Genomic DNA, 72,089 nt, shown 5'->3' with positions numbered 1-72,089 from the left:
ATGGCTCGCTCAAAAGGTGTGTACAGCAAGGATGATTGTGGCAAAATAACAAGCAAAGACACAAATAATACAAGACGCTCCAAGCAAAACACATGACATGTAGTGAATAAAAATATAGCTCCAAGTAAATTACCGATGGAAGTAGACGAAAGAGGGGATGCCTTCCGGGGCATCCCCAAGCTTTGACTTTTTGGTGTCCTTGGATTATCTTGGGGGTGCCATGGTCATCCCCAAGTTTAGGCTCTTGCCACTCTTTGTTCCATAATCCATCAAAAGAATTCACCCAAAACTTGAAAACTTCACAACACAAAACTCAATAGAAATCTCGTGAGCTCCGTTAGTGAAAGAAAACAAAAGACCACTTCAAGGTACTGTAATGAACTCATTCTTTATTTATATTGGTGTTAAACCTACTGTATTCCAACTTCCTTATGGTTTATAAACTAATTTATTAGCCATAGATACATTGAAATAAGCAAACAACACATAAAAAACAGAATCTGTCAAAAACAGAACAGTCTGTAGCAATCTGTAAGTAACGCAAAATTATGGAACTCTAAAAATTCTACCAAAATACGAAGCACTGGACAATTTGTTTATTGACCAGCAGCAAAAAGAATCAATGCAAAATCACGTTCATGTGATTTATTGAATTGTTTCTCGTGAGCGCAAAGTTTCTCTTTTTCAGCAGAATCAAATCAACTATCATCATAGCTTATCCTATAGGTTCTACTTGGCACAAACACTAATTAAAACATTAAACCACATATAAACAGAAAGCAGAAACAAAATTTAACACTAAACAAGAACAAAAACAAAGAACACAAAATAAAATTGGGTTGCCTCCCAACAAGCACTATCGTTTAACGCCCCTAGCTAGGCATAAAAGCGAAGATAGATCTAAGTTTTGCCATCTTTGGTAGGCAATTCCTCAATGAGGCATCTACCTCCTTCAGAATTGTCTTTCTTTCTAGTAATTGTCAAATTTTCAGGCAAAAGATCGAAAAATTCATTTATAGCAAAAGGTTCCTTAATGAAAGTAAAAACATTGGGATGAACACTTATAGATTTAAGATCCGCAGTTTCCTTACTAGATAATTCACCCTTATTCTTAGGAACATAAATTAGCTTAGTATATTTAGTAGAAGAACTTGAGTGTTTTGTACGGAAGAAAAGGCAGTTCCCAAGTTGGTAATGATACCCTCAAGTTTATCGATTCTTGTGGAATCTAGATTTATTTTCTCATTAACTATGGGTTCTTCTTCTTTAAAATTCTTCAAAGTCAATCCTATCTTAGATCCATATTGAGTAATTTCATTGTGGATCTTTTTATCAAGATTTTCAATTGATTCAATGGTAGCAACTTTATTCTCAATAATTTCAAGTCTTTGCATAACATGCTCCATAGTTAACGTAGTTCCATTAATCAAAAGAGGTGGGGTAGCGAATAAATCTATTAAAGCATTATAGGAATCAAAAGTATGGCTACCCAAGAAATTCCCTCCAGTAATGGTATCAAGGATATATCTATACCAAGGATTAGCACCTACGTAAAAATTACGAAGAAGAACTGAAGTATATTGCTTTCTGGTAGATCTATTTTGAGCATTGCAAATTCTATACCAAGCGTCTTTCAGATTTTCTACCTACCTTTGTTTAAAATTTAAAACTTCATTATCGGGAGATAACAGAGAAGATAAAGAATTAGACACGACGACAAGCAAGCAAGCACACGGAAAAACAGAAGGGCAAGTGGAGAAGGCAAAAGAGAAAGAGAGGAGGAGATTGGGAAAGAGAGGGCGAATAAAACGGCAAGGGTGAAGTGGGGGAGAGGAAAACAAGAGGCAAATAATGTAATGCGAGAGATAGGGATTGTGATGGGTACTTGGTATGGTTGACTTTTGCGCAAATTCCCCGGCAATGGCGCCAGAAATTCTTCTTGCTACCTCTTGAGCACTGCGTTGGATTTCCCCGAAGAGGAGAGGATGATGCAGTAAAGTAGCGTAAGTATTTCCCTCAGTTTTTGAGAACCAAGGTATCAATCCAGTAGGAGATCACGCACGAGTCCCTCGTACCTACACAAAATGATAGCTACTCGCAACCAACGCGATTAGGGGTTGTCAATCCCTTCACGGTTACTTACAAGGGTGAGATCTGATAGAGATGATAAATAATATTTTTGGTATTTTTGATATAGAGATGCAAAGTGAAAAGTAAAAGGCAAGGTAAAAAAAGCAAGTAAATAAAGTAATGGAGATTGATATGATGAGAATAGACCCGGGGGCCATAGGTTTCACTAGTGGCTTTTCTCAAGAGCATAAGTATTCTACGGTGGGTGAACAAATTACTGTTGAGCAATTGATAGAAAAGCGAATAATTATGAGATTATCTAGGTATGATCATGTATATAGGCATCACGTCCAAGACAAGTAGATCGAAACGATTCTGCATCTACTACTATTACTCCACTCATCGACCGCTATCCAGCATGCATCTAGAGTATTAAGTAAAACAGAGTAATGCCTTAAGCAAGATGACATGATGTAGAGGGATAAATTCATGCAATATGATAAGAACCCCATCTTGTTATCCTCGATGGCAACAATACAATACGTGCCTTGCAACCCTTTCTGTCACTAGGTAAGGACACTGCAAGATTGAACCCAAAGCTAAACTCTTCTCCCATTGCAAGAACTACCAATCTAGTTGGCCAAACCAAATGGATAATTCGAAGAGACTTGCAAAGATAACTCAATCATACATAAAAGAATTCAGAGAAGAATCAAATATTGTTCATAGATAAGCTGGATCATAAACCCACAATTCATCGATCTCAACAAACACACCGCAAAAAGAAGATTACATCGAATAGATCTCCACAAGAGAGGGGGAGAACATTGTATTGAGATCCAAAAAGAGAGAAGTAGCCATCTAGCTAATAACTATGGACCCGAAGGTCTGAAGTAAACTACTCACACTTCATCGGAGAGGCTATGGTGTTGATGTAGAAGCCCTCTGTGGTAGATGCCCTCTCCGGGGGAGCTCCGGAACAGGCCCCAAGATGGGATCTCGCGGATACAGAAGGTTGCGGTGGTGGAATTAGGTTTTTGGCTCCGTATATGATCTGTCGGGGGTACGTAGGTATATATAGGAGGAAGGAGTACGTCGGTGGAGCAACAGGGGGCCCATGAGGCAGGGGGCGCGCCCAGGGGGGAGGGCGCCCTCCACCCTCGTGACCGCCTCTGGCACTTCTTGGAGTAGGGTCCAAGTCTCCTGGATCACGATCGGTGAGGAAATCACGTTCCCAAAGGTTTTATTCCGTTTGGACTCTGTTTGATATTCTGTTTCTTCGAAATACTGAAATAGGCAAAAAAAACAGCAATTCTGGACTGGGCCTCCGGTTAATAGGTTTGTCCCAATAATAATATAAAAGTGGAAAATAAAGCCCAATATAGTCCAAAACAGTAGACAAAGTAGCATGGAGTAATCAAAAATTATAGATATGTTGGAGACGTATCAAGTCACCTATGTTAGTAAGTTCCCCAGGAGCGGAGTATATGGCTAGTAGGGGATGCTATCAGTTGCCAGTAACCATAGGTAGACATGTTTTCCCCACCGACCTGATTGTTCTGAATTCACAAGGATTGGATGTGATACTAGGCATGGATTGGCTATCCAAGTTTGAAGGAAACATCGATTGCACCAGTAAATCAATTATTCTCACCACCCCAGAAGGGAAGAGGATCAAGTATGTATCCTGGCATGCGCCGAGGAGGACTCAGGTGAATTCCTTATCAGGAGTTGTTCAGGAGGAAGTACCAGTGGTGAAGGATTATCCCGACGTATTTCCGGAAGAGTTACCAGGCTTGCCACCGGATCGTGACATTGAGTTTTTGATTGAGTTATTGCCAGGCACAGAACCCATATCAAAGAGACCGTATCGGATGCCTGCAAAAGATCTAGAGGAAATTAAGAAGCAGATTGAGGAGTTAATAGAGGAAGGTTACATTTGACCAAATTCATCACCTTGGGGAGCCCAGTGCTTCTATTGGAGAAGAAGGATGGATCTTTGAGGATGGTTGTTGATTATCGTGTGCTTAACAAGTTGACGATCAAGAACAAATACCCTCTGCCGATGATCAATGATTTGTTTGACCAGTTGCAAGGAGCTAAAGTTTTCTCCAAGATCGATCTTCGATCAGGTTATCACCAGTTGAAGATCTGAGAGAAAGATATACCTAAGACAGCTTTTACCACAAGGTATGGGCTATATGAGTATACCGTTATGTCATTTGGTTTTACTAATGCACCTGCCTATTTTATGAGTATGATGAACAAAATGTTTATGGAGTTTTTGGATAAGTTCGTTGTGGTATTCACTGATGATATATTGATATACTCAAAGAATGAAGAAGAGCATAAGGAGCATTTGCGTTTGGTTCTTGAGAAGCTCAGAGAACATCAGTTGTATGCCAAGTTCAGCAAATGTGAGTTTTGGTTAAAGGAAGTTGGATTTCTTGGACATGTTATATTCGGAGAAGGAATAGTAGTAGACCCTACCAAGGTTGCTTTTGTTACTAAGTGGTTGGCACCCACGTCAGTTGGAGAGATCAGAAGTTTTCTTGGACTCGCAGGATATTACTGGAGGTTTATCGAGAATTTCTCCAAGATTGCAAAACCCATGACGGAGTTATTGAAGAAGGACACCAAGTTTAAATGGACTGAGGATTGTGAGGCCAGTTTTCAGGAGTTGAAGAAATGTTTGGTTACAGCCCCAGTGTTGATTCTCCTAGACTAACGCACGGATTTCCAAGTGTATTGCGACGCTTCACATCGAGGACTTGGAGGTGTGCTTATGTAGGAAGGAAGAGTTGTTTCATATGCCTCATGACAGCTTCGACCTCATGAGTTGAATTATGCTACACATGATTTGCAGTTAGCAGCCCTAGTGCATGCGCTGAAGACATGGAGACACTTTCTCATCGGAAACCATTGTGATGTATACACGGATCATAAGAGTTTGAAATACATCTTCACGCAGAAGGAGTTGAATCTCAGGCAAAGGAGATGGTTGGAGCTCATAAAGGATTACGACATGAGATTGCATTATCCTCCAGGAAAGGCAAATGCCGTAGCAGATGCATTGAGCCGCAAGAGCTATGTTAACATGCTAATAACCGGAGGATTACCAAAGGAGTTAGCAGATGACCTTCGAGAGCTATGCTTGGAGATAGTTCCGAGCGGTTATGTTGCAGCATTGGACATTCAATCCACCTTGTTGGATAAGATCAGTGAAGCCCAGAAGACGGATAAGGAGATTGCCGAGATAAAGGAAAGGATTGGTAAAGGAAAGGCTAAAGGATTTCGTGAGGATGAGCACGACACCTTATGGTTTGAAGATCGTACTTATGTGCCTAATGACCCAGAAATCAGGAAGTTGATTCTGCGAGAGGCCCATGATTCACCTTACTCGATTCACCCAGGAAACACTAAGATGTATCTGGATTTGAAGGAAAGTTTCTGGTGGACAGAAATGAAGAAGGATATTGCCGAATGTGTAGCAGTATGCGATGTATGTGAGAGAGTCAAGGCAGAGCATCAGAAGCCAGCATGATTGCTACAACCATTGTTAATACCCAAATGGAAGTGGGATAAGCTTGGCATGGATTTTATCACGGGATTGCCCAGACCTCGTTCAGGCTATGACTCGGTATGGGTTGTAGTCGATCGATTAACGAAAGTACCTCATTTCATCCCGATGAAGACAACTTATACGGGTGCTAAGTTGGCAAAGATATACATGACCAGGATCGTATGTCTGCATGGAGTTCTAAGGACCATTGTATCAGATAGAGGAACCCAGTTTACTTCAGAGTTTTGGAATCAGTTGCATGAAACTTTGGGTACCAGGCTAGAGTTTAGTATAGCCTTTCATCCTCAGACGGATGGACAGACCGAGAGAGTCAACCAGATTCTGGAAGACATGTTGACAGCTTGTGCGCTAGATTATGGATCTAGTTGGGATCACAATTTGCCATATGCAGAGTTCTCTTATAACAGCAGTTATCAAGCCAGTTTGAAGATGGCCCCTTTCGAAGCCTTGTACGGAAGGAGGTGCAGGACACTGTTATCGTGGGATGAAGTTGGAGATCGATAGTTGATCGGACCAGACTTAATCAAAGACTCGGAAGAGAAGGTTAAGTTGATTTACGATAGACTCAAGGTAGCCCAGTCCATGCAAAAGATTTATGTGGATACTAAACGCAAGGAGATAGTTTAGGAAGTCAGAGATAGAGCATATCTTCGTGTGTCCCCACTTCTAGGAGTTAAACGTTTTGGAGTCAAGGGAAAGCTAGCACCACGTTTTGTGGGACCATATAGAGTTTTGGAATGCATGGGAGAAGTTGCATACAAGCTGGAATTGCCAGAAGGATTGTCAGGAGTTCATGATGTGTTTCATGTTTCCCAGTTGAAGAAGTGCCACGCAGAGATGGCCAATATTCCTCTGAGAGATATAGTGCCACTGGAAGCAATTCGGTTAGATAGTGATTTGACCTATTGTCACGACCGGTTTTCCAATAAAAATATTTATTGAAAAGCCAATCTTTTAAGTCCAGTATGAGAGAAATCCTCCACACTGGCAGACAAATTCTTGATACAATAAGCCAGTAGCATAAAATATATTACAGGGTCGAACTACGGTTGCTCAACCAAATTATTACAAGCATGCCAATAATCATACATAATGGCGGACAGAACACAGTGGTGTGGAGACATACTACTGACTCAAGGATAGGCTGGTGGTGGAAAAACACAGCGGGGAGAGAAATACAAGACTCTACGTCTGTCATCTCATCGAGCATCGAGGAGAGGCTCGATGAATTTATTTGGTAGCGGAAGCGGATATAAAACAGTGGCCAAAACCAGGGTCGCACAAGACTGACTGGGACTCCTCTAAGTGTCGGGCTCGCTATCGAACTCTTCATCCATGAGATCGCCTTCGTCAGCATCTGGCCAAATCAACAAGCCAGTGAGTACTTTGAAAGTACTCGCAAGACAGTTCGGACGTAAGATATAACAAATGCATGCATGGATGCAACATGATTAATTCCTTAATGCGCAATAAATAAAACTGGCATAACGGTAAGTAAAAAGGGAAAACGGCGGTAGTCCGCCAGAAATTCCATAGAACATAAATGAGGACCGATCGGGTGTCTGAAGCGACGCCTCGAAAGGTGAACAAATAAAAATAAGGAAAATGATGCCACAGTCGGGCATCTTAGCGACACCACAAAAAGGGCTTTTAAAAGAAATGCCACGGTCGGACGTCTGAGCGACATCGCAGAAAGGGCTTTAAAAGAAATGCCACAGTCGGACGTCTGAGCGACATCACATAAAGGGCTTTAAAAGAAATGCCACAGTCGGACGTCTGAGCGACATCGCAGAAAGGGCTTTAAAAGAAATGCCGCAGTCGGACGTCTGAGCGACATCACATAAAGGGCTTTAAAAAGAAATGCCACAGTCGGACGTCTGAGCGACATCACATAAAGGGCTTTAAAAGAAATGCCACAGTCGGACGTCTGAGCGACATCGCAGAAAGGGCTTTAAAAAGAAATGCCACAGTCGGACGTCTGAGCGACATCACATAAAGGGCTTTAATTCACAAGTAAATAATACTCATAATAAACATTCAATTCATGAAAACAAACGGGTTAGTCCATCCACAGGAGTGATCATTTAACCGGACTTAGCACTCATGCGATTCACCGGAGTCTCTGTCATCAAAGCTGACAATTGATTAGGATAAGAAGGAACGAAACTTGACATGGAAGAGATGATTTGGAGGAATATATGACTCTGCAGAGTTTGTACAAAATTTTTCCCACAGTTAACAGATTTCCATAGTCATGAAGGACTAGTTCCGTTTACGGTATTTCAGAAGAAAACACAGCTAACCGGTACACACCCATCCTACCTCTCGATGCTAGGAATCACCCTAGTCATCGTCCAAGAAAAACTTTTGAGACGGGGAGATCACAATCTCGAATAGCATGGGATCAAATTTATATACGCGCGCTCTAAGGGGTGCCCCCCTCTCGGTCCCAACCGGAAACACCCATGCCCCCTGACCGGATGACTGGCTTTAATCCAGGGCCATGGAACCATCATCACGTCCTCTCCTCTTTGGTGTGTACCATGAAAGCGGTTTGGAACTTACTAAACCATATTCCTTGCGGAAAACATGTGGTAGTACAAGGAAGGAAATGATAGGTACTGGACCGATATGGTTTGACACTGAAGTCACATAGTCTAGCGTAAGACTGGCATGCTACAACACTGCCGTCGTACCCATCCTCATGCCAACACATGGCCATTCATATTCACATTCATCCACGTATGGATCATCGAACTCACTTACCTCATTATCACATAAAATAACGTTCATCGGTATACTCACCGGCATGCCATGAAACTAACTAAATGCAAAACATGCCAAGACACTCATCATATCAAAAGTTCAAACATGCTTGCCTGGTTCAGAGTAGTCGGAGCCTAGCTCGGTGAAGTTCGCGGCTCCGTCACCTCCTTCGGTATCTACGTTTAAAGAAGATATATGCGCTAACGTAAATACCAAGGAGAGCACAGAAGGTAAACCAAATATTTTTCAAATAAATCTGATAAAAAACTAGACAAAATTTTAAAGAGAACAGAAAAAGAATCAATCAAAAATACTTTTCTGATTAAAAGTTACAAGGGTTTTTGTCCAGGGACTTATCTGTAATGAAACAGAAGATTTCCAGGGGCTAGTTTATAAAAGCAGAAAACGCTTCGGTAGCGATTACGCCAGCCCAAAGAGAAAACGTATTTGGCAGAAGGCGTTTTCAGATAACGCTTCGTTTAGAAAGGACAGAGAGGCTGACAGCGGGTCCCACTTGTCATGTTTAAATTTCAAATGGGAGGGACGAGGCTCGTCGGCGCCCGAGAGCTGCTGTGGTCGCCAGCGGCGATCCACGGCGAGGCATGGGGATCAGAGGTTACCAATGAGCTCACCGTGTCCTTCCGCAACGGTGGGTGGTGGTGTTGGTCGCCGGTGAGCAGCACGTCGACGGCGGTCTCAACTCCGGCGGACGGTGGTTCGGGCGTGGATGGAGCTCGTCGGAGAGGGCTACAAAGATTAAATTGAGGTGGGGGTTAGACTACCGGGTGCAAGAGAGGGCTACGAACGAGGTTTGGGCACCAGAGGTGGCCTCACCGAAGTGAATCGAGCTGGAGGCCGAGGCGGATCGGGGTGGCCGGAGCCGGGGGAGGAGACCTCCTCGAGGTCCTCCCAGTGGCCTGGCGGGGTGTTGGTGAGTAGTGGGGGTGCTGCGTGCACGAGAGTGAGCTCGGGACCCCTTTATATAGGCGGTCTGAGGCGGTTGCCGTGAACGGAGATTTCCGGCGAGCGATTACGGTGGCGCAGTGCTCGGTCGGGGTGGTTAGGGAGTCGAGCGTCATCACGGAGGTTCAAAGGGTCCATTTTTGTGCTAAGTTGGCCGGGGTTTGGGCGTTTGGGTCGAGCTCGACGGAACGGGGTGGCGCGGGCCCGTCGGCGGCAGAGAGCGCTCTCCGTGCGTGCTGCGCCACGGCGACGGTGCCGCATGCGTGCGCTGGCACGGAGAAGGCCACGCGGAGCCACCAGAAGATTTGGGCGGTGCCGAACGGCGTTGCGCCGCCGTTCTCCTCCCTGTCGGCCGTTACGGGGAGCCGGCCGCCGCAAGACACGCTGGCGCAGGCGGGCCAGGGCGCCACCGACGCCAGGGTCGCGCCAAGTGCGCGTGTGAAGCTTCGGACAAGCAAACGAGGCCGCGAGCAACGTGCCAAGTGCACTGTGGCCGCGTGACTGAAACTGTCGAAACTGAAGATGACACTGAAACTGAATTTCTGAACATTGAACAGTAACAGTGCCCACAAGGTGTTCGACCGAATGAAATTGGCCTCTGGTGATTTTTCCTTGAGCTGATTTTTGGTGGGGTGGCTTCTCCTTGCTCAAATAGGCTGCCTGAATTTTGGTGGAATTTTTGGAGGAGTGTAGATATGAATTTCACCAAATTTGGCAAATCTGGTCCAAACTTGCAGAGACTGAATTTTGAAAAATTTGAAAAGAGGAGGAGTGGATCAAGATGGTTCTGGGTTGTGGGTTCAAAGGACAATCCAGGAGAATTGGTTTGAGGTCAAAACTCAAATGCAATAGGGCACTTGCTTTGAAAATCTCTCAGGCTCCAAATAATTTTCAGAATTGAATTGAGGGAAAAATAGTTGGAATAAAAATCCAAAACCAGTTTGGATTAGTTGGGATAGAGAATTTAGGTTGATCACAAGTTGTAGGGGAGGTTTTGGAGGGGTTTTACCACATGGGCAAGAATGCCAAGTCATGGTGGTTCCAAGATATGAAAATCCCAAATTTCATGGAGTTTCTTTTTTTTTAAAGAAAAAGATTAAACTCCCAAAAATAATTTAGAGAGAGAACCAACAGAGAAGAAGTTTCAAAAGGTCAAACACCAAAGTTTGAAGCCAGAATAAAAACCTTGCCAAAGAAAAGAAAGTCTCTTAAGAGGAAGGTTTTCTGGAAAAAATTTAAATGGCCTCTTTTCAAAAACCACAAAGTTTTTGCTGAAAACCAAAGTAAAATTTTTGGAGTGTCACAACACCTACCCCCTTAGGACAAATCTCGTCCCCGAGATTTCAGCTGATCCTTAAATAAGTGTGGATGCTCTGTCCGAAGAAAATCCTCGCTTTCCCAGGTTGCTTCACTGTCGGTGTGATTGCTCCACTGGACTTTGAAAAACTTGATGGTTTTCTGTCGGGTCCTCCTTTTAGACTCCTCTAATATTCTTATGGGACGTTCTCGATAAGTGAGGTCTGGCTGTATGTCAATGTTTTCATGAGATACTTGTTTCTCTGGGTTGCTTACGCACTTCCTTAATTGAGAGACGTGGAACACGTCGTGAATGTCGGACAAGTCTTCGGGTAAGTCTAGCTGGTAGGCTACAGTGCCTCTTCGTGCCACTATGCAAAATGGTCCAATGAATCTTGGTGCTAATTTTCCTTTAATCTTAAACCGTTGCAATCCTCTCATCGGGGATACTCTCAAGTATACGAATTCACCGGGTTCGAAGCTGACCCTACGATGTTTCTGATCATAATAACTTTTCTGTCGACTTTGAGCGGTCTTAAGTCGGTCCCTGATTAGCTTGACTTTTTCCTCGGCTTCTCTGAGCATATCTGGTCCGAAGATGCGGCTGTCTCCGGTCTTTGACCAATTTAACGGGGTACGACATCTCCTTCCGTATAGGGCTTCGAAAGGAGCCATTTGCAGGCTGGCCTGGTAACTGTTGTTGTATGCGAACTCGGCATATGGCAGGCTGTCCTCCCAACTGGTTCCATAGGTGAGGACACATGCTCTCAGCATGTCTTCTAAAACTTGGTTTACGCGTTCTGTTTGTCCATCAGTCTGAGGATGGTATGCGGTACTGAAGGCTAGTTGGGTTCCCAGAGCCTGTTGTAATTGCTCCCAAAATCTTGAGACGAACTGAGTGCCTCTGTCGGAAATTATAGTCTTCGGGACACCGTGCAGACAGACTATGCGGGAAAGATAAATTCTGGCAAGCCTCTGAGTGGTGTAGGTTGTCTTTACTGGAATAAAGTGTGCTACTTTGGTCAACCTGTCAGTGATGACCCATATGGCATCATTCCCGTGTCGTGACCGAGGTAATCCGACAATAAAATCCATCCCTATTTCATCCCAATTCCACTCAGGTATTTTGTTAGGTTGCAGTAGTCCGGCTGGTCTCTGATGTTCAGCTTTTATGCGTTGACACGAGTCGCAGCATGCAATGAAAGCGGCTATGTCCCTCTTCATACCGTGCCACCAAAATCTTTCCTGAATATCCTTATACATTTTGGTTCCTCCAGGGTGGATCGTATATGGAGTGGTGTGCGCTTCAGTTAAAACTTGTTGTTTAAGGTCTTCTATGTTTGGCACGCATAGCCTTTCTCCGTACCATAATATTCCTTCATTGTCTATGACGAATTCCGGGGCCTTGCCCATACTCAACTTCCTTTTAATTCCTTCAATGCTGGGGTGACCGGACTGAGCCTCTTTAATTTTCTCCACAAGGTGTGGTTGTATTTCCAAGTTTGATATGGTGCCTTCTGCTACCATTATCAAGTTGAGCTTGACAAATTCTCGATGGAATTCGGGCCTCAAGCTGTGCAGATAGTTCTCGTCGGAGCTGGGGTTCCGACTCAGGGCATCGGCCACTACGTTTGCTTTCCCTGGATGGTAATGGATACCAACATCATAATCCTTTACCAATTCTAACCAGCGGCGTTGCCGTAAATTTAGTTCTGGCTGCGTAAAAATGTATTTGAGGCTTTTGTGATCCGTATATATCTCACATCGATTCCCAAGTAGAAAATGCCTCCATTCCTTGAGTGCATGAATAACTGCTGCCATTTCTAAATCATGAGTGGGATAATTTTCCTCGTGTTTGCGAAGTTGCCTTGAAGCGTAGGCGACAACCTTGCCTTCTTGCATCAACACGCATCCGAGACCCTTTCTGGATGCGTCACAAAATACTTCAAAATTCTTGTGTATATCGGGTACAATTAATACTGGTGCTGTTGTTAACTTCCGCTTTAGCTCTTGGAAGCTTTTCTCGCAGGCTTCTGTCCATTCAAACTTCTTATCTTTCTTGAGTAACTGTGTCATAGGCTTGGATATGGTGGAAAATCCTTCAATAAATCTGCGGTAATACCCTGCCATTCCCAAGAAACTTCGTATGTCTGTTACGCTGGCTGGTGACTTCCAGTCGAGTACGGCCTTGACTTTCTCTGGGTCCACTGCTATACCGTCTTGAGTCAGCACGTGGCCTAGAAAACCTACTTGTCTTAGCCAAAATTCGCACTTGCTGAACTTGGCATACAATTGGTGTTTCCTCAGCTCTCCTAGTACAATCCTGAGATGTTCTGCGTGCTCTTCTGGTGTTTTGGAGTATACCAGAATATCGTCGATGAATACTACGACGAATTTGTCCATAAACTTCATAAATACTTTGTTCATGAGGTGAACAAAATATGCCGAGGCGTTAGTTAATCCAAATGGCATCACTGTGAACTCGTACAGTCCATATCTGGAGGTGAAGGCTGTTTTGGGGATATCTTCCGTTCGTACCTTCAATTGATGGTATCCTGACCTTAAGTCAATCTTTGAGAATACCTTGGCCTGAGCAAGTTGTTCAAACAAATCATTTATCCTTGGCATCGGGTATTTGTTTTTGACCGTGACCATGTTAAGTGCTCGATAGTCGATACACAATCTCAGCGTTCCATCCTTCTTCTTGGCAAATAAAATTGGTGATCCCCAAGGTGAGGAGCTGGCCCGAATGTACCCTTTATCCAGTAATTCCTTTATCTGCTTCTTCAATTCGATCAACTCGGATGGTGCCATTCTGTATGGTTTCTTGTATATGGGGGTGGTTCCTGGTGCTAGCTCAATGCGGAATTCTATTTCTCGATCTGGTGGCATGCCTGGCAGCTCTTCAGGGAATACATCTGGAAATTCACACACTACTGGAACCTTGTTTAGCTCAGAAATGTCCACCTTATTTAATCTCGGTTGCCGGGGTCTTTTTCCTTCCTTGGCTGATACTCTTATTGTCTTCCCTTGGTGGTGTGTGAGAATCACGGTCCTGTTGAAACAGTCTATAAAACCTTTATTGGTGGTTAGCCAATCCATCCCTAGGATGACATCCAGCCCTTTATTTTCCAATACAATAAGATTTGCGTAAAACTCCAATCCTTCAAACTCAATGACCACATTCTGACAGTAATTCTGAGAAACTTGCTGAATCCCGGGGGACTTGATTATTATGGATTTCTCCAAAGGAAGCATCGAAAAATTATTTTGCAAAGCAAAACTTTTCGAGATGAAAGAGTGAGAAGCTCCAGAATCAAACAAAACCATTGCAGGTATTGTGTTGACAGGAAACGTACCGAGTACGATATCCGAAGCATTTTGTGCCTCCTCTTTGGTTACGTGGTTCAGAAGACCCTTCCTGTGGTTATTGTTGGGATTGAAATTGTTTCGTTTGGGCGCTGAATTATTGCTGTCGTTGTTCGGCTTTGGGGTTGAGTTCCTTGGCTTGGGGCACTATTTGGCATAGTGCCCTTCTTCTCCACAAGCGTAACAAGTAACGCCGGGGCGATAGGTGAATTCCTTGTCCCTTGCATGAAAATTCTTGATTGGGCGTGAGACATTGGATGAGAATTTGGGTGTCCCACCCTTTTTAAAATCTATCTTGCTTCGGTGATTGCGAGTGTGGTTAGTCTGGTCCCTTTTTCGCTTGCGGATATCTTCCAGACTGCATCTCTCATTTTCCAGAGTAATGGCCTTGTCCACCAGCGTTTTAAAATCAGGAAAAGTGTGCACGACCAGTTGGCATTTAAGTGCGGGCGCCAGACCGTCAAGGAATTTCTCCATCTTCTTGATTCCGGTCATACGCTCCTCATTGGCGTAGCGGGATAATAGGGTAAATTGACTGTTGTAATCTGACACTGTCATGTTTCTTTGTTTGAGGTCATCAAATTCTCTCTTCTTGATTTTCATAATATTCTTAGGAATATGTGCACCACGGAAACCTTCCTTGAAATCATCCCAGGTTATGTCATTTTCGTTGGGATGCATGTGCAGAAAATTCTCCCACCACGATGCGGCTGCTCCTGTGAGATAGTGTGGAGCATATAGTACTTTCTCGAGATCTGAACACTTTGCAATAATTAATTTCCTCTCCATATCTCGAAGCCAGTCCTCGGCTTCAAGAGGCTTGTCAGTGTGAGAAAATGTTTGAGGACGTGTCTTCTGTAGCTCAGATAACTTGGAATGTTGCTGATACTGTCCATGGTGATTTCCCATGTTGATGACTTGGTTCATTATTTCACGATGTTGTTGCTGACTCTGTTCATAAAGGCGGCACATTTGTGAAAGTGCCGATTCATTTCCCGGTTGGCTTGACTGTCCCTGAGTGAACTCGTTGCTGGGTTGTGCATCATAATTTTCCTCTGATGGAATTGGCATGGAGCGAGTCCAAGGACGAGACATTTTTCACTCTGGGGATATATTTTGTAAAACCCATAAGAAAAGCGGAAAGAGTCGCAAAAACAAAACCATAAAATGCATAAAGCTGGCAAATAGAATTAAATAACTCGGCTTACTTAAGAAAAATAAAATGACTAGCGCACGGAGAAGGACTGCTCATTACACATCTTACACGCGGGCGGTAATTATACAGTACATCACTCAGGATATGCGTACCTAATCCTGACATGTTATTAAGGCTAGTGCACTCCTCCAGATCCTACATGATGCGAACACAGGCTACTACTCCCAGCCTATGCACATATCTTACAAAGCGGTACAACACACGGTAGCTAAGCGTACTCAGGCAGAAATGTTGACGACCTCCCTTGCCCTGCCGAGGGCGAGGCGTAGCGAGGTTGGGGACTCGACCTAATCCTTGCTAATGGGCTCCATACGTGTAGTGTTGCGCAGAGCGGGCGGAGCGGTCGCCAGGGGCGGAGCAACACGTACAGGAGTGGGCGCGAAGGTTGGTGTAGTACGCGCTGGAGTGGGTGCAATGACTTGGTTAAATTCTTCGGTAGAAGGCAGGCGACGAGTAGGCGTAAAAGATGCTGATGACGAGACAAAAGTCGGTGGTGAAGCGATGGGTAGGAGCTCCCTCCTGTTGGTAGCACAGCCATGGACTGAGTCCATGCGGGTAGCTACGAAGTCGTCCACCAGGTTGTCGAAGGCTGCCTCCAGGGCCCGGAGATACTCAATGAGCATCTCAAAAGCCTCGTCTCGTTCTCCTCTGGGGCAGGAATATGCGTAGTGACAGGTGTAAGGCACATGGCACGGAAGATAACGGTAACGACGAGTCTTCATCACGGAAAGGACATCCCTGAGACGAGCTATCGCCTCGCGGGCTGCCATCTGCATAGCATGCCTCTCCGTAGGCATGGCTCTTCCCACGAACCGGAAGCGGCGTAACTCACCACGCCCTCCCCTGAACTGCATCGCGGCCTGGTGCATGGTCAGACTGTCGTTGACTCGGTGCTGGTAGAGTGTGAAGACTGGGCGCACGGATGGCCCCATCGCGACCTGAACGATGGAAGAAAGAAGCTTGACGAACCCATTGGGTACGTTGGCGAAGGTCTGAGACTCGCAGCTGACGTCGGCCATCTACAAAAGTAGGCAAAATTCTGCAGGGTCAGATCATAAATTTATGCTGACTGACAGAAAATGACTACCATTGCAAAAATATAAATTAGCTCTATCAGGCTAATAACCAATTAGCGATCGCACCTAGTGGCTTCCTACAGTCAGCCTGGCTCTGATACCAAGCTTGTCACGATCGGTTTTCCAATAAAAATATTTATTGAAAAGCCAATCTTTTAAGTCCAGTATGAGAGAAATCCTCCACACTGGCAGACAAATTCTTGATACAATAAGCCAGTAGCATAAAATATATTACAGGGTCAAACTACGGTTGCTCAACCAAATTATTACAAGCATGCCAATAATCATACATAATGGCGGACAGAACACAGTGGTGTGGAGACATACTACTGACTCAAGGATAGGCTGGTGGTGGAAAAACACAGCGGGGAGAGAAATACAAGACTCTACGTCTGTCATCTCATCGATCGTCGAGGAGAGGCTCGATGAATTTATTTGGTAGCGGAAGCGGATATAAAACAGTGGCCAAAACCAGGGTCGCACAAGACTGACTGGGACTCCTCTAAGTGTCGGGCTCGCTATCGAACTCTTCATCCATGAGATCGCCTTCGTCAGCATCTGGCCAAATCAACAAGCCAGTGAGTACTTTGAAAGTACTCGCAAGACAGTTCGGACGTAAGATATAACAAATGCATGCATGGATGCAACATGATTAATTCCTTAATGCGCAATAAATAAAACTGGCATAACGGTAAGTAAAAAGGGAAAACGGCGGTAGTCCGCCAGAAATTCCACAGAACATAAATGAGGACCGATCGGGTGTCTGAAGCGACGCCTCGAAAGGTGAACAAATAAAAATAAGGAAAATGATGCCACAGTCGGGCATCTTAGCGACACCACAAAAAGGGCTTTTAAAAGAAATGCCACGGTCGGACGTCTGAGCGACATCGCAGAAAGGGCTTTAAAAGAAATGCCACAGTCGGACGTCTGAGCGACATCACATAAAGGGCTTTAAAAGAAATGCCACAGTCGGACGTCTGAGCGACATCGCAGAAAGGGCTTTAAAAGAAATGCCACAGTCGGACGTCTGAGCGACATCACATAAAGGGCTTTAAAAGAAATGCCACAGTCGGACGTCTGAGCGACATCGCAGAAAGGGCTTTAAAAAGAAATGCCACAGTCGGACGTCTGAGCGACATCACATAAAGGGCTTTAATTCACAAGTAAATAATACTCATAATAAACATTCAATTCATGAAAACAAACGGGTTAGTCCATCCACAGGAGTGATCATTTAACCGGACTTAGCACTCATGCGATTCACCGGAGTCTCTGTCATCAAAGCTGACAATTGATTAGGATAAGAAGGAACGAAACTTGACATGGAAGAGATGATTTGGAGGAATATATGACTCTGCAGAGTTTGTACAAAATTTTTCCCACAGTCAACGGATTTCCGTAGTCATTACGGACTAGTTCCGTTTACGGTATTTCAGAAGAAAACACAGCTAACCGGTACACACCCATCCTACCTCTCGATGCTAGGAATCACCCTAGTCATCGTCCAAGAAAAACTTTTGAGACGGGGAGATCACAATCTCGAATAGCATGGGATCAAATTTATATACGCGCGCTCTAAGGGGTGCCCCCCTCTCGGTCCCAACCGGAAACACCCATGCCCCCTGACCGGATGACTGGCTTTAATCCAGGGCCATGGAACCATCATCACGGCCTCTCCTCTTTGGTGTGTACCATGAAAGCGGTTTGGAACTTACTAAACCATATTCCTTGCGGAAAACATGTGGTAGTACAAGGAAGGAAATGATAGGTACTGGACCGATATGGTTTGACACTGAAGTCACATAGTCTGGCGTAAGACTGGCATGCTACAACACTGCCGTCGTACCCATCCTCATGCCAACACATGGCCATTCATATTCACATTCATCCACGTATGGATCATCGAACTCACTTACCTCATTATCACATAAAATAACGTTCATCGGTATACTCACCAGCATGCCATGAAACTAACTAAATGCAAAACATGCCAAGACACTCATCATATCAAAAGTTCAAACATGCTTGCCTGGTTCAGAGTAGTCGGAGCCTAGCTCGGTGAAGTTCGCGGCTCCGTCACCTCCTTCGGTATCTACGTTTAAAGAAGATATATGCGCTAACGTAAATACCAAGGAGAGCACAGAAGGTAAACCAAATATTTTTCAAATAAATCTGATAAAAAACTAGACAAAATTTTAAAGAGAACAGAAAAAGAATCAATCAAAAATACTTTTCTGATTAAAAGTTACAAGGGTTTTTGTCCAGGGACTTATCTGTAATGAAACAGAAGATTTCCAGGGGCTAGTTTATAAAAGCAGAAAACGCTTCGGTAGCGATTACGCCAGCCCGAAGAGAAAACGTATTTGGCAGAAGGCGTTTTCAGATAACGCTTCGTTTAGAAAGGACAGAGAGGCTGACAGCGGGTCCCACTTGTCATGTTTAAATTTCAAATGGGAGGGACGAGGCTCGTCGGCGCCCGAGAGCTGCTGTGGTCGCCGGCGGCGATCCACGGCGAGGCATGGGGATCAGAGGTTACCAATGAGCTCACCGTGTCCTTCCGCAACGGTGGGTGGTGGTGTTGGTCGCCGGTGAGCAGCACGTCGACGGCGGTCTCAACTCCGGCGGACGGTGGTTCGGGCGTGGATGGAGCTCGTCGGAGAGGGCTGCAAAGATTAAATTGAGGTGGGGGTTAGACTACCGGGTGCAAGAGAGGGCTACCGACGAGGTTTGGGCGCCGGAGGTGGCCTCACCGAAGTGAATCGAGCTGGAGGCCGAGGCGGATCGGGGTGGCCGGAGCCGGGGGAGGAGACCTCCTCGAGGTCCTCCCAGTGGCCTGGCGGGGTGTTGGTGAGTAGTGGGGGTGCTGCGTGCACGAGAGTGAGCTCGGGACCCCTTTATATAGGCGGTCCAAGGCGGTTGCCGTGAACGGAGATTCCCGGCGAGCGATTACGGTGGCGCAGTGCTCGGTCGGGGTGGTTAGGGAGTCGAGCGTCATCAGGAGGTTCAAAGGGTCCATTTTTGTGCTAAGCTGGCCGGGGTTTGGGCGTTTGGGTCGAGCTCGACGGAACGGGGTGGCGCGGGCCCGTCGGCGGCAGAGAGCGCTCTCCGTGCGTGCTGCGCCACGGCGACGGTGCCGCATGCGTGCGCTGGCACGGAGAAGGCCACGCGGAGCCACCAGAAGATTTGGGCGGTGCCGAACGGCGTTGCGCCGCCGTTCTCCTCCCTGTCAGCCGTTACGGGGAGCCGGCCGCCGCAAGACACGCTGGCGCAGGCGGGCCAGGGCGCCACCGACGCCAGGGTCGCGCCAAGTGCGCGTGTGAAGCTTCGGACAAGCAAACGAGGCCGCGAGCAACGTGCCAAGTGCACTGTGGCCGCGTGACTGAAACTGTCGAAACTGAAGATGACACTGAAACTGAATTTCTGAACATTGAACAGTAACAGTGCCCACAAGGTGTTCGACCGAATGAAATTGGCCTCTGGTGATTTTTCCTTGAGCTAATTTTTGGTGGGGTGGCTTCTCCTTGCTCAAATAGGCTGCCTGAATTTTGGTGGAATTTTTGGAGGAGTGTAGATATGAATTTCACCAAATTTGGCAAATCTGGTCCAAACTTGCAGAGACTGAATTTTGAAAAATTTGAAAAGAGGAGGAGTGGATCAAGATGGTTCTGGGTTGTGGGTTCAAAGGACAATCCAGGAGAATTGGTTTGAGGTCAAAACTCAAATGCAATAGGGCACTTGCTTTGAAAATCTCTCAGGCTCCAAATAATTTTCAGAATTGAATTGAGGGAAAAATAGTCGGAATAAAAATCCAAAACCAGTTTGGATTAGTTGGGACAGAGAATTTAGGTTGATCACAAGTTGTAGGGGAGGTTTTGGAGGGGTTTTACCACATGGGCAAGAATGCCAAGTCATGGTGGTTCCAAGATATGAAAATCCCAAATTTCATGGAGTTTCTTTTTTTTTAAAGAAAAAGATTAAACACCCAAAAATAATTTAGAGAGAGAACCAACAGAGAAGAAGTTTCAAAAGGTCAAACACCAAAGTTTGAAGCCAGAATAAAAACCTTGCCAAAGAAAAGAAAGTCTCTTAAGAGGAAGGTTTTCTGGAAAAATTTTAAATGGCCTCTTTTCAAAAACCACAAAGTTTTTGCTGAAAACCAAAGTAAAATTTTTGGAGTGTCACACCTATGAAGAGAATCCAGTCAAGATTCTCGAGTTTTCCAGTCGAGTTACTCGCAGCAAGGTTATCAAGTTTTGCAAAGTTCAGTGGAGCCACCATACAGACGAGGAAGCCACTTGGGAGCGAGAAGAAGATCTCCGCAAAGACCACCCAAACCTTTTTGCTGACCAACCCGAATCTCGAGGGCAAGATTCTTCTTAAGGGGGGTAGGTTTGTAACATCCCAATTTTCAATTTAGATGTTATACATAGATCATCACATGCATATCATATTTGTTTTTGCATTTTGTTGTGATCCTAGAAATCTTAAGCAACTCAAGGACCCAAGGAGAGAGTTGGAGGTTTCACAAAATTCATATTTGAATTTATTTCAAATTTGAAGTGGGGATCAAGTTGATTTTAGATATTTTTCTCTCCAATTATTTCCAATATCAAAAATATATGAGAGAATATAATATGACTTCTTCAACATGAGAGAAATATTGGAGAAATATTTTTTTTTAAATCAAATTATTATTTTATCGATATTTTATTTGCTATTTTATTTGAATTAGAAAAAAATTGCATTTTTGAAAATTGCATCTTAGTCCAGAAAAATGTTCATCTTGTCCTAAATATTAGGTTTGGACGGTGAAAATTGTCTCTGGAATTTTTAGAATTTTTTTATATTTATTTAGGATTTTTCCCTTCGCGGCGAAATTATTTTAAAAAAATCTTCTCGGACCGACGAGGCTGAAGCCCAGCCGGCCCATCGCCTCGCGCCGCCGTCCTCTGAGCGGGAGGAGTCCCGCTAGTCGTCGCCGCCGCCAGGGAGTCCGGCTCGGACTTTCGTACATCGCCCCCTTACCCAAGTCGCTGCCCGGGTCCCCCCTCTTTATATACCGCCGTCCCCGCCACCTCTCCACCCCACCCGCAGCCGCCGCCGTAGCAGCTCCGCTGCCGCTGCACCTCGCGCCGTCGTCGCCGCACGCAGCCGCCGCCGCCCCGCACCATCGCCTGTGCCGCCTCGCCCCGCCCCGCAGGAGCCGCCGCCGCCGTCGAAAATCCCGCCGCCGTCGCCGGATCTCGCCGTTGGCCAAACCTCGGCTAATGGTATAAAACCGTTCGGTCTTTTTCCCTTTTTTTGTTTACTCGGTTTAGTAGATTAGATCAGTTTTTTAGGTTTACCTATATAACGAACGTTCATTTGTTCGTTCATTTTAACGGACAGTTTTCGTCGGATTAGTTCTGTTAGCGAACGTTCGCGCCATAGTTTTTTTCTTTTAAGTTTATTTTTGGCCAGGGACCTATCCGCGAATAGTTTTCTCGTGATTTAGCCACTGATCTGAAAATTAGCATAACTTTTTACTCGTTTGTCCAAATTAGATGAAACCAGTGCCTAAATCTTCGTATCATTCCATTCTTTCCAGTTAACCAACTTGAACATGATTTTGACACTGTAAAATTTGAGTTTAGTTCAGATTAGTAAATGATCTTGTTTCGTTCGTATTTTGAGTTTCGTTTCTCCGTTTGAGTTGTTTCTTTTTGCAAATCGTAGCTAATCACTTGTACCTACTGTTAAGATCTAATCCACATGATAATAGTGTTGTTAGGTTTTACTTTTTGTTAGTTTAAGCCATTTGCTTGTTTCGTGTTTGATTTGGATCTATTCTTGGTTTTCTCGTTGTTTCGTTTGAGTGATTGCTTATGTATGCTACTGTTTGCCTATGCTAGATTACCTAGAGGGCAAAGCTTGTTACTATGAATCTCTAGAGTTTGCAGATCGTCAGCAAGGCAAGTTACACTTTGATCATACTCTTCTATACCCAGTTTTCACTATGCATTGGTATCGCCCCTCAAATATTTGCATGAGTAGGATTGGGAACATGTGGTTTGGTTGTAGTACTTGAGGTAGGAACCTACACTACAAGAAACCTGTTAATCCATGACGGATTTTTGATGACATTTTTAGAATCTGTCATGGATGGGCTGATACAACCCCGCAAGCCCGCTGAAGCCCGCTAAAGCCCGGTTAATTGTTCCCCGTATAAAAAACCCTAACACTAGCTCCCTCCACTTCGGCCCCTCCCTCCTCCGCAACCCCCTCCCATTCCCCATCGTCTCCCGCACATCGCCCCCACCTCGCCGCCTCCCTACTCCCTCGGCTCGCCGCCGGCCCTCTCCTCCTCTCACCTCGCGGCTCCGGTGGCTGCTAGATCCGCCACAAGCCCCACCCATCCACCCCTCTCGCGACCCATCTCTCTCTCTCCTACGAACCCTCGCGCCGCCAGCAATGCCCGCCGATTCCGGCGATGTCCAGCACCGCACAACATGCTCACAAGCTCTTCTCCGACCCATCCGGCCTCCAGTACGGCTGGATCCGCCGTCCCCGGCATCTGGCGCATGTCCATGACCCCTAGCCCATGGCTAGGGTTTTGGCTGTGGCGTCGCGTCCGTCACCGGCGCGGCTCCAGCCCATGGCTGGTATGCGACCTCCCAGCACTGTTACTTCTGCCCACTCTCCCGTTCCAGCTGCAAGATCCGACTTGGTTCACCATGCCGTCCTGCTGTATTCTATCCAGCGGCTCCTCTCCGTTGTTTATTTATTCTATTAACTCATGCTACAATATTTCTCAATATTAATCTGTCCGGTATAACATTTATAGTCTAGTAGCAAATTAGGTTTATAGTCAGTAAACTGTCTAATGCTTTCTTGGTTTGATTAAAATTACAGTGACAATCAGGTAGCCGTAGTTTTAGTTGACGGTAGTTGGTATTGATGAATCTCAAGTGGCAACTATTCTGAGTTATTTTTAAAACTTATAACATGATCTTGGACCCATAATGGATGATTGATGCATAATTCTTCTATGCTGCATGATGTGTGTGTTTCTCTTTTCTTGTATTATTAACTGATTCTCGTAATCACTTCATATGTATCTCCATCTTTTATGTTCAGCAATAATCTGTGCGAAAAGGTTGATCTTCAAACTGGAAAAGTATCATACTTATCTTAGCATGTCTCATGTTCGCAACATCTATGACCTCAGTTATTCATTTTGTACTGAATTTCACGCCTTATTGCTTAACACTGTCATTTCTCTTGTTTTAGTTCTGCAGCTCATGAACGGGAAAATGTATAGTGAAGGCCTAACACTTCTGGGTGGTAGATTGCTATATTAACCTCAAATTTGTTTTTGAAGTCTTTGCATAACAATTGCTATGTTTAATATAATAGACCTATTTTCCTATGTGTTTTGATTCGACCATCTCCTGGTGTTCATGTGTCTTGATTCAGCTTGTACCTTAATAAGTATTTTCCTATGTGTTTTGATTCAACCATCTCCTGGTGTTCATGTATCTTGATTCAGCTTGTACCTTAATAACTATTTTCCCATTTGTTTTCATTCGACCATCTCCTGGTGTCATGTGTATTGACTTGGCTTGCACCTTAATAACTATTTAGCAATCACATAAGCCATGCAATATATTAATTTGTAGTTCTCCGCATCATGTATATTGTTTGTTATTGATGCCATTGTTTTTGGCGTATATACTTGTTCTTCTCGTTTGTACGTACTGTAAGATTTCAGAACTTAGGACAAAATCGTATCTGCTATTCTGCTGTGCATTTTGTATCTTTCCAGAACCAAAAGAGAAAAGTAGAATTTACCCCTTCTTAGTGCCTAATAAAACGGAATGTTGAACTCGTTCAATCACTTCCAGAAGGCTGTTTGATATATCGGGAAAAGGGAGTTATCAACTTTATGTATTACAGGATGTCGCTTTAAGTTCTAGCATTTTTGTCTTTCTGTATTGTGGAAACATATTAACTTGTGTGGCATATTTCTCTAGTGATGTGAAGTGTATATACTAATGCAGTATTATTAGGTTTGTTCTGATTTCTCTAACGGTGTCTCAAAGTTCTCGATGTTTGCTATTTATAGTGCTCATGCTGTATTTGGGGATTATTTCCTAGCTCAGGTGTCCACTGATCAGTGAGGAAGGTTGACGATGACAACTTAACGACTGAATCATCCCCACTGGCATAATTAAAGAGAGCTGGAGACAAATGAACTTGGTGTATTAATTCTTCAGGACCTTCATCAACAGTAGCAGCCACTACTACATGCTCACACCACAGTATGTATTCAGTCATAACTACTATATAGATACACTTGCCTGAACTGTTATGCGAACCATCGTTGGCTGCATAGCTCTCATGTTCATCATTACTTCTAGCCTGGATGCATAGCTCTTATGCTCTTGCATTACTGGTAGAGATCAAATTGTCATAGTCCATTATATAAGTTCTCTAGGTTTGATTGATTTGCTCTATCCAAATCAAAATATAATAATCAAAAAAATTAACTGCAATTTAACTTTGAAAATGTCTTCACCTTGAACATTTCTTTAATTCTTGTTTTCTCTACCATTGAATGCTATTATTTATAATCTGCTTCCTCAATTCCAAATTAATTGAATCGGACCAAATCTATAGGAAGCTATATCAACATCTCCACCACAGAATTAGTTTCATTAGATTCATTGTAAAATATATATTTGTAATACAGTCCACTTGGCTGTTCTTGATAATATAATATACCTATTAGGTTTATTCTCACAGGTAGATAGGTGTATATATTTACATAAGAAAAATGACACATAATTAGTTTGTAACCATGGCAGTTTTCTTTCCAGTAATTTTGTAAAGGTACATGCAGCTGCATAACAAGGTTAAGCCCTCAGCCTTCTGGCATGGGTAAGCTCCTATGCCCTCCAGAATGCTTTGAATTATTTGGCACTATGTTGCTCGTGATTAGCCATCGATGTTGTGTTGCTGCAACGAAACACTATTGTTGATTATTGAAAGAAAAGCATTCCTAGCATAACTCTTAGGTATATAGGTTTACCTATACCTCATGAGTGACGTCCAAATCATGTGATTTTTTTATGTTTAAGATCATAATAAATACTATTTCTGTTGTTGTAATTAACTTGCCATTTTGTAACAGAAGCATTTTGTTGTACAGGTTTCCTTGGTGGTGAGAGCTGCAAAGGAAGTTTGAGCTGTAGAGGTGAAGCTAATGATAAAGTGTGTGTGTACAACTTGTATATTTGTTGATGTAATCTGGTTACTGAGAGCATTCGAACTCAATGAAGGCCTGTACTCAATGAAGTAATTGAATAGAAATTTATGAAATGGTCCAAATTATGGGTCTGTTCAATGGAAGTCAGTTTGTGTTGTGAATGTTTGATCAATTATCTATTATTGGTCGTGATGTGGCTGGTAGGATGAATGGGCCTTATTAAAATAAATGCACTAAACCGTCACACTAAAAAAATGGGCTAATGGGCCTGGCAGTGTGCCATGTCAGATCCACACCGGCGCCACGTAGATGCCATACGAGGTCCATATATTGGTACAGTCATGTAAATCCATGTAGGACTAGTCTGTCATGGAATACTGGGCCTATGGCGGGCCTGCGACTGATCGGTGACGGCCGGGAACTGTCATGGTAGTGCAGTTGCCAAATTATGACGCGATATACATGACGGATTCCAAGTCTGTCATGGACCTCCCTCCTTGACGGTTTTGCACTGTTCCATGACAAACTGAATCCGTCATGGATTAACAAGATTCTTGTAGTGCTAATACCTTTTGATCACACCGGGAGTATACGTTATGCTTATTTATTGTTTAGCTATTCTCGTAGACGGGGATTGGATTGTGATTTTACACATGGAAGTTTGAGAGTTATTAATCTTGAATAACATTAAGGTGGCAACTTTAATATACATCTGGGTGGATCGGTTGAGGCACCTGGGGAATCCAGTGTTGCCTATTTAAGGAAATCCCGTAGTACCCGTGTGATTTTTCCTTAGGTTCTTCACCCAGGCTCAAAGGGATCATAAGATTATTCATGCTAGAAACTTCCATGTGCAGCCACAAGCCATTATGGGCTCTGGCATAGTTGAGTAAGTTGTGTGAGCTCTTGAAGAGGTGGACTAGCAGATGTAGGGGAAAGTAGGTGTACCAGTCCGCCCGGAATAGAGAGTAAGTGCTTTAGAAAGACTATGTCTCGATCATTCGATCATGGATGCGGTCGAGTCTTGTGGGGAAAAGTGCGCAAACCTCTGCAGAGTGTATACACTAATCATGGTTAGCCGTGTCCCCGGTTATGGATATCTTGAGTATCTGGTACTTGAATTATTGATTTGATCTCTTTACTTAATGAAATTGTTGGGTTAATGTTGATACTTTTAATTGGGATTTCAGTTGGTGTTACCTTCTCAAATATTGGGCAACTTGGGAGTAGTTAAATAAATTTATTCCTTTGTTGTAGGAAAAAAATTTAGCTTTATGCAAAATCATAAACTTAGAGCCTCCACCAGCCAAATACTGCATGTAGATATAGTTCTTGCATTTCATTGCTTTACAGTGTAACTCTGCCAGCATATTCAATGTGCTAACCTACACGGCTGCGACGTCTCATGTTGCAGACTAGTCAGACGACGAATAAGGTGCGATAGGTCGGTTGTCTTCCACTCAGCTTTGCCATTGGAGTTGATGGACCCATTTACCTTCGAAGCTTTCACAGTTATTTAGTTTAGATGGCCTTCACTCCCTTCAGCCATGATATATGTGTGTAATCATACTATTTATGAGGACTCGATGTAATAAGTGTGTGATTGAACTTTGTTATAATTCCTTGAGTACTGTGCGTGTCAGCATTACCGATCTAGGGATGACACTGATGCACAGAGACTTCGGTCCATTCGGATCGTGGACGCTACAAATGGTGTGTCCGAACATCGCAACCACACTTTATTAGATATGGTGCGATCTATGATGTCTTTTACCGATTTACCACTATCATTTTGGTGTTATGCATTAGAGACAGCTGCAATCACGTTAAACAGGGCACCATCAAAATCCGTTGAGATGACGTCGTATGAACTGTGGTTTGGAAACAAAGCTAAGCTGTCATTTCTTAAAGTTTGGGGATGTGATGCTTATGGCAAAAGGCTTCAGCCTCATAAGCTCGAACCTAAATCGGAGAAGTGCGACTTCATAGGATACCCTAAGGAAATAATTGGGCACACCTTCTACCACAAGTTCGAAGGCAAGATTTTTGTTGCTAAGAACGGAACCTTTCTAGAGAAGGAGTTTCTCTCGAAAGAAGTGAGTGGGAAGAAAGTAGAACTTGATGAGGTAATTGTACCTACTCTCAATTTTGAAAGTAGCCCATCCGAGAAATTTGTTCCCGTGATGCCTACACCAACTTTAGAGGAAGCTAATGATAAAGATCATGAAACTTCAGATCAAGTTGCTACAAAACCTCATAGGTCAAACAGAGCATGATCCGCACCAGAGTGGTATGGTAATCTTGTTCTAGAGGTCATGTTACTTGACCATGATGAACCGACGAACTATGAAGAAGCTACGATGAGCCCAGATTCCAATAAATGGCTTCAGGCCATGAAATATGAGATTAGATCCATGTATGAGAACAAAGTGTGGACTTTGGTGGATTTGCCCGATGATCGGAGACCCATAGAGAATAAATGGATCTTCAAGAAGAAGATTGACTCTGATGGTAATGTTACTTTCTATAAAGCTCGACTTGTCGTAAAAGGTTTTTGACAAGTTCAAGGAGTTGACTACGATGAGACTTTCTCACCCGTACCGATGCTTAAGTCTGTCCAAATCATGTTAGCAATTGTCGCATTTTATGATTATAAAATCTGGCAAATGGATGCCAAAACTACATTACTTAATGCATTTCTTAAAGAAGAATTTTATATGATGCAACCAGAAGGTTTTGTCGATCCTAAAGGTGCTAACAAAGTGTGCGAGCTCCAGCAATCCATTTATGGACTGCTGCAAGCATCTTGGAGTTGGAATATACGTTTTGATGAGGTGATCAAAGCATATGGTTTTATACAAACTTTTGGAGAAGCCTGTATTTACAAGAAAGTGAGTGGGAGCTCTATGGCATTTCTAATATTATATGGGGATGACATATTGTTGATTGGAAGTGATGTAGAATTTCTGGATAACATAAAGGATACTTGAACAAGAGTTTTTCAATGAAAGACCTTGGTGAAGTTGCTTATATATTAGGCATCAAGATCTATAGAGATAGATCAAGACGCTTGATAGGACTTCCACAAAGCACACACCTTGATAAAGTTTTGAAGAAGTTTAAAATGGATCAGTCAAAGAAAGGGTTCTTGCATGTGTTACAAGGTGTGAAGTTGAATCAGACTCAATGCCCGACCACTGCAGAAGATAGAGAGAAAATGAAAGTCATTTTCTATGCCTTAGCCATAGGTTCTATCATGTATGCTATGTTGTGTACCAGACCTGATGTGTGCCTTGCTATAAGTTTAGCAGGGTGGTACCAAAGTAATCCAGGAGTGCATCACTGAACAGCGGTCAAGAACATCCTGAAGTACCTCAAAAGGACTAGGGATATGTTTCTTGTTTATGGAGGTGACAAAGAGCTTGTCGTAAGTGGTTACGTCGACGCTAGCTTTGACACTGATCTGGATGACTCTAAGTCGCAAATCCGATACGTATTTTTATTGAATGGTGGAGCTGTCAGTTGGTGCAGTTCTAACTAGAGCGTCGTGGCAGGATCTACGTATGAAGCGGAGTACATAGCTGCTTCGGAAGCAGCAAACGAAGGAGTCTGGATGAAGGAGTTCATATCCGATCTAGGTGTAATACCTAGTGCATCGGTTCCAATGAAAATCTTTTGTGACAATACTGGAGCAATTGCGATAGCGAAGGAATCCAGATTTCATAAAAAGACCAAACACACAAGAGACGCTTCAACTCCATTCGAGATTTGGTCAAGGATGGAGACAAAGAGATTTGCAAAATACATACGGATCTGAATGTGGCAGACCCATTGACTAAGCCTCTTCCACGAGCAAAACATGATCAGTATCAAAACCATGGGTGTTAGATTCATTACAATGTAATCTAGATTATTGACTCTAGTGCAAGTGAGAAACTGAAGAAAATACACCCTAAAGGCAATAATAAAATTGTTATTTTATATTTCCTTATATGATGATAAATGTTTATTATATCATGAAATACACCCTTGCTGGGTACCAACTGCACGGGGAGGTCCTATTGGACGCGCTTTGCGTTAAAATGTCGTTGCCACACACAATGGCGCAGCCTGACTGGGCCGGCCCATCACGCTGTACCGATGGAAAAAAAAGAAAGCAAAATAGGGGTAGGAAGGAGCGATGGAAACTCGAACCTACGACCTACACCTTCGAAGTGCATGCTCCAAACCACTCCACCTGACTAGCATTGCTTGTGGCAAACCAACGCGCACATTTAATAACTGGCACAACCGTACAACCAGACTTGTCTACTCTATCGAACGAGAATTACACACTGTAATGAACCTCTTAAAATAAATTGTACATTTTTTCTGAAGGTGCATATTTTGAAAAAGTGCGACCATTTTTGTCATTTCTGAACATATTTTGTACACAGGAACATTTTTTTGCATACGTGCACAAAAAATTGAAACTGCAGAAAATGTTTTTGAAAAATGTGAACGATTTTTTGAAGTTGTGAACAAATTATGAAACCCCGAACAAATTTTAAACTGCTATTTTTTTGAATTTTTGAACAAAATTTTGAAAAATGGAACTTTTATGAAATTACATACAAAATAAAAACCGCGAACATTTTTTGCAGCGGGAGGCGGGAGGCGTCCGGCCCAATTGTTTTGCAACCCCCGCCTCCCGCTGCAAAACAATTGGGCCGGCCCATCTTGCTTGTTTCCGGTGTTGGGAAAGTTCCGGTTATTCTTTTTTTTCAGAGTTATTTTTCTCTTCTTTTATTCAATTTTGTCCTTATCTTTTCATTTTGTTTTTGCTTTTCTTTTTTAAAAATTCTTCTTCTTTTCTTTTTGTTTTTTGATTCAAGTGCATTTTCAGAAATTCAAACATTCTTTCAAATCGGTGAGTATTTTTTGAAATTCCAAATTTGTTCATTGCATTAAAAAAACATGTAAATGAAAAAAACTCCATCATGTTCAAAAAAAATGATTTCATAAAAAATGTTCATCTAGTTATAAAATGTTCTCGAATACAAAATAATTTCAAGAAATTCAAATGTTTTCATCGAGATAAAAAATGTTCATCATATTCAAAATGTTCATGATTTTTATAAAAAAGTTCATCAAATCCTAAGGATGTTCTCGAATTAAAAATTTGTTCATCAAACTAAAAAAAATATGCATTGAACTTTTGTTCAGAAAATACAAAAAGTTCATCAAAATTCAAAACATGTGCATCCTAAATTCAATTTTTGTTAATCAAAAAACAAAAAATAATTAAAATTGTAAAAATATGTTAGAAATTGGGAACATTTGTTTTGTGTTAGTGCAGAGTTTTTAAAAAAAAATCTATTATTTAAATGCCCAAAATTTTTACAGAAGCAACAAAAACTTAAAACAAACAAAGAATGAAAATAAACAAAAATAAAAGCTATACGGGCCCCAAACATGGGCCGGCCCAAGGTTTCGTCTGGTGGAGCGAGGGGCTGCAGGCTGGCTTCTTTCCCAGCGCCCATGTGCAAGGCAGGACGCCCACCATTTTCTTATTTCGTTTTTTTCTTTTCTAATTTTCCTTTTTCTTCTTTAAAATAATTCGGGATTACAAAAAATTGCGAATTTCAAAAAACATGTGAGTCTTTAGAAAAAAAGTCAAGAAATCATAAAATATTCATGAAATCAAAAACTAGTCAAGAATCACAAATTTTTATGATTTTGAAAAAAAATCAAGAAATAATAAAAGCTCATGATTTTGAAAAAGTTTGTGTGTTCAAAAAAATCATGGATTGAAAAAAAATTGGCAAATAATACCTGAATTTCGAGTAAATATTCATAAAATTCTAAATTTGTTCTCAAAGTAAAAAAAATCATGTCTTCACAAAAAATCATGAATTCGAAAAATGGTTATCAAAACAAATAAAATGTACGTGAATTGCAAAATTTGTTCCCAAAATTCAAAAAATGCTTGTCAATTCAAAAACAAATGTGCATGAGTTGCGAAAATGTTTTCATGATTTCAAAAATATTTGAACTTTTTTAATAAATCTTCATAATTTTTAAAAATGTTTTGGAAATCTAAAAAATTATTATTTAAAAAACGGTCTTAGCAAAATGATCATAATTACACCATAGTCAAGTATGGGGATAATACCATCTTAGTTGTGCCAATTATGGATGATTAGCTAATTTCCGTAAAAGAAATGTTGCATGTATTTGCTGGTTCCACTAGTTTAAGGTGGTGTTTGGTTCTCTAGTCCTAGGACATTTTTTAGTCCCTGGGACTTTTTGAAAAAGACTCTCAAGGAGGTGCTTCTAAGGACTTTTAGCAAAAAGTCTCACCCTGTTTGGTTTGCTAGGGACTTCTTTTAGTCCCAACACAAAAAAGTCCCTGGAACCAAACACCCTCTAAGTGCCCATTTTCGGAATTCCTCCATGATGCCAATAAATGTTGCAGATGACGAATCTCACGCAACCAAGGTGCGAGGGTGCAAAGATTTTGAGGTCGGCTCTACCCTCCATGCCCATCTATTTCTCTTGTGTGGTATTCATTTTCTCTCGTCAATCCATCACACAATGGAGTGGGGAGAACAAACTGAATAAAGAGGTCTCAACCTCCTAAACTTTTGGGGTGGGACTAAATTTTAGAACCACCTCCTGCCATGTATTCATGGCCTTTTTAAGATTTCGTAAATTATACATGGGAGCCGGCTGCTCCGCCTCGTCCCCCTCCGGATCCGCCATCTTCATCGAAGCCAGCTACTGCTCCTCTTCCTTCTCTTTCGACTCCGGCGAGTTCGAAGGCAGGCTAGTTGCGATGCAGGCAGCGCGCCTCGCCTGGATCTCCTCCTCAATTTGGAATCGGTGCTTGATGTCTACTACACAACCTTCTTGTAGACGTTGTTGGGCCTGCAAATGCACAGGTTTGTAGGACAGTAGCAAATTTCCCTCAAGTGGATGACCTAAGGTTTATTAATCCATGTGAGGCGTAGGATGAAGATGGTCTCTCTCAAACAACATTGCAACCAAATAACAAAGAGTCTCTTGTGTCCCCAACACACCCAATACAATGGTAAATTGTATAGGTGCACTAATTCAGTGAAGAGATGGTGATACAAGTGCAATATGGATGGTAGATAAAGGTATTTGTAATCTGAAATTATAAAAACAGCAAGGTAGCAAGCGATAAAAGTGAGCGTGAACGGTATTTCACTAGTGCAAGTTCTCACAACAATAATAACATGGATAGATCATATAACAATCTCTCAACATGCAACAAAGAGTCACTCCAAAGCCACTAATAGCGGAGAACAAACGAAGAGATTATTGTAGGGTACGAAACCACCTCAAAGTTATTCTTTCGGATCAATCTATTCAAGAGTTCGTACTAGAATAACACCTTAAGACACAAATCAATCAAAAACCTAATGCCACCTAGATACTCCATTGTCACCTCAAGTATCCGTGGGCATGATTATACGATAAGCATCACACAATCTCAGATTCATCTATTCAACCAACACAAAGTACTTCAAAGAGTGCCCCAAAGTTTCTACCGGAGAGTCAAGACGAAAATGTGTGCCAACCCCTATGCATAGGTTCATGGGCGGAACCCGCAAGTTGGTCACCAAAACATACATCAAGTGGCACATGATATCCCATTGTCACCATAGATAAGCACGGCAAGACATACATCAAGTGTTCTCAAATCATTAAAGACTCAATCCGATAAGATAACTTCAAAGGAAAAACTCAATCCATCACAAGAGAGTAGAGGGGGAGAAACATCATAAGATCCAACTATAATAGCAAAGCTCGGGATACATCAAGATCGTGCCATAGAGGGAACACGAGAGAGAACATGAGAGAGAGATCAAACACATAGCTACTAGTACATACCCTCAGCCCCGAGGGTGAACTACTCCCTCCTCGTCATGGAGATCGCCGGGATGATGATGAAGATGGCCACCGGTGAGGGATCCCCCCTCCGACAGGGTGCCGGAATGGGCTCCCGAGTTGTTTTTGGTGGCTACAAAGGCTTGCGGCGGCGAAACTCCCGATCTATCTTCTCCGTTGATGTTTTAGGGAACGTGGGACTATATAGGCAAAAGAGGTCGTTCGGGGGGTGCTCGAGGGGCCCACGAGACAGGGGGCGCGCCCAGGAGGGGTGGGCGCGCCCAGCTGTCTCCTGGCCTCCTCGAGGATCTTCTGACGTGAACTCCAAGTCTCCCGGATCATATTCTTCCCAAAAATCACGCTGTCAAAGGTTTCATTCCGTTTGGACTCCGTTTGATATTCCTTTTCTTTGAAATACCGAAACGGGCAATAAAACAGCAATATGGGTTGGGCCTCCGGTTAATAGGTTAGTCCCAAAAGTAATATAAAAGTGCATAATAAAGCCCGTAATCATTCAAAACAAATAATATAATAGCATGAATGCTTCATAAATTATAGATACGTTGGAGACGTATCAGCATCCCCAAGCTTAATTCCTGCTCGTCCTCGAGTAGGTAAATGATAAAAGAAAGAATTTATGAAGTGTGAATGCTAGAAGGTGCACAAGTTTGATCAATGATAATTTCAATCACCTTTTCTAGCATGTTTATATGTCATAATAGTAGTTCATGCTAACGTACATCCAATTGGATATATATATCAGGATCACCCTAACACAAAGTGTTTGCCAAAGGATAAAATGGAAAAGGAAAAGGTGAGGATCACCTTGACTCTTGCATAAAGTAAAAGACATAAAGTAAAAGATACGCCCTTCGCAGAGGGAAGCAGAGGTTGTCATGTGCTTTTAGGGTTGGATACACAAAATCTCAATGCGAAAGAACGTCACTTTATATTGCCCCTTGTATATGGACCTTTATTATGCAGTCCATCGCTTTTATTGCTTCCATAACAAGATTGTACAAAGCTTATTTTCTCCTCGCTAATAAGTCATGCATATTTAGAGAGCAATTTTTATTGCTTGCACCGATGACAACTTACTTGAAGGATCTTACTCAATCCATAGGTAGGTATGGTGGACTCTCATGGCAAAACTGGGTTTAAGGATATTTGGAAGCACAAGTAGTATCTCTACTTGGTGCTAGGAATTTTTGGCTAGCGTGAGGGGGAAAGGCAAGCTCAACATGTTTGAATGATCCATGACAATATACTTTAACTGAGATGTGAGAAAGCATAACCCATTACATTGTCTTCCTTGTCCAACATCAACTCTTTAGCATGTCATACTTAATGAGTGCCCACAAATATAAAAGATGTCCATGATAATATATTTATATGTGAAATCTCTCTTCCTTCAATATTCTTTCATGAATTGTTCAAATGACCAATACAATGCTTGCTAACCGTCAATAAATTTACAACCTCCACTTCTTAGATGTGGAGTCATTACTCCCCATGGGATAAGCAAATAAAGCATATATAAATTTCAGATTTATGACATTCAACTCATTCAACCATTTACTCATAGGATATAAGTGAAGCACACGAGTAAATGACAAACTACTCCAAAAAGATATAAGTGAAGGTCAATGAGTAGTTAAATGATTATGTAACTATGTGAAGACACTCTCTCATTTAAGAATTTCAGATCTTGGTATTTTATTCAAACAACAAGCAAAACAAAACAGAATGACATTTCAGGGATAGCACAACTCATGTGAGGAAGCAAAAGCTTAGGTTCAACCGATACTAACCAATAATTGTTGAAGAAGAAAGGTGGGATGCCTACCGGGGCATCCCCAAGCTTAGATGCTTGAGACTTCTTGAAATATTATCTTGGGGTGCCTTGGGCATCCCCAAGCTTGAGATTTTGTGTCTCCTTAACTCCTTTTTTATCTCGGTTTCCTAAATCTCGAAAGCTTCATTCACACCAAACTCAACAAGAACTTGTGAGATAAGTTAGTATAAACCAATGCAAAAACCTTATCATTTTCTACTGTAACATATTACTAACATTATTATTCAACATTGCATACTAAATGTCTCTGCATATTTAATACTCCTATCCTCAAATAGAATCATTAAACAAGCAAACATATGCAAACAATGCAACTATAACAGCAATCTGCCAAAACAGTATAGTCTGTAAAGAATGCAAGATTCATCATACTTCCCTAACTCCAAAAATTATAAGAAAAATACTACGCTGTATAAGATTTATCAGATCTCATTATGCAAAAATATTCAACATTATATCACTCTCTGACTTTTCTAGAGAATTTTTGCAACAGCGGTAAACTTTCTGTTTTCAAACAGCAACATGTATACTAGCAAAATAAGCATGGTAAAGGCTATCCTTGAGATTTTTATTGAAAATAAAGATGCAAAACATTATTCTAAATAACAGTAAGCAAATACTAACAAGAGAAAATTATGCTCTAAGCAAAACACATATCATGTGTTGAATAAAAATATAGCTTCAAGTAAAGTTACCGATGAACGAAGACGAAAGAGGGGATGCCATCCGGGGCATCCCCAAGCTTAGGCTCTTGGTTGTCCTTGAATATTACCTTGGGGTGCTTTAGGCATCCCCAAGCTTAGGCTCTTGCCACTCCTTATTCCATAGTCCATCGAATCTTTACCCATAACTTGAAAACTTCAACCACACAAAACTCAAAACAAAACTCGTAAGCTCTGTTAGTATAAGAAAACAAACTACCACTTTAAGGTACTGTAATGAACTCATTCTTTATTCATATTGATGTAATATCTACTGTATTCCAACTTCTATATGGTTCATACCCTTACATACTAGCCATAGATTTATCAAAATAAGCAAACAACACATAGAAAACAGAATCTGTCAAACAGAACAGTCTGTAGTAATCTGTATCAAACATATACTTCTGGAACTCCAAAAATTATTAACTAAATTGGTGGACCTGAGGAATTTGTCTATTAATCATCTGAAAAAATAATCAACCTAAAAGCACTCTCTGGTGAAAAAAAATGGCAGCTAATCTCGTGAGCGCAAAGTTTCTGTTTTTTACAGCAAGATCATATAGACTTCACCCAAGCTTCCCAAAGGCTCTATTTGGCACTTTATTGAAACAAAAGCTATAAAACATGATTACTAAAGTAGCATAATCATGTGGACACACAAAAACAGTAATGGTAAATATTGGGTTGTCTCCCAACAAGCGCTTTTCTTTAATGCCTTTCTAGCTAGGCATGATGATGGCAATGATGCTCACATAAAAGATAAGAATTGAAACATAAAGAGAGCATCATGAAGAATAAGACTAGCACATTTAAGTCTAACACACTTCCTATGCATAGTGATTTTGTGAGCAAACAACTTAGGGGAACAATAATCAACTAGCATAGGAAGGTAAAACAAGCATAGCTTCAAAAATTTCAACACATAGAGGAAACTTAATATTATTGCAATTCCTACATGCATATGTTCCTCTCTCATAATAATTTTTAGTAAAATCATGAATAAATTCAACAATATAACCAGCACCTAAAGCATTCTTTTCATGATCTACTAGCATAGAAAATTTACTACTCTCCACATAAGCAAAATTCTTCTCATTCGGAATGGTGGGAGTATCATAAGAGACTTGAATACTATAAATCGTTTCCACATTAAAAGAGTAATGTTCAGAAAAAGGGTAATCATAATCATGACAAGTTTTATAAATATAATCATCACCACTCTTTATAGCATAAGTTTTATCACAATAATCATCATAAGTAGCAACTTTGTTCTCATCATAATCGATTTAAACCTCTCCCAAGATAGTGGAATCACTAAATAAAGTTGACACTCTTACAAATCCACTTCCATATTCATCAAAATAAGATTCAACATCCTCCAAAATAGTGGGATCATTACTTCCTAAAGTTGACACTCTTCCAAACCCACTTTCATCAATATAATCATCATAAGTAGGAGGCATGCTATCATCATAACAACTTTGCATATCAAAACTTGGGAGGCTAAAAATATCATCTTCATCAAACATAGCATCCCTAAGCTTGGGACAAACATTAATTTAAGCAAATATATTCTCAAATATGTCATCCTCATCAAACGCAGCATCCCCAAGCTTGGGCCTTTTCATATCATAAGCATAATCATTCTCATCATTAATAGTATGGATAGCACCAATAGTATAGCAATTATCATCATCACAATGAGTAGTAGGAGCAATATCATTTGAGAGGGATACCTTTTTACCTTTGTTGCTCCTTCTCTTCCTTTTCTTCTTCACATTATGTGTGGGTTCAACCTTCTTTATTGATGGAATTGGTTGAATAGAAAGCTCCTCCTCGTTACCTGATTCATCATAATAAATAATAGGACGAGATTGGGAAGTCTCTTCCCTTTCATTAGTATTCTCATCATCTTCTATTTGCTTTCTTTTCTTTATGTAATTGGCAATATAAGGATTTTCAATGCAATTCACCGCACAATACAAATAAATCTTCTCTGGATCAATATCAAGGAATTTCTTAAGGGCAAAATCTGGAACATTCTTAGTTAAACTTTTCAATTCCTCATAACCAAAAAGCAAACTAAGTTCATTATAATGTGCAAGGGAAATCAAATCATCACAATTTTTGGACACGGTTCGATCATGAAATAATTTGCATAGGAGATGTAGATGACCACGTTCATTGCATAGTTCACAAGTACGGCAAAGGAAATGTAAATTTTCAGCACTCCCATTTAACTTTTCTTTCAACAATTTAGTTTCTAAATGCTTATGCCTCTTGCAATATATATCTTCTCTATTCGGTGTGTTCATGCAAACATGCACTCCACAAAAGTTGACATGCTTATAAGAGATATTTTCATCATGACTAGTGCAATCATCATTAGTACTATGGATATTCAAAGAGTTCATACTAACAACATTGCAATCATGCTCATCATTCAAAGATTTAGTGACAAACATTTTATAGATTTCTTCTTCTAGCACTTGAGCACAATTTTCCTTACCATCATTCTCACGAAAGATATTAAAAAGATGAAGCGTATGAGACAAACTCAATTCCATTTTTTTAGTTTTCTTTTATAAACTAAACTAGTGATAAAACAAGAAACAAAGAGATTCGATTGCAAGATATAAAGATATACCTTCAAGCACTCACCTCCCCGGCAACGGCGCTAGAAAAGAGCTTGATGTCTACTACACAACCTTCTTCTTGTAGACGTTGTTGGGCCTGCAAGTGCACAGGTTTGTAGGACAGTAGCAAATTTCCCTCAAGTGGATGACCTAAGGTTTATCAATCCGTGGGAGGCGTAGGATGAAGATGGTCTCTCTCAAATAACCCTGCAACCAAATAACAAAGAGTCTCTTGTGTCCCCAACACACTCAATACAATGGTAAATTGTATAGGTGCACTAGTTCGGCGAAGAGATGGTGATACAAGTGCAATATGGATGGTAGATAAAGGTATTTGTAATCTGAAATAATAAAAACAGCAAGGTAGCAAGCGATAAAAGTGAGCGTGAACGGTATTGCAATGGTAGGAAACAAGGCCTAAGGTTCATACTTTCACCAGTGCAAGTTCTCTCAACAATAATAACATAGATAGATCATATAACAATCCCTCAACATGCAACAAAGAGTCACTCCAAAGCCACTAATAGCGGAGAACAAACGAAGAAATTATGGTAGGGTACGAAACCACCTCAAAGTTATTCTTTCGGATCAATCTATTCACGAGTTCATACTAGAATAACACCTTAAGACACAAATCAAGCAAAACCCTAATGTCACCTAGATACTCCATTGTCATCTCAAGTATCAGTGGGCATGATTATATGATAAGCATCACACAATCTTAGATTCATCTATTCAACCTGTTGGGGAACGTTGCAGAAAATAAAAAATTTCTACGCTTCACCAAGATCAATCTATGGAGTTCATCTAGCAACGAGAGAGAGGAGTGCATCTACATACCCTTGTAGATCATGAGCGGAAGTGTTCAAGAGAACGGGGTTGAGGGAGTCGTACTCGTTGTGATCCAAATCACCGATGATCCTAGTGCTGAACGGACAGCACCTCCGCGTTCAACACATGTATGGTTGGGAAGACGTCTCCTCCTTGATCCAGCAAGGGGGAAGGAGAGGTTGATGGATATCCAGCAGCACGACAGCGTGGTGGTGGATGCAGTAGCGATCTCGGCAGGGCTTCGCCAAGCACTACGAGAGGGAGAGGTGTTGCGGAGGGAGAGGGACGCGCCAGGATCATGGGGTGCGCAGCCCTCCCTTCCCCTTCTTTATATAGGGCCCCAAGGGGGAGGCGCCGGCCCTAGAAGATCCAATCTCCAAGGGGGGGCAGCGGCCAAGGGGGTGGCTTGCCCCCCAAGCCAAGTGGAGGTGCCCCCACCCCTAGGGTTTCCAACCCTAGGCGCAGGGGGGGCAAAGGGGGGCGCACCAGCCCACCAGGGGCTGGTTCCCCTCCCACTTCAGCCCATGGGGCCCTCTGGGATAGGTGGCCTCACCTGGTGGACCCTCGGGACCCTTCCGGTGGTCCCGGTACAATACCGGTGACCCCTGAAACTTTCCCGATGGCCGAAACTGGACTTCCTATGTACAATTCTTCACCTCCGGACCATTCCGGAACTCCTCGTGACATCCAGGATCTCATCCGGGACTCCGAACAACTTTCGAGTTATTGCATACTAATATCTCTACAACCCTAGCATCACTGAACCTTAGGTGTGTAGACCCTACGGGTTCGGGAGACACGCAGACATGACCGAGACGACTCTCCGGTCAATAACCAACAGCGGGATCTGGATACCCATGTTGTCTCCCACATGCTCCTCGATGATCTCATCGGATGAACCACGATGTCGAGGATTCAAGCAACCCCGTATACAATTCCCTTTGTCAATCAGTATGTTACTTGCCCGAGATTCGATCGTCGGTATCCCAATACCTCATTCAATCTCGTTACTGGCAAGTCACTTTACTCGTACCGTAATGCATGATCCCGTGACCAAACACTTGGTCACTTTGAGCTCATTATGATGATGCATTACTGATTGGGCCCAGAGATACATCTCCGTCATACGGAGTGACAAATCCCAGTCTCGATCCGTGTCAACCCAACAGACACTTTCGGGGATACCCGTAGTATACCTTTATAGTCACCCAGTAACGTTGTGATGTTTGGTACACCCAAAGCACTCCTACGGTATCCGGGAGTTACACGATCTCATGGTCTAAGGAAAAGATACTTGACATTGGAAAAGCTATAGCAAACAAACTACATGATCTTGTGCTATGCTTAGGATTGGGTATTGTCCATCACATCATTCTCCTAATGATATGATCTTGTTATCAACGACATCCAATGTCCATACTCAGGAAACCATGACTATCAGTTGATCAACGAGCTAGACAACTAGAGGCTCACTAGGGACATGTTGTGGTCTATTTATTCACACATGTATTACGATTTCCGGATAACACAATTATAGCATGAATAATAGACAATTATCATGAACAAGGAAATATAATAATAATCATTTTATTATTGCCTCTAGGGCATATTTCCAACAGTCTCCCACATGCACTAGAGTAAATAATCTAGTTACATTGTGATGAATCAAACATCCATAGAGTTCTGGTGTTGATCATGTTTTGCTCGCGGAAGAGGTTTAGTCAACGGATCTGCGACATTCAGATCCGTATGCACTTTGCAAATATCTATGTCTCCATCTTGAACATTTTCATGAATGGAGTTGAAGCGACGCTTGATGTGCTTGGTCTTCTTGTGAAACCTGGGCTCCTTGGCAAGGGCAATAGCTCCAGTGTTGTCACAGAAGAGGGTGATTGGCCCCGACGCATTGGGTATGACTCCTAGGTCGGTGATGAACTCCTTCATCGAGATTGCTTCATGCGCTACCTCTGAGGCTGCCATGTACTCCGCTTCACATGTAGATCCCGCCACGACGCTCTGCTTGCAACTGCACCAGCTTACTGCCCCTCCATTCAAAATATACACGTATCCGGTTTGTGACTTAGAGTCATCCAGATCTGTGTCAAAGCTAGCGTAGACGTAACCCTTTACGACGAGCTCTTCGTCACCTCCATAAACGAGAAACATGTCCTTTGTCCTTTTCAGGTACTTCAGGATATTCTTGACCGCTGTCCAGTGTTCCTTGCCGGGATTACTTTGGTACCTTCCTACCAAACTTACGGCAAGGTTTACATCAGGTCTGGTACACAGCATGGCATACATAATAGACCGTATGGCTGAGGCATAGGGGATGGCACTCATCTCTTCTATATCTTCTGTCGTAGTCGGGCATTGAGCCGAGCTCAATCTCACACCTTGCAATACATGCAAGAACCCTTTCTTGGACTGATCCATATTGAACTTCTTCAATATCTTATCAAGGTATGTGCTTTGTGAAAGACCTATGAGGCGTCTTGATCTATCCCTATAGATCTTGATGCCTAATATGTAAGCAGCTTCTCCAAGGTCCTTCAATGAAAAACACTTATTCAAGTAGGCCTTAATGTTGTCCAAAAGTTCTATATCATTTCCCATCGAAAGTATGTCATCTACATATAATATGAGAAATGCTACAGAGCTCCCACTCACTTTCTTGTAAATGCAGGCTTCTCCATAAGTCTGCATAAACCCAAACGCTTTGATCATCTTATCAAAGCGAATGTTCCAACTCCGAGATGCTTGCACCAGCCCATAAATGGATTGCTGGAGCTTGCATACCTTGTTAGCATTCTCAGGATCGACAAAACCTTCCGACTGCATCGTATATAGTTCTTCCTTAAGATAGCCGTTAAGGAATGCCGTTTTGACGTCCATCTGCCATATCTCATAATCATAGTATGCGGCAATTGCTAACATGATTCGGACGGACTTCAGCTTCGCTACGGGAGAGAAAGTCTCATCATAGTCAACCCCTTGAACTTGCCGATAACCCTTAACGACAAGCCGAGCTTTATAGATGGTAACATTACCATCCACGTCCGTCTTGTTTTTAAAGATCCATTTGTTTTCTATCGCTCGCCGATCATCGGGCAAGTATGTCAAAGTCCATACTTTGTTTTCATACATGGATCCTATCTCGGATTGCATGGCTTCAAGCCATTTGTTGGAATCTGGGCCCGCCATCGCTTCTTCATAGTTCAAAGGTTCACCGTTGTCTAACAACATGATTTCCAGGACAGGGTTGCCATACCACTCTGGTGTGGAACGTGTCCTTGTGGACATACGAAGTTTAGTAGCAACTTGATCCGAAGTACCTTGATCATCATCATTAATTTCCTCTCTAGTCAGTGTAGGCACCACAGGAACATTTTCCTGAGCTGCACTACTTTCCGGTTCAAGAGGTAGTGCTTCATCGAGTTCTACTTTCCTCCCACTCACTCCTTTCGAGAGAAACTCTTTCTCCAGAAAGGACCCGTTCTTGGCAACAAATATCTTGCCTTCGGATCTAAGGTAGAAGGTATACCCAATGGTTTCCTTAGGGTATCCTATGAAGACGCATTTTTCAACTTGGGTTCGAGCTTTTCAGGTTGAAGTTTCTTGACATAAGCATCGCATCCCCAAACTTTTAGAAACGACAGCTTAGGTTTCTTCCCAAACCATAATTCATATGGTGTCATCTCAACGGATTTAGACGGTGCCCTGTTTAAAGTAAATGTAGCTGTCTCTAGAGCGTATCCCCAAAATGATAGCCGTAAATCGGTGAGTGACATCATAGATCGCACCATATCCAATAGAGTGCAATTACGACGTTCAGACACACCTTACGCTGAGGTGTTCCAGGCGGCGTGAGTTGTGAAACGATTCCACATTTCCTTAAGTGCGTACCAAATTCGTGACTTAAATATTCTCCTCCACGATCTGATTGTAAGAACTTTATTTTTTGGTCATGTTGATTCTCTACCTCATTCTGAAATTCCTTGAACTTTTCAAAGGTCTCAGACTTGTGTTTCATCAAGTAGACATACCCATATCTACTTAAGTCATTAGTGAGAGTGAGAACATAACGATAGCCTCCGCGAGCCTCAACGCTCATCGGACCGCACACATCAGTATGTATGATTTCCAATAAGTTGGTTGCTCGCTCCATTGTTCCAGAGAACAGAGTCTTGGTCATTTTGCCCATGAGGCATGGTTCGCATGTGTCAAATGATTCATAATCGAGAGACTCTAAAAGTCCATCAACATGGAGCTTCTTCATGCGCTTGACACCAATGTGACTAAGGCGGCAGTGCCACAAGTATGTGGGACTATCGTTATCAACCTTACATATTTTGGTATTCACACTATGAATATGTGTAATATCATGTTCGAGATTTATCAAGAATAAACCATTGACCAGCGGGGCATGACCATAAAACATATCTCTCATATAAATAGAACAACCATTATTCTCGTATTTAAATGAGTAGCCATCTCGTATTAAATGAGATCCAGATACAATATTCATGCTCAAATCTGGCATTAAATAACAATTATTGAGGTTTAAAACTAATCCCGTAGGTAAATGTAGAGGTAGCGTGCCGACGGCGATCACATCGACCTTGGAACCATTCCCGACGCGCATCGTCACCTCGTCCTTCGCCAGTCTCCGCTTATTCCGCAGCTCCTGCTTTGAGTTACAAATATGAGCAACCGCACCGGTATCAAATACCCAGGAGCTACTACGAGTACTGGTAAGGTACACATCAATTACATGTATATCACATATACCTTTAGTGTTGCCGGCCTTCTTGTCCGCTAAGTATTTGGGGCAGTTCCGCTTCCAGTGACCCTTCCTTTTGCAATAAAAGCACTCAGTCTCAGGCTTGGGTCCATTCTTTGGCTTCTTCCCGGCAACTGGCTTACCGGGCGGGGCAACTTCCTTGCCGTCCTTCTTGAAGTTCTTCTTACCCTTGGCTTTCTTGAACTTAGTGGTTTTATTGACCATCAACACTTGATGTTCCTTTTTGATTTCCACCTCCGCTGACTTCAGCATTGAAAATACTTCGGGAATAGTTTTCACCATCCCCTGCATATTGTAGTTCATCACAAAGCTCTTGTAGCTAGGTGGGAGCGACTGAAGGATTCTGTCAATGACCGCCTCATCCGGGAGGTTAATGTCCAGCTGGGACAAGCGGTTGTGCAACCTAGACATTTTGAGTATGTGCTCACTGACAGAACTATTTTCCTCCATCTTACAACTATAGAACTTGTCGGAGACTTCATATCTCTCGACCCGGGCATGAGCTTGGAAAACCATTTTCATCTCCTCGAACATCTCATATGCTCTGTGTTGCTCAAAACGCTTTCGAAGCCCCAGTTCTAAGATGTAAAGCATGCCGCACTAAACGAGGGAGTAATCATCAGCACGTGACTGCCAAGCGTTCATAACATCTTGGTTCTCTGGGATGGGTGCTTCACCTAGCGGTCCTTCTAGGACATATGCTTTCTAGGCAGCTATGAGGATGATCCTCAGGTTCCGGACCCAGTTCGTATAGTTGCTGCCATCATCTTTCAGCTTGGTTTTCTCTAGGAACGCATTGAAGTTGAGGTTGACATGAGCGTTGGCCATTTGATCTACAAGACATTTTTGCAAAGGTTTTTAGACTAAGTTCATGATAATCAAGTTCATCTAATCAAATTATTTAATGAACTCCCACTTAGATTAGACATCCCTCTAGTCATTTAAGTGATACATGATCCGAGTCAACTAGGCCATGTCCGATCATCACGTGAGAAGGACTAGTCATCATCGGTGAACATCTCCATGTTGATCGTATCTTCCATACGACTCATGTTCGACCTTACGGTCTCTTGTGTTCCGAGGCCATGTCTGTACATGCTAGGCTCGTCAAGTTAACCTAAGTGTTTTGCATGTGTAAATCTGTCTTACACCCGTTGTATGTGGACGTTGGAATCTATCACACCCGATCATCACGTGGTGCTTCGAAACAACGAACTTTCGCAACGGCGCACAGTTAGGGGGAACACTTTCTTGAAATTATTATGAGGGATCATCTTATTTACTACCGTCGTTCTAAGAAAATAAGATGCAAAAACGTGATAAACATCACATGCAATCAAATAGTGACATGATATAGCCAATATCATATAGCTCCTTTGATCTCCATCTTCGGGGCACCATGATCATCTTTGTCACCGGCATGACACCATGATCTCCATCATCATGATCTCCATCATTGTGTTCCATGAAGTTGCTCACCAACTATTACTTCTACTACTATGGCTAACGGTTTAGCAATAAAGTAAAGTAATTACATGGCGTTTAATCATTGACATGCAGGTCATACAATAATTAAGACAACTCCTATGGCTCCTGCCGGTTGTCATACTCATCGACATGCAAGTCGTGATTCCTATTACAAGAACATGATCTCATACATCACATATATATCATTCATCACAACTTTTGGCCATATCACATCACAAGGCATATGCTGCAAAAACAAGTTAGACGTCCTCTAATTGTTGTTGCATGTTTTTACGTGGCTGCAATAGGGTTCTAGCAAGAACGTTTTATTACCTACGTGAAAGCCACAACGTGATATGCCAATTTCTATTTACCCTTCATAAGGTCCCTTTTCATCGAATCCGCTCCAACTAAAGTGGGAGAGACAGACACCCGCTAGCCACCTTATGCAACTAGTGCATGTCAGTCGGTGGAACCTGTCTCACGTAAGCGTACGTGTAAGGTCGGTCCGGGCCGCTTCATCCCACGATGCCGCCGAAGCAAAATAAGACTAGTAGTGGCAAGAAAATTGACAACATCTACGCCCACAACAAATTTATGTTCTACTCGTGCAAAGAAACTACGCATAGACCTAGCTCATGATGCCACTGTTGGGGAACGTTGCAGAAAATAAAAAATTTCTATGCTTCACCAAGATCAATCTATGGAGTTCATCTAGCAACGAGAGAGAGGAGTGCATCTACATACCCTTGTAGATCGTGAGCGGAAGCGTTCAAGAGAACGGGGTTGAGGGAGTCGTAATCGTCATGATCCAAATCACCGATGATCCTAGTGCTGAACGGACAACACCTACGCGTTCAACACACGTACGGTTGGGAAGACGTCTCCTCCTTCTTGATCCAGCAAGGGGGGAGGAGAGGTTGATGGAGATCCAGCAGCACGACGGCGTGGTAGTGGATGCAGTAGCGATCTCCGCAGGGCTTCGCCAAGCACTACGAGAGGGAGAGGTGTTGTGGAGGGAGAGGGAGGTGCCAGGAGCATGGGGTGCGCAGCCCTCCCTTCCCCTTCTTTATATAGGGCACCTAGGGGGGCGCCGGCCCTAGGAGATTCAATCTCCAAGGGGGGCGGCCGCCAAGGGGGTGGCTGATACGTCCATTTTGCGTCATGCTTTTATGACAATATTTATTGCATTATGGGCTGTTATTCCACGTTATGTCATGATACTTATGGATATTCTCCCTTATTTTACAAGGTTTATATGAAGAGGGAGAATGCCGGCAGCTGGAATTCTGGGCTGGAAAAGGAGCAAATATTGGAGGCCTATTTTATGTAACTCCAAAAGTCCTGAAACTCCATGGAATACCTTGAAATAAATAAAGAAAAATCGTCGCCAAAGATGAAGGCCAGGGGGCCCACACCCTGCTCACGAGGGTGGGGGGCATGCCCCCCCTGGGCGCGCCCCCCTACCTGGTGGGCCCCCTGGTGGCTTTCCGATGCCCATCTTCTCCTATATGAAGTCTTTCGATGATAAAAAATCAAGAAGAACTTTTCGGGATGAGACTCCGCCGCCACGAGGCGGAACCTTGGTGGAACCAATCTAGGGCTCTAACAGAGTCGTTCTGCCAGGGACACTTCCCTCCGGGATGGGGAAATCATCACCATCGTCATCACCAACGCTCCTCTCATAGGGAGAGGGCAATCTCCATCAACATCTTCACCAGCACCATCTCATCTCCAAACCCTAGTTCATCTCTTGTATCCAATTCTTGTCTTCAAGTCCGGGATTGGTGCTAGTAGGTTGCTAGTAGTGTTGATTACTCTTTGTAGTTGATGCTAGTTGGTTTATTTGGTGGAAGACCATATGTTCAGATCCTTTATGCACATTATTACCCCTCTGATTATGAACATGAATATGCTTTGTGAGTAATTACGTTTGTTCCTGAGGACAAGGGAGAAGTCTTGCTATTAGTAGTCATGTGAATTTGGTATTCGTTCGATATTTTGATAAGATGTATGTTGTCTAACCTCTAGTGGTGTTATGTGAATGTCGACTACATAACACTTCACCATTATTTGGGCCTAGAGGAAGGCATTGGGAAGTAATAAGTAGATGATGGGTTGCTAGAGTGACAGAAGCTTAAACCCTAGTTTATGCGTTGCTTCGTAAGGGGCTGATTTGGATCCACATGTTTCATGCTATGGTTAGGTTCACCTCAATACTTTTGTTGTAGTTGCGGATGCTTGCAATAGAGGTTAATCATAAGTGGGATGCTTGTCCAAGTAAGGGCAGTACCCAAGCACTGGTCCACCCACATATCAAATTATCAAAGTACCGAACGCGAATCTTATGAGCGTGATGAAAACTAGCTTGACGATATTCCCATGTGTCCTCAGGAGCGCTTTTCCTATTATAATAGTTTGTCCAGGCTTGTCCTTTGCTACAAAAAGGATTGGGCCACCTTGCTGCACCTTATTTACTTTTATTACTTGTTGCTCGTTACAATTTATCTTATCACAAAACTATTTGTTACCATTTATTTTAGTACTTGCAGAGAACACCTTGCTGAAAACCGCTTATCATTTCCTTCTGCTCCTCGTTGGGTTCGACACTCTTACTTATCGAAAGGACTATGATAGATCCCCTATACTTGTGGGTCATCAGTGGCTTGCCCCCCAAGCCAAGTGGAGGCGCCCCCACCCTTAGGGTTTCCAACCCTAGGCGCAGGGGGGGCCAAGGGGGGAGCACCAGCCCACCAGGGGCTGGTTCCCCTCCCACTTCATCCCATGGCGCCCTCCGGGATAGGTGGCCCCACCCGGTGGACCCCCGGGACCCTTCCGGTGGTCCCGGTACAATACCGGTGACCCCCGAAACTTTCCCGATGGCTGAAACTGGACTTCCTATATATAATTCTTCACCTCCGGACCATTCCGGAACTCCTCATGACGTCCGGGATCTCATTCGGGACTCCGAACAACTTTCGGGTTACTGCATACTAATATCTCTACAACCCTAGTGTCACCGAACCTTAAGTGTGTAGACCCTACGGGTTCGGGAGACACGCAGACATGACCGAGATGACTCTCCGGTCAATAACCAATAGCGGGATCTGGATACCCATGTTGTCTCCCACATGCTCCTCGATGATCTCATCGGATGAACCACGATGTTGAGGATTCAAGCAACCCCGTATACAATTCCCTTTGTCAATCGGTACGTTACTTGCCCGAGATTCGATCGTCGGTATCCCAATACCTCGTTCAATCTCGTTACCAGCAAGTCACTTTACTCATACCGTAATGCATGATCCCATGACCAAACACTTGGTCACTTTGAGCTCATTATGATGATGCATTACCGAGTGGGCCCAGAGATACCTCTTCGTCATACGGAGTGACAAATCCCAGTCTCGATCCGTGTCAACCCAACAGACACTTTTGGGGATACCCGTAGTATACCTTTATAGTCACCCAATTACGTTGTGACGTTTGGTACACCCAAAGCACTCCTACGGTATCCGGGAGTTACACGATCTCATGGTCTAAGGAAAAGATACTTGACATCGGAAAAGCTCTAGCAAACGAACTACACGATCTTGTGCTATGCTTAGGATTGGGTCTTGTCCATCACATCATTCTCCTAATGATATGATCCCGTTATCAACGGCATCCAATGTCCATAGTCAGGAAACCATGACTATCAGTTGATCAACGAGCTAGTCAACTAGAGGCTCACTAGGGACATGTTGTGGTCTATTTATTCACACATGTATTACGATTTCCAGATAACACAATTATAGCATGAATAATAGACAATTATCATGAACAAGGAAATATAATAATAATCATTTTATTATTGCCTCTAGGGCATATTTCCAACACAACCAACACAAAGTACTTCAAAGAGTGCCCCAAAGTTTCTACCAGGGAGTCAAGACGAAAACGTGTGCCAACCCCTATGCATAGGTTCATGGGCGGAACCCGGAAGTTGGTCACCGAAACATACATCAAGTGTCACATGATATCCCATTGTCACCATAGATAAGCACGGCAAGACATACATCAAGTGTTCTCAAATCATTAAAGACTCAATCCGATAAGATAACTTCAAAGGAAAAACTCAATCCATCACAAGAGAGTAGAGGGGGAGAAACATCATAAGACCCAACTATAATAGCAAAGCTCAGGATACATCAAGATCGTGCCATAGAGGGAACACGAGAGAGAACACGAGAGAGAGAGAGAGAGAGAGAGAGAGAGAGATCAAACACATAGCTACTGGTACATACCCTCAGCCCCAAGGGTGAACTACTCCCTCCTCGTCATGGAGATCGCCGGGATGATGATGAAGATGACCACCGGTGAGGGATCCCCCCTCCGGCAGGGTGCCGGAACGGGCTCCCGAGAGGTTTTTGGTGGCTACAGAGGCTTGCGGCGGCAGAACTCCCGATCTATCTTCTTCGTTGATGTTTTTAGGGTACGTGGGACTATATAGGCGAAAGAAGTCGGTCGGGGGGTGCTCGAGGGGCCCACGAGACAGGGAGCGCGCCCAGCTGTCTCCTGGCCTCCTCGAGGATCTTCTGACGTGAACTCCAAGTCTCTCGGATCATATTCTTCCCAAGAATCACGCTGCCGAAGGTTTCATTTCGTCTGGACTCCGTTTGATATTCCTTTTCTTCGAAATATTGAAACAAGCAATAAAACAACAATATGGGCTGGGCCTCCGGTTAATAGGTTAGTCCGAAAAGTAATATAAAGTGTATAATAAAGCCCGTAATCATTCAAAATAGATAATATAATAGCATGAATGCTTCATAAATTATAGATACGTTGGAGACGTATCATTGCTCCGGCATGAGCATAGCATATGTCGTCTTCTTTTGTCAGGCCATGGCGAACCCGGACGACGTGGGAAGAGCGGTGGTGTGGGAGAGAGGTGGATTGGCTCGGGCTGGCGGCACGGAGAGGGAGGAGGCGGATGTGGCTGGGGTTGGGGGACGCCTGCCGGCCTAAATAGCCGGATTTGGCCTCGGACGGCGAGTCAGAGTGGTGCCACACGACGTTCGTAACCCCACCGAGGAGACGTCCGTCGTACCATGGGTTTCCGAGCGATTCCATGTGGGACCCCACCGTGAGTCCGACGTGGCGGATGCGCTCGGTCGTGCCTCTCCATATCAGCCCTATATTGGAGTTGGATATGACAGGTGCCGATCAACCTGAGCGTTTGACACCTGTTTGAGATGTCCGTCTGAGTCGGCTTTTCTTTAGCTATCACTGACTGGACGTTCGTCCGGGCGTTGAGTGGTGTTTGGGGCGCCATATGTTCTTACGCCGCACATGTCTTGCACATGACGAGATGTGGATCTTAGAGCATCTATAGTCGGGCGCCTCAAACCCACCTTATATGCCCGGACAGGCTGCCCGGTCACGATTTTTTACCCTGACGAGCTCCTCCAACGGCCCTCAAACGCCCGGCCTGACCGGCACCCCCATACCCAGCCCAAATATGGGGCGAATATGGGGGCCAGGCACGCACGCCACGTCGGACCCGGCCCACGCTGGCTCACCCGACCCCACATAAATTCCTCTCCATCCACTCACCGGCCCAAACCCTAACAAGTTCACTCCCATCTACTCCTCTCTCCTCTGCCACACAAGCTCGTCTCCGGCTCCTTCCAGCCATCTCCGGCATGGCGGGCAGCGGATCCGAGTCCATCACCTCCCGATCCGTCGACCCCAAACTCATCCCACGCGGCCCCGGGAAGGAGATGGCCGTCTGGCTTGCGCTCCGCCGCGCTTGGGAGGAGGCTCGTGCACGGCTGCACTTGAACTCCAACCGCCCGGAATTCATTGCGTCCGCCCAAATGGGGCATGGATCCGGCGCTAGGCCAGTCGCAGCTGCCTCACTGGAGGCCGTGCGGTCCGTCTGGCGTCCGAAAGCGTTGGCGGACACGCAATCCCTCCATTGGCACGCCGATATTCGGGACGCACCATCGTCCCACGAGGCCATGGCACGGCGTGCCCGCCGTGCAAGGCACTGGGCGCGGGAGGCGGCGGCGGACGTCGGCGAGGCGGAGTCGCATTCTCCGGCGCCCGTATGGGGCATCAGTCCGGGCGATGCAACCGCATCGTGGTGGACGTCGGCGGCTCGTCCCCGGGTGGATCAATCATCGACCTGACGTCCACCGGCACCCAACGGGTTCCAGGCTCCGATGAGGAAGAGTAGGGCATGGGAGACAACGGCGCATTGAGTCCCGTGAGCCAGCTCGTGTCTCATGCCCTGCTCTACCTTGACGGCGACCGGACCAACATTTCGAGGAGCGCAGCCAGCCATCAGACATGGCCAGGGCGGAGCCGGGCAAGCGGGGAGCGGCACCACGCGAGCTCCATTTAGATTAGGTTTCACGTTGCATGTAATAATATAGATTCCAGGTTTCTAATTTAAGATATCCGGATGTGGAATGCATTTTTTGAGGCGTGCACAGTCACTGTCCGTGGCGTTTGAGGGGTCAAATTTGCAAAGTCCGGCTGTAGATGCTCTTAGCAGCTTTGCTACTACTGCTGCTAACAGCATCTCCAGTCGCCCCCAACAGGCCCCCTAGGGCACCTTTTTTAGCACCGATGGCGGGAAAAGGGCCCAGTCGCCCCCCCCCCCCCGATCCTCGTTTATTGCCGGCTTGGGCCGAAATTACAACCGGCGAACCCAACTCGAACCCAGCACACCGGCGGGCGCCAGCTGAAGCAAAAAGGCGTGTGGGCCCGTAATGTCGGTGACACCGGCCTATTTCCCGCCATTTTCTTCCCCCTTTCCCTCCATTTCCCCGGTATCGCCCTTCTCCCCCACCACTTCCGCCATTCTCTCCTCTGATCCGCCTACCATGCCGCCGAAGAAGTATGCGCCCCCTCGCCAAGCCACTGAGTCCGTCCAGCCAAAGAAGAGGAAGCCAGGGCGCCGAAGGCAAGGCTGCCGGGCATGTCGAACGCCCGGTGGAACGCCGACATTTGTCCCAGGGAGGCGGTCACCGGCGACCGACGGAACAAGCTCATCTTGAAGAAGGTCAGGGATGCCGCGGCGGTGGCAGCGGAGCAGGAGGGAGCGTCTCGCACGGGGATGGCGAACCTTCCGCCTCAACAGGGCAGCCAGTGCCCGCAATCCACGTGGGGGAGCCAGCAGAGCGTCGCGTCGCTGGCCAATTTCTCGCCGCCACTATGGGGGTACACGGCCTCGCCTGGCTACGCCGACGGCGACGCGCACGGCGGCTTCAACCCCAACATCACCTTCCCGCATGGCGCGGCGCCGCGCGTGTCCCCGTCCGGCTTCAACCACGACCCGCGCACTCCCTCCCCCGTGTTCGCCGCCGGCCTCAACACTCAGTACATCTACTCGCCGCCGACGCACTCAGATTCGCCTGCCCCATCTGGTAGCGGGAAAGCCGAAACCTGGGGGCGCGGCTGGGAACTCGATCGCACCCAGACTAAAAAAACGCCTGCACAAACGTCAAAAACACTTCACCGGTTGCCCTTGGGGCCAAACCACTGGAGATGCCCAAAGTGCTAACGCCTAGGGGACAGTTGTTATTTTCGAAAACACGTGAGGTTTGCACGTTCCGCCACTCTTCCCAGCAGATCCATTTTTCAGATCGCCGCGCGAACCACATGCTCCTATTATTATTCAGTAAATCCTCCTCTCCCGTCCAGCCACGAGGCGATAACAAAAGCGACCTGCTTGAAGCGAGCCCACTCCCAGCCGGCACAGTCCAATTGTCCACAGCTCCACATGGCTTCTCCTCCCCGGCACCTGCTCCCCCTCCTCCTCCTGCTCGCCCTCCTCGGGACCTCGTCGGCGGCGGCGGCGCCGGGCGTCATCCGGCTGCCGCGCGCCGGGGCCTGCGCCACGCCGGCGGACCCAGCCGTCTACGACCGCCCCGTGATCGGCATCGTCACGCACCCGGGCGACGGCGCGGCCGGGAGGATCGACAACGGCACCTCCACCTCCTACATCGGCGCCTCCTACGTCAAGTTCGTCGAGGCCGGCGGCGCCCGCGTCATCCCGCTCATCTACAACGAGCCCGACGAGCGCCTCCTCGAGGTCAGCGCTTCCAGATCCCTCCCTCCCTCCCCCTTCAGTCTCTCCCTTTTTCTTTCTGCTGCTTAAATGTGAGTGTAGTTCTATCTGACAACTGCCAGTTCTTTGGAAGTCAAACCAAAATCCTTGTTAGTCAACTAACTATGTACTGTATGTACCAGTTTAAATCATTTTCTGACAGTGCAGAAACGGAACATCTGGTAGTTCTGATTATTTAGAATTTCTCCACATTTAAAGTGGAGTACATGTTTACATAGGAATGGCAAATCAATAGCAAGGTGGATCGTGACTTGATCACTCAGTGTCTGACTAGCTTATGTTACTGTTCATTTGTTTCAGATCACGATGAAGCAGGTTTAAAGAAAGATCTAGATGAAACAGTTACCCTAGCACGTGCCTGACTAGCTTATGTTACTGTTCATCTGTTTCAGATCAAGATGAAACAGTTAACCTATCATGTCTCTGACTACTATAAATAATTAAATATTGTTCGTGTTCTGCAGTCATTTGATCTCAGGACAACAGATCACCTGTTAGTTACTTTTACTTGGTAGCCCCCTGCTTGCTCAGTAGTACCTACATATTATCTCTCAGGTAGTAATTACTGATAGTTTTGCCGGTGTCCCTTCTACTGCAGAAACTCAGTTTGGTGAACGGCGTGCTGTTTACTGGTGGATCAGTAAAGAGGGGTCCATATTTTGAGACGATTAAGAAAGTGTTTCAGGTACCTATCTATTTGGCAGCTTCTATGTGTTTCAGACATGCTATTCACTTCTGCTCTGTACTTGCTTCCATTATTAAGAACATACTATATCACAGTATGGTAACATCATATTATTGGTCCTAGTTCACACAGAATGGGACCAGACGTTACTGGATAATTCTCACTTTCTTTGTTTATCTTCTGTAGTATGTCTTGGACAAAAATGATGCAGGAGTTCCATTTCCATTGTTTGCACAGTGTCTTGGCTTTGAGCTTGTAAGCATGATTGTGAGCAAGGTAATTTCTCCTTTTTCTAAGATAATGAACAAAAATTATAGACGTCAACATGCAAATTTAGTTGCTAAGGTACAAAAATAATTTGAATTTCTTATATTATTAGGACAGTCTCAAATTGAGATATCTGTGATGTGTTAGAATTTAAAAGTATACATTTGCTCTTGCCTCATGTGATGCAGTGAAGAACCGGCTGGTTGGCTGCACTGTTCTGTTCCCTGAACAGGACATAGACACTTGGTGTGTTCCATACCAAGTTTGTGTATTGTATCTACAAACTGACAACTGGCTCTTTTCTCTATGTTGGTATTAGGACAATAATATTTTGGAGTCATTCCACGCCTCAGATCAAGCATCAACTCTTCAGTTCCCCAATTATTCTTCACTCCAGGGATCAGTGTTTGAAAGGTAGGGATTCTAAAAAATAATATATTTTTAAAGATGGGTGCTGCATGGTCACGTGAGCCTTTTATTTAAAAATTGTATTGGCGTTAAACTGCAGTTTTCCCACCTTCCTCGACTGAAAGTCTGCATGGGCACTTGCAGCCATGTTTCTTGCCCTCTCCTCTGTACGAAAATATTACGGAAGTTAGGTTCTTCTTTACAGAGAAAATACAGTTAAGATTAACATTTACAATATGTTCCATTCAAATTTGAAATAACAAAAGGAAAATAAATTGGTGTCGACTATGCAGTTGGTTAGATTTCAGAAGTAGATATTATATCTAGATTGCTCCCTGAAACACAGGCACTATTCTCGAGGTTATCCGTAGTGGTAAAGTAAAAAAGACATATGTTATGACATCACTAGCATATTTCAAATACCTTTCTATTTATCTGTCTATGATATAACCTTGTTCCTCTTTACTTTATTTATGGCACGAATACGGCCTTCTATTGCTAGCTCATTGACTCTCTGTGGCTTGGCTTATAATATTCCTTGTATACCTGTCTAATAAAAAATGATCTAATTCACAGATTTCATCCTGATCTCATCCAGAAACTCAGCACCAGTTGTCTTGTCATGCAAAATCACAAAGTAAGTAGAATTCTGGGTGCTCTTTTTTTTCCTTGAACACACACCCAAATGTGTCATTTTGTGTTAGAAGAAAAATCATCTTGGATGCTCATCACATCTTATCTTCGACCTCAGCTCAAATTAACATTGATATGATACACTTAGTTGAGCCAAATCATGGCTGGCGATTTTTTTAGAGAAAATGGCTGGCGATTTTGAAGCAGCAACTTATTATGCAGATTGAAGAACAAGTATCTTTATCTCCTTATTTTCCCTAACATGGTTTAATTTCTTAACTGGTCAAAGTATGGTATATCTCCGAAGAGAATGCGAGAGAATGATGCCTTATCAAGTTTCTTCAAGATTCTGACCACATCCCCTGATGAAAACGGTGAGGTACAATATGTCATCTTTTTATTACACCTTGTATACTTAACTGGTTTGAAATCTCAACCAGCCTAATTCAGAGGGAAGTGCTAAATCAATGTATATAGAAGACAACTTTGATGAAGAATCTGGAAAATCTTCTTCCAAATATTTAATCCTAGTAAATGATTGTCGAGTCATCGTATGATACAACAAATTGATTCCCTTTCCTTTGGCAAATCAGGTTTACATCTCAACCGTCGAAGCACAGAAATACCCAATCACTTGCACTCAGTGGCATCCTGAGGTATGCTGACTGTAGTGGTACACTTTATTTTTGAAATTGGAGATGTAAATCCACTAATGTGTTCATAGAACTATGTATATTTTTGCATCACATTTATTGTTGTCTGGTATTATTCAGTATTATATATCGCTAGGCTGCTATCAAAATGTCTTGTCTTTATAAACTATATTCAGGCCGTGATATTTCTTCATGTGGCCACTGGTCACTTGGGTAAACATGATATCTTCAGAGGTTAGATCGTAATTAGCTTGTTCACTTACTGCAGAAAGCCATTTTCGAGTGGGGTAAACCAATGATCCCACACAGCGAGGACGCGGTACAAGTGACTCAAAATTTTGCCAACTATTTTATCAGGTCTGTAATACCATTTTTTTTATTCGTTATAAGCAACATGGCATCTGGTTATTCACATATGCATTGACCATAATGCACAGATGGCAAATTACCTGTTCAAATTTATTTTATGGTGTCGTAGCTCCCTGCTAAGCAGTTATAGGCCTTCAGCCTTATGTGTGTTCCCGTTGGGCAACTTGCTTCTGGCTTTTTGCCCATTTCCGTTTCAAAAAAAAATGAACCGAGTTCACAGTTTATCACCCATCACAACCCCCTAATTAAGGGGGCATAGCTTTTAAAACATCGATGCTCCAAACGGACATGAATTCGGAACTCCATACTTTTCATACATATGCAACTATCGAGAAGTGACACTGTGTTTGTTTATCTCACGGTTTGCCCTGTCGTGAAACAGCCAAGCCCGCAAGTCTCCCAACAGGCCTCCTGCTGACAAGGTGCTGGACAACCTGATCTACAACTACAGCCCTACATTTTCCGGGAAAACCTCGTAAGTCGCCTCCGCTGGTCTTGTATATAGCTTCATACGTACTACAGTGCTGCACCGTCTGCTTCTCCATCCACCCGCTAAGTAAATGGATACGTGACATGCCTTGTGCAGGAAATCCTTCGAGTTGGTGTACCTCTTCTCCTGAGGCTGGAGCCGACGCTTGCAGCCGCGGTTCTTCTCTCACTGTGCTGTACATTACAGTATTGTGTACCATGTGGTGTATTATTGTACTGATGAGACCTTCGGTTCAGTGGTGTAGATCATTTGTAACCTTGATGTGATGTTTCGGTTTTCGGAGTGAATAAGAGCATCCTCCTCCGAGGTGTTGTTCATCTTGTATTATCACAGTAGTCAGTACGTTCGCCATTGACTGATGCTCAGTTCAGTGGTACAGATCATTTGTAAACAATGGTTGTCAGTATCAGCGTTCAGGAGGAGCGTCGCTAGTTGTGACGTTTGCCATTTTCGGAATAAAAATAAGAGCATCCTCTTCCTAACTGTTACAGTACTATTTATTTTCTAAAGATGCCCACTTTGAATCTTTCTAGCATAGGAGCACCACACAAGTGCAATCTATTCTTTCTCAGACTCGTGATGAATAGTCAGTAAAACACAACCTTTTTTTTAGGGGAACAGTAAAAACACAACTGGGAACCTTACTTATCATCGGCCTTAAGAGTTGAGGTAAGCTAATGATACTAATCGTGCCAAGTTCTAATGATGATGGACGAAAAATAGGTCTGTCAATCTCCCTGTGCTGCACCTGAAAATTAAAAAAAAATCTCCTTGCGCGGTGCTGCCTCATTCAGGCAAAACATTTATAAGCAAAAACTAATACCGAGCGAGGGCCAAGTATCATCAGCTAGTGAAAAAAATAGCAGGCTATGTTTTTCAAAAATAGTAGGCTATGTGATTTAGTGGCAGCCTCCTTTGGACGCTATAGTATAGTGGATGCTAAATCAAATAGTGTTTTGCAGGAAAAAAAATAATCCCTCTGTCCCATAATGTAAGACGTTTTTTGACACTGGAGTAGTAGATATGCCCCACTTTTGTAGTATTTCACCGATGTTATAGCTAAAATCACTGTTGAAGTATATTGCCCGCCTTTCTTCATTAGTTCGGACTTTTTGAATAAGTTGGCTGGAGCATGAATTCAATAACTGCTAATTGCGATGCTACATCAGTACATCTCTAGACCACAACATTAAGAACTGGAGAGCAACAGACCAGCACTTGCTTGTGGGTGCCGATGACCCACTTGCAGGTCACGCAGATGGCTGCAACATCGTGCCACCTCCTAGCCGTGGTGGTTTTGAGAAGAGAGGGAGGAATGGAGTGGCGGAGTCCTCGGCGCCGATGAGCTTTCCCTCCACGAGCTCCCTCACCAGCTCCATCGCCGCTCCACAAGTCTCGGCAGCTAGCGTGCACGCCATGACGAGCACATCTCAACACGCCATGAGTAGGGAACTGGGAGAGGTAAGGTCTTGATTTTGGCCGTGGAAAACAATTGGGCTTGAGTTCCAACCGTCTATGAAATAGCGACGCTAAAAGCTTATGTGATTTAGCACAATTTAGCATGCTATTGTGTAATTTAGTGTGATATATAGCAGCCATGGCGAAGAAATTGGCTATAGCGTAGCAACGGCTCCTCTCAAAGGCTATAGCGATGCTATAGCACACTATTTTTTTTAGTGATCATCAGCAATACAAACTACTATAAGTTCATGACATTATGAATTATATATAGCAACCTAAGGTAAAACATAGCCAGATATAAGGGTGCACATAGCGCTGTCAAATTATCATCTGAATCTCATCCTTGATAGTCAGACACCTGCGCAACATTACAAGAAAAGAAAAACCAGGTTTCTTGACTAGACAATCTTTTTGTTAATCAAGCCGACAGACAAGCTGCAACAGTTGTCCTTTCACAGGTTTAACACCAATATTCTCCATATCACGGAGAACAGAAGAGCATGAAAGATCAGCTATGCACATATGAGTCTTCTTGCAGCCAACCCACTGAAATGCAGTAACCAACTGAGGAACGAGGCTATTGTAGCTACCAGATTGTAACCCCTCTCTCTGCAGCTTCAGACTATATAACTCCTTGTCCACCAGGAGAAACACATATTCTTCTCTACAATGAATCATGAGTCCAAGAAATTAATGATTGTGACCTGTAAGATAGTTTTTGCCCTGCTGTGGGTCATTTACCCACTGCTTCCACCGCTTCGGATCAAAGAAAATAGTTTTAGTGAGTCAAAGCATCATAGCATGCAGATTCAGTTCCAGGCTAAGATCCTTCTATCCTTGTATTACTGAACTGTATTTGTTCATCACCGATGTCTAACGAGGAGACTGATGTAGCCAAGTCATCTGTCAAGCCTGCCGTTGGGTCTGGTTCTGAAACTTCTGCTAGTGCACTCAGCATACTGACTACTTCATATGTATCGTCCAGGTAGAACTTGGCTTTGCTCGGTTTCTGCCCCACAGTACATGCAAACAGTGGTGTTTTTGGAGCAACAATGCCCTTTTTCATGGCATCCGCAATATTTTCAAACATATCCTCATCGGATCTATCATCACCAATGCATAAAACAAAATCTGCCTGTTGACCTTTCTCCTTCATTGATGCAAGTATCTTCTCAGCTATAAGACCTTTGCTAACACCCTGCAGTACAAAGAGACAACCAAGCGAATTAATGGAAATTCAGCAGCAGTGCAAAGATCAGAAAAAATAAAAACCTGAAATAATTTAGTAAAACCATTGTGGTCAATTTCCATACTTCTGATTGAATGACATTTTTGAAAAAATTAAAGCATCTAAAGAGGGAAAGAAGTGGATGCAATATGATGCATGCACTGCATATGACAGTACTCATGTAAACAACTAAACAAGGACAGTTTATATTGTTGATATGGTGAAGCAAGCAAGGCCACATAAAGAGAATAAATTTTGAATACAAATCACAAATTTGTTTTAAAACAATATACTCCTTACCTAACGTAAAACTGAAAGGTATTCACAACAGGGTAAAGTTGTGAAGGTAATAAATATAGAAGCCTCGCTGTAATGTACAAGAAGCCTAGTGACTACTTCATCCGTCTGGGTTTAAAAGGCCCGTTGGCCAAAACGCTGAGATTGAGACCAATGCAACATTAACTCGTCACCAGTTACAGAAAAGATTTAATTCCTCGTGCAATGCTGACCACATGCACCAATGGGATAGAGAGGAAGGAACTTTTAAATCAGGCATGCATTTGTCGTTGCGTCAATTACACAAATGTAACTAATTAAATTCTGCCCTTCAAAAAAAAACTAATTAAATTCTGCATACAGCATCGCCCCTCACGCTTGCATGTGACGCAGCTCATCTGGCTAATTAATTCACCGAATCAGCGGACGTAGCGCCAGCCAAACCCAGCAAAAAAGCAGGAAACTGATTACAAGCAGACTTAGAATTACGGGCATGTGATCGAGGCCCACTGTAATGTACAAGAAACAACATGGCTTGTGTGATTGACACAGAAGTATTATGCGAACATCAGGTAGGGGCACCAGCTAAATGCAGAGCAAGTCATAGGTTATCTCATACAGATACTCCCTCCGTCCGGAAATACTTGTCGGAGAAATGCCTAAAAATGAATGTATCTATAACTAAAATACATCTAGATACATCCATTCCTCCGACGAGTATTTCCGGACAGAGGGAGTACAAATGAAGGGAAAATCATGTGCGCATGTACTCTATGGATGGCACAAAAATTGGTGACCTCGTCTAATGTAATGCAACAAATGGTAATGGCGAACCTGAGGTTTGACTTCAACAATGAACTGGCCGCTCTTGACTGAGACTGCTTCATTTGCTAGTACACTTTCCAGGTGATCAAGCATCTCCTTTGCCTGAGAAGACGCAAAGCCTTGGTCAGCATCCCTATGGTGCCACACCAAAGCAGTCTCTTTGGTTTCAATGTAGGATCCATCAGTTGCTTCTGTATAAAGATTCATCACTGGCTCGGCCATCTGCATCCATCCAATATCTGGGGACTGGGTACTGGTTTGCCATTCTTCATCTCTTGTCCACCTACAATATGGAAACATAGTGTTTCGTCATCTATTTAATTCTCCAGTGGATTCTAAAAATCATGATCAGTCTGCAACGATCTCCATTCTCCCCAGGTAATAAAAACGCTAAACAGAAATGGGCAGCCAAGAAACATGAACAAACATCTTATGACGTGTGTGAAGTAAAAGCAGAACCTGGTACACGAGTTTAATGAACATAAGGTGCATGAACCTACAAGTCCTAATTACTGACTCCGCTAGTTGGTCATTACAGTGAAGTACTCCCTCCGATCGCCAAAGGAGGGCGTACAATTCTGAGCACAGCAATTAAGGAGAGAATCTCATGCAGTTTATTTCCCAGATTTACCCTTGAAAAGCGCCGCAAAATACTCGCTCCACGCGCCTCGATAACAAGCATCCGTTTAATATGGGCCTCACGCTGGCCAATCCTAGAGTGTGAATGCTATAGAGGAGCAGAATGCGCAGCCTTAGCCAATCATGCTATGTGCATGCAGCGACAGGTAATAATGTGAATCAGTAAAGCAGATCCGAGGGAGGGGTATTTTGTCGAGCACTGCGTTATTCTCCCACCTGACGCCCTAATTTCATGGAGGGAGTACCAAACAAACAACTGGTGCATGTAGTAGCCTGACAAGGAACAAATGAAGAATTTCCTATTGATACAAGAAAAACCAACAAAAGTAAACTAGATTGCTATTTGCTCGATGAAGCAGAAAACACTGAGACCTTTGCATCTGCAGTTGACCTAGACTCCTATTCCTATTATGTCTGAATAAAGTACAGACTTCACTGTTAATCTGAAGCAAAATGTACAACAGTGGTAATAAAAAATTGTACCTTAAGAAATAGCCATGCTCTGCCGCGATGCCTAGAATTGGACATGAGGAGAACATTGATCCCAAGCTATTCTTGCTTCTTCCACTGACAATAAAGACGATGTTGTTCTTATCCGAGCATAGGGTATTAATGATGCTTACTAATTCTTCACTCGGTTTCTGGTAGAGAGAAGCCTGTGGCACCAATGTACCATCATAGTCAAGAAATATAGCTCTACTCTTTGATCTCCCATAAGACATTATAATTGAATCAAAACTAAGCTTTGAGAAATTTGGGTCTAGTGCCACCACCCTGAATCCAAATCCCAATCCAATGCCCCAACATGGCTTCCTGAAATGATCCTTGCAAGCCCTCTCCAGGTCCTGGATAAAGCTCCTTGACCAATATGCAACGTCATGTGTGCTTACATAGCGGTAATGTTTTTCGTGCCTCAGCTCCTTGTCACGCTCTGACATTGATATGGCCTCATTTAGTGACTCCGCCGTTGATTCAACATTCCATGGGTTAATACGAATGGCACCACTCAGTGAAGGTGAGCACCCAATAAATTCCAAGACAACTAGCATGCTCTTGCGTGGCCCACTCACCTCAGGTGCAGACTCAGAGCTAGGTATGCCCTGTCGACAGACAACATACTCATATGGGGTCAAATTCATCCCATCCCTCACAGCCGTCACCACAACACACTCAGCGACCGTATAATATGCAAGCTTCTCCACACTTGGGACATTCCGATCAATGAGAACAATTGGGCTGTACCCGGACTGGCCAAACTCTCTGTTAATCCTCTCACAACTATCCTGAATCTCAGCCCGAATGGACTCAATATCCTTTCCCTTCCCACGTGCTGGGTTAGCAATCTGTACTAACACAGCCCTGCCCCGCCACTTAGGATGTGTCTTCAACATATACTCAAATGCAAGAAGCTTCAGATTGATGCCTTTAAAGATATCTGTGTCATCCACACCAAGCAACACAGTCTTGCCCTCAAATTGCTGCCGCAGCTCAGCAACCTTCTGCTGCATTTCAGGTAACCGCAGCACTGACTGCAATTGACCCATATGGATTCCCACTGGCATGATCTTGATCCCAACAGTGCGACCATAGTAATCCAGACCAATATATCCACGCTTTGACTGGTACTCTATCCCCAGCATCCTACTACAGCAAGACAGAAAGTGCCTGGCATAATCGAATGTGTGGAATCCAATGAGATCACAGTTGAGCATAGTCCTGAGGATCTCCTCTCTGACAGGGAGGGATCGGTATATCTCTGATGAGGGGAATGGGCTGTGGAGGAAGAATCCGATGCGGAGGCGATTGAAGCGGCGGCGGAGGAAGGTGGGCAGCGCCATGAGGTGGTAATCATGGACCCAAACATAGTCGTCCTCCGGGTTGATGACCTCAACGATCTTCTCGAAGAAGTGCTTGTTGGCGAGGACATAGGCCTCCCATGAGGCGCGCTCAAACCGACCACCGGCAGATGCACCGTTGTCATTGGGAGATTGAGCGGTGGCGAAGGGGAGCATGTAATGGAAGAGCGGCCAGAGGTAGCCCTTGCAGAAGTTCTGGTAAAATCGATCGTAGAGGTCGGCGGGGAGGAAGACGGGGGCGCAGCGGAAGCCGTCGATGAGGGTCTGCGAGACCTCGTCCTGCTCGGCGGCGGGCACGTCGGCGCGGAGGGTGCCGATGAAGAGCACCTCCATCTCGTCGGGGACGCCGTCGCGGAGGCGGAGGAGGAGCGAGTCGTCGTCCCAGGAGAAGACCCAGCCGCGGCCGTCGGGGCGGCGGCGCGCGACGACGGGGAGCTGGTTGGCGACGACGATGAGGCGCTCGCAGATGGCGGAGGAGGGCACATCGGAGGCGACGCTGCTGGTGGCGGCCCGCTCGTCGTCCTCGTCGTCCAGCTCCGACAGCGTGCCGGGCACCGTCATGACCCGCGGCATCCGCCTCGACCCGAACGACCCCGACCGGCGCCTCCCGCCGCCGGCCGGGCCGAGCGCCGCGAAGTTCCCCGCCGCCAGGTCGAGCAGGTTGGTGTAGGACCTCGACATCATGGCTGAATCCCCCGGATCGATCCCCGCCGGATCCGCGGAATGGCGAGTGTTTTATCCAAACCCTAGGTCCGCCCGCGCCTTTGACCAATCCGGCGTTTTGGAGTTCGGGGGAATGGGGAGCCGAAGTGGGGCGACGGGGAAGACGAGCACACAGTATATTGCCCCCTTGCTGGACTCGGCGCACGGCGCCTGCCTCCTGGTCCACCCCTCACCGACCGATGGGCCCTACCATTCCTGTCACCCGCCGGCGCAGTGCACCCTGCCCACACAGACAGACCACGCGGCGGAGAAAAGAGGATAAGGTGGTGCGTGCCCCACCGGCTCCAGCTGGCGTCACGCTGCCACCTGACGACCCTGGGGCCCACCTAAACGGACGCACGGGATGGCTCCGCGCACGCGATTGACGGACGAGATCAGCCGGGGGCTACAGCTTGTGGATAAAGAATTCCCCAGGCCATTTGGTCCGGCGCTTTCATGAGACGTCCCGGTCCCCCTTCCCGTTCCCGCAAGCGAGCGACAGCGATAGCCCAAACGCGGTGGCCCGGGACACGCGTCCGGCAGCCGCGCCGCCGCGTCGACATGATGCCGACGCTGCAGATGTGTCCGTGACTAGGCGCAACGCTGTCCACGAATTTGATCTGCGGTGAGGTGGCCAGCGTCGCCGCTCCGGTGATGTGGCGCCACATGGGCCACCCGTGGCACGCGCGGCATGTCGGCGAGGCCGCGACTGCGACCGTCCGTGGCCACGTCGCCCTCGGATGCCCATTCCAGGTAGGCATACGGTCATCCATCGAGACGGACGCCACGAGGAGCGTCGCGCGCAGGATATCCCTAATTAATTCGCGCGACAGACAACCAGCTAACAAACAGCTAGCGAACAGAAGGGCAGTGTCTTCTAGCTCTGTCTTTCGAGGAAAAAAGGACAAGCAATCTTAGTGGCTAATTAAGCGTGAGGCAGCAGGCGCACTGGCCACCCAACCCATGATGATAGTCTGACCAGCATAGCATATCCCTTGATTTTTATTCGGATAACGTGCCCTTTGCCGTTGCCGCTAGGTAGGTTCAACTTCAATCCAGTGGTGCAATTTGGTTTAGGAATATCTGATGATATAGTATAGCCAGTTGGCCATGTAGCGTAAGGCAAGTTGTTGTACGTACTGGTCAAGCTTTTGACGATGGAATCTCCAGGTGAGGATCAGTGGGGCTGGGGCCATATTGTTGGCCTTCGTGTGTTGTAAATTGTATAGTACTACTATTATACCATTGTAGTGATGTACTAGCACCCCTCGATCGCATACTAGTTTTGTCTCAAGTCAAACTTTGTAACATTTAATCAAGTTATATATACAAAAAATTATTAACATGCACAATCCCAAATCAACCATTAGAATCACCATTTAATATATTTTCATAACATATATATTTGTTATTGTGAAAGTTAAAATTATTTTTGATAAACTTGGTCAAACTTTATGAAGATTGACTTAGGTCAAAGCTAATATGAGGAGTAAATAAAAACGAAGGGAGTATGTCAATAACTTTTTAAAACTCTGCATTATTACATGACCAGATTGACCTATGGTCTGTTCAAACTCTTCGTAATTGTGTGATGTCTTTTTTCAGATATTTTTAAGAGTGTTCTGGACGAGCTCTACCGTGAATAACAAGTTGTGATGACAACACTGTAGCTTGTGTGTAGAGCCACAATTGCTTTGACTACGACTCGATCTCTTCCCTTCAATTGCCAATGTCTTCATCGATCATGGGTCTTTGCACGCGTGCACAAGGCAGAAGCGGGTTTCTTAGTGTTACTTGCGTTGCACGCTTAGTCGACGTTCATGATGATTTTAGTGAAGGGATTTAAGATCTAGTAATGGCGTTATAGTTAGCGACACATGCATGTGGCGAAAGCATGAGATGCTTGGTGAAAAAGCACAAGATGTCATTGGCTAGGCCAGTAAAGCAATGGCGGCGCACATGCATTGCCCCTTGTTCCCAGTAGTGGAAAATCTCTTGATCGATATGTTTTTCTCCTTTTTCTTTACTCCCTTGCGTCTTTGAAGAGAGGAGAAACAATATAATTTCTTGATAAGTTTATAAAATTAATTTTCTTGAGCTCGTGCACATGTTGTAGAAATTTTGTGGTATGTCTTCTCTATTAATCGGCTCAAAAAGCGACGGGGAACTCAAAGGTTTAGCTAAAGACATGAAGATAACGACTGTTGCTAGCGTGTTTTGCTCGGTGTTGCAAGCTCTTCTGTCTTCACCCCTTCCACAACTCGGACCACCTCTGGAGAATGGTTGACAAGTGTTACAATCTTTAGTGAGGGAATTCAAGATCTAGTTAGGGTGGACAGTCAGTACCATAGTTGCATGGTGAAAACCCTCAAGATGACCTTAACTTGACCGGTAAGGCAATCATTGCGCACTAACATTGCCCGTTGCTCCCAGTAGTGAAAAAAAACTCTTGACTGTGACTTCCTTCCTTTACTACTCATATGTGTCATCGGGGAGAGTAGAAACAAGATAATTTCTTGAAAATCAGGTGTAACCCCCTCTCCCCTGCATCAAGGGATGCACAAGGCCATTTATTAATTCCTTTTGTCGGAATTTTTTAAGATATATGGCGGTATGCCTTCTCTATTAATTGTCTCGAAAGGCAAGAGGGGCCTCAACGTTTGACTAAAGTCAAGATAATATTGATTGCAAAGTGTGATTTATTTGGTCTCGCACACTCTTATGTATTCTCCCCTTACACAACCCGGACCGCCTTTGTAAGGATGATTGACGAACATGACAATTTTTAATTAGAGAATTTGATGTCTAGTTGAGGTGGATGACCAACAAGACTCGTGCATATGATGAACACCTGAGCTGCATCATGAAAACCCTCAAAATGAGGTTAGCTTGACTAGTAAGGCAATGGCGGTGCACGGGCATTGCCCTAGTGAAAATATTCTGGAACGTGATGGTTTTTTCTCCCTCTACTTTACTCCTTTGTGTCTTTGGGGAGAGGATAAACAAGATAATTCCTCAAAAAGCAAGTGTAAGCTCCTCGCCTACATCAAGTGATGCAGACAACCATTTATTAATTTTCTTGAGTTCGTGCATCTGTTTTATAAAATTGACGGTATGTCTTCTCTATTAATTGACTCAAAAAGCGACATGGAACTGAACGGTTGGTCTAAACAAGTGGAGATACTGGGTGTTGCTTGTTGGGGGACGTAGCATGCAATTTCAAAAAAATTCCTACGCACACGCAATGATCTATCCATGGAGATGTAGCAACGAGGGGGGGGGAGTGTGTCTACGTACCCTCGTAGACCGTAAGCAGAAGCGTTTCACAATGTGTTTGATGTAGTCAAACTTTCTTCGCGCTCCACCGATCGAGTACCAAACGTACGGCACCTCCGAGTTCTGCACACGTTCAGCTCGGTGACGTTCCTCGTCTTCTTGATCCAGCAAGACATCGAGGTAGTACATGAGTTCCGTCAGCACGATGGCATGGTGACGGTGACGGTGATGGTGAAGTGATCCTCGCAGGGCTTCGCCTAAGCACCATGAGAATATGACCGGGGTGTAAACTGTGGAGGGGGGCGCCGCACACAGCTAGGCAATTGTCCGTTGTGTGCTAGGCGCCCCCTCCTCATATATATAGGTGGGAGGGAGGGAGGAGCAGCCATAGGAGGCGCCCAAGTAGGAGGAATCCTACTTGGAGTCCCTCCCAAGCCGCGCGCCCCCCTGCCATATATAACCGAGGGGGAAGGAAAGAGGGGGAGAGGGTGTTGGAATCTACGGTAGGGTGCGTCGACTGCAAATTTAAATTCCTACACGCAGAACATCCAGGAACATGCTATGGGAGATGGATCACAGGTCGTTACCACTAGACGCACAGTGCCGTGCAGCGGAAGTAGAGTTGAGGTAGCGCGTCCGTGTGGATCGTCTCCTCCTCGTCCAATCTCCCTCGAACAGCCGGTCGTCCGATCCCATGTACAAGTTCGCCGGAGCGGCGCAAGTGCATCGCCTCTAACGGTATCCGCACGTGCAGGAGGAACACCGTGCGGCGGACTACTAGGTCCTATCACACAGTCGGCGGCGAGTGGAGGTGGCTATTCGCAACACATGCAAACCCTAGTCACAGCGCCAAAGCGATCAACCGCATGAGTGTGCCGCACCTCCACTTTATATAGGCGTCCGTCGCAGGCTCAACATTTGGGCCTCGCACGGACCCTAAAGCCCAAAGTCTACTCGGTCACGTTCCTAGTCCAGTTCGGATCACATCCGACTAGTGTCCTACGAACCGACCTCGTAGGTTCCTTTCCTTAAGCGCGCGACCCCTTAGGTTCAAGTCAGCTTGGTCATAGTTCGGATCACCTCCGACCTGCACGGTTGGTAGCGGCCTCTAGCAAGGCGTGCCGACCACCAAGCAGACTATGAAGCTGGTTAGGCGAACCTGTACAACATGTCACACTTTTGTTCCCTTTGCCTCATGATATATGTTGTCGGGCTCAAGGCGAGACTGTCATCCTTGTGCTAGCCCGACCTCTTTCTCGTTCCAGTGATTCCGACCACTATCCGGATTATCTCATAATCCTAGTCGCATGGCCATGCTTATCCTGGTCGGATCACACGAGGGCCCCAGAGTATATCTCTCCTAATCGGAGGGGCAAATCCCATCTTGCTCGACCACGTCTCGCAGCATGGGTCTGGACAAGCCCGAAACCTTTCTTTGTAACTACCCAGTCATGGAGTAGCGTTTGGTCGGCCCAAAGCAAGTCTGTCACCATCCCGAGTACATGCGTCAGCTCAGGTCTTAGGACATAGAACGTATGTTGTACTAGAGATTCACAGATGACATATCGCTGCATCTCATAGTTGGGTCTGTCTGACTCAGACCTTATCTCGACTAGGATCCGACTACGTTGAATCCGACTAGACCTTTCCAAGTCCATATTATCCGGTTAGCATCCAATGCTCCATGGCTAGTGAGACCAAGCCATCAACCGTGTCATATGCTAGTCTAGTCGGCTGCGCGTCCACACAGCCCTTTCGACTAGGGACCTTTTAGGACAGTCATCATACAATGCATAGTCCCACAAACAAGTCACGTACTTGCTGATACACATCATTGATAATGTCCAAGGACTATCTTTATTCATAAACACATAGGAAATATCATCATACATGATTGCCTCTAGGGCATATCTCCAACAGAGGGAAGGAAGTAGGAATCCTAATCCACACTTTTCTTGCCCTCCCCTCTTTCCTTCTCCTCCTCATAGGGCTGGCCTCTATAGGAGTGCACCAGGGCTGGTGTGTTCTCTCACTTGGCCCATAAGGCCCATATCTTTGCCGGGGATGCCCGAAACTCCTTTCCGGTGACCCAATAAGTACCTGGTACCCTCCGGAACACTTCCGGTGTCCGAAAACAATCGTCCTATATATCAATCTTTACCTCTTGACCATTTATAGACTCCTCGTCATGTCCATGATCTCATCTGGGACTCCGAACAACACTCCGTCACCAAATCACATAACTCATATAATACAATATCGTCATCGAACATTAAGCTTGCGGACCCTACGGGTTCGAGAACTATGTAGACATGACCGAGACACCTCTCCGGTCAATAACCAATAGCGGAACCTGGATGCTCATATTGGCTCCCACATATTCTACGAAGATCTTTATCGGTCGAACCGTTATGACAACATACGTTATTCCCTTTGTCCATCGGTATGTTACTTGCCCGAGATTCGATCGTCGGTATCTTCATACCTAGTTCAATCTTATCACCGGCAAATCTCTTTACTTGTTCCGTAATACATCATTCCACAACTAACTCATTAGTCACTTTGCTTGCAAGGCTTCTTATGATGTGTATTACCGAGAGGGCCCAGAGATACCTCCCCGATACTCGGATTGACAAATCCTAATCTTGATCTATGCCAACCCAACAAACACCTTCGAAGATACCTGTAGAGCATCTTTATAATCACCCAGTTACGTTGTGACGTTTGATAGCACAAAAGGCATTCCTCCAGTATCCGGAAGTTGCATAATCTCATAGTCAGAGGAATATGTATTTGACATGAAGAAAGCAATAGCAATAAAACTGAAGGATCGTAGTGCTAACCTAATGAATGGGTCTTGTACATCACATCATTCTCCTAATGATGTGATCTCGTTTATCAAATGACAACACATGTCTATGGTTAGGAAACTTAACCATCTTTGATCAACAAGCTAGTCTAGTAGAGGCTTACTAGGGACATATGTATCAAGTTTACAGTTAATACAATTCTAGCATGAATAATAAACATTTATCATGAAATAAGGAAATATAAAATAACAACTTTATTATTGCCTCTAGGGCATATTTCCTTCATTGCTAACGTGTTTTACTTGATGTTGCACATTTTTTCGTCTACTCCCCTTCTGTGACCCAAACCACCTTTGCGAGGATGGTTGACGAGCATGAAGGTATTCAAGATCCAGTTGGCGTGGATGTTCAACAACACCCATTTATATGGTGAACACTTGAGTTGCATGATGAACATCCTGAAGATGATGTTAGCTTGACCAGTAAGGCAATGGCGGTGCACGAGCATTGCCCCTTGTTCCCAGTAGTGGAAAATCTTTGATCGTGATGGCTTTTGCCTTCCGTTTACTTCACTCATTTGTGTATTGAGGAGAAACAAAATAACTTCTCGAAAGGAAGGTGTAGCCCCCTCTCCCTTAAGTGATGCACACACACATTTATCAATTTCCTTGAGTTTTTTTATATGTTATAGAAAAAATAACAGTATGTCTTTTCTATTAATTGGATGAAAAGGCGAGAGGAAAGTCAAAAATTTGACTAAACAAGTGGAGATAACGAATGTCACTAGCGTGCTTTACTCATTGTTGCACGCTCTTCCCTCTTCTCCCCTTCCACAACCTCGTCACCTTTGCAAGGATGGATGACGAATGTGATCATCTTTAATGGGGAAATTTAAGATCTAGTTGGGGTGGACGACCAACAACACCTATCCATACAATAAACACCTAAGTTGTAGGGTGAAAACCCTCATGGTGACGTTAGCTTGACCGGTAAGGCATGGCAGCACATGGACATTCCCCCTTGTTCTAGTAGTGAAATAAATCTTGATCATAATGATTTTCCCTCTCTTTACTTTACTTTACTTATTTATGTCTACCAGGAGAGGAGAAAAAGGACAATTTCTCAAAAAGCGGGTGTAGCCCTCTCCCCTGCATTAAGTAATGCACGTGACCATTTTTTAAAATTTCATTGAGTTTTTGTATTTGTTTTAGATAAATGGTGGTATGTCTTCGCTATTAACTAGCTCAAAAGGAGAGGGTGAACTCGAAGTTCTACTAAGCAAGAGGACAAACGAATATCGCTAGCGCATTATACTTGGTGTTGTACGCTCTTCTGTCTTCTCCCCTTCCACACCACGGACCACCTTTTCAAGGGTGGCTTACGAGCATGATGATATCTAATGAAGGAATTCAAGATCTAGTTGGGGTGGACGGTCAGATACAGTCGTGCATATGGTAAACACCAGCGCTGAATGGTGAAAACCCTGATGATGTTAGCTTGACCGATAAGTCAATGGCGGTGCACGGACATTGACCCTTGTTTCTGTAGTGATTTTTTACATCATGATGGTTTTCCCCTCCCTTTACTTATTTGTGTCTTTGGGGAGGATGCAC

At 44.2% G+C, this 72,089-nt stretch overlaps 2 protein-coding genes across 2 annotated transcripts; one reads left to right on the top strand and one right to left on the bottom strand.

The window, feature by feature from the left end:
* Positions 1-53,504: 53,504 nt before the first annotated feature.
* LOC119349013 (gamma-glutamyl hydrolase 1-like) lies at positions 53,505-57,885 on the top strand. Its single transcript, XM_037617022.1, has 10 exons — positions 53,505-53,862; positions 54,497-54,583; positions 54,770-54,859; positions 55,170-55,264; positions 55,835-55,895; positions 56,181-56,270; positions 56,485-56,547; positions 56,813-56,901; positions 57,296-57,388; positions 57,500-57,885. Exons 1-10 carry the CDS (start codon positions 53,551-53,553, stop codon positions 57,531-57,533), a joined length of 1,014 nt encoding a protein of 337 aa, XP_037472919.1. The 5' UTR covers positions 53,505-53,550; the 3' UTR covers positions 57,534-57,885.
* Positions 57,886-59,113: 1,228 nt separating this feature from the next.
* Positions 59,114-64,484, bottom strand: LOC119349012 (probable alpha,alpha-trehalose-phosphate synthase [UDP-forming] 7). The gene is made up of 3 exons (XM_037617021.1): positions 62,316-64,484; positions 61,203-61,476; positions 59,114-60,062 (listed from the first exon to the last, which is right to left on the bottom strand). The coding sequence occupies exons 1-3, from the start codon at positions 64,370-64,372 to the stop codon at positions 59,685-59,687; spliced, it is 2,709 nt and encodes a 902-aa protein (XP_037472918.1). The 5' UTR covers positions 64,373-64,484; the 3' UTR covers positions 59,114-59,684.
* Positions 64,485-72,089: the final 7,605 nt, after the last annotated feature.

Source organism: Triticum dicoccoides, chromosome 1B, assembly GCF_002162155.2.
Source record: "Triticum dicoccoides isolate Atlit2015 ecotype Zavitan chromosome 1B, WEW_v2.0, whole genome shotgun sequence".
NCBI lineage: Eukaryota > Viridiplantae > Streptophyta > Magnoliopsida > Poales > Poaceae > Triticum > Triticum dicoccoides.
This window is presented reverse-complemented; position numbering and strand designations above follow the sequence as displayed.

Coding starts and splice junctions, on each gene's coding strand:
- LOC119349013 (XM_037617022.1), top strand. CDS start 53,551: ATGGCTTCTCCTCCCCGGCACCTGCTCCCCCTCCTCCTCCTGCTCGCC. Junction 56,548..56,812: donor GCACTCAGTGGCATCCTGAG/GTATGCTGACTG, acceptor CACTTACTGCAG/AAAGCCATTTTCGAGTGGGG. Junction 57,389..57,499: donor ACATTTTCCGGGAAAACCTC/GTAAGTCGCCTC, acceptor TGCCTTGTGCAG/GAAATCCTTCGAGTTGGTGT.
- LOC119349012 (XM_037617021.1), bottom strand. CDS start 64,372: ATGATGTCGAGGTCCTACACCAACCTGCTCGACCTGGCGGCGGGGAAC. Junction 61,477..62,315: donor GAGCATGGCTATTTCTTAAG/GTACAATTTTTT, acceptor TCCATATTGTAG/GTGGACAAGAGATGAAGAAT. Junction 60,063..61,202: donor TTGTTGAAGTCAAACCTCAG/GTTCGCCATTAC, acceptor TTTGTACTGCAG/GGTGTTAGCAAAGGTCTTAT.